Source organism: Nyctereutes procyonoides, unplaced genomic scaffold (genome assembly GCF_905146905.1).
Source record: "Nyctereutes procyonoides isolate TBG_1078 unplaced genomic scaffold, NYPRO_anot_genome, whole genome shotgun sequence".
In the NCBI taxonomy this organism is placed as follows: domain Eukaryota; kingdom Metazoa; phylum Chordata; class Mammalia; order Carnivora; family Canidae; genus Nyctereutes; species Nyctereutes procyonoides.
In genome coordinates this window covers 18,434,005-18,506,093 of record NW_026575122.1, presented here as the reverse complement: position 1 = coordinate 18,506,093, position 72,089 = coordinate 18,434,005, and the positions used below count along the sequence as shown (strand labels likewise).

Genomic DNA, 72,089 nt, shown 5'->3' with positions numbered 1-72,089 from the left:
TTTTAATCATTTAATGTGAATAGTTATACATCAAGGAATTATGAAGGGCTTGTACATATTGGTATGTCTGAAGTGGTAAATGGAATCGTTAGAATTTAATGTTCTTTTTGTTAATTGAGCAAAAAGAAATGCAGCATCAGACCTCTCCAGTGTAAATAATACAGTGTGCTAAGAAGATATAAACAAAAGTTTAGATAAGGAAGAATTATGAGGCTATAATGTTTAAATATCTTTCAAAAACACTTTAGAATAAACCTAATGATTCTTAAAAATAGCCAAATGAATGGTTGCTGTTTTGAGCATTAGAACTTAGAGTCTACACCATCAGCAAGAGAAATATCATAACCCTAAGCAAATTTCATTCCCAAATCGGACAGACACTAACATGCTGCCAAGAAAAACATTTCTTGTTCACTGCCCTGAATAAGGGTCCTTCGTATGTTCATGGGAGGAAGTCATTTGCCAGATGTTGCTGTTTATTTTACAAGTCTCCCTTTGACTTATGCTTATTTCCTCTTGACCTCCCCAACTTCTCCCATACACATCACGTGGAGAAAAATCAAGACCTTGTAAACCTTGCTAAAAAGTACCTAGCTGTTCTAGTCAATACCACAAGTCTCAACATGTGTTCTTGTTTATGAACCCAGCCTAATTGCTGACAGAGATTGAATGATTAGGCCTCCCCCACTCAATGCTATCTGGACATTCATCTGTAAAACACACTATTTTACCATTTAGCATCACGAATGCCATCTATGATGGAAACCTTCTCTTTTATGATAACAACAAACCTATCAGTGATAAATCAAGATAAATAAAATAAAAGGAAGTCAAATGAAAGAGAAAGATTGTGTTATTTTCTAAAGGCATGTTATGTCTTTAGAACTCCCAAAAGATCACTCAGCAGAATGTCAGAGGTTACACTTTACCAAATGGGATTCTAGGAGGAATTGCACTGTAATCTTGCTTTGTACGCCTGAAGGAGAATCAGACTGGCTGGTTCAGCAATAAGGTCTGTTTGATTTGTATGTCATACATATGTTGCTAACTTTATGTTAAAATGGCACTGGTATCATGTAGGCCACTGTGTCCTTGGGGGTCTCACACCTCCCACATCAAAGCCAACGACTTTTGCAGTGGAGGTTGCTTCTGCAACTGTGGCCCAGCTTTAGCTTTTGCCTCCTTCTGTGACTCCCATTGTCCTGTCCCACTTGCTATCTTCTGGACCCGTACCTAAAGTACAAGCCAAAAACACTGGGTGACAGGTAATGGGGCCAGGAAAATAGGAAAAGTATGGTTGGAGTCCAATAAGCCAAGAACATTCTGTAAATGTGCTTAGTGGACCTGAGTTCTTCAAGGGTCACTCAGGGAACTCAAAGAACATGCCCTTAAATCTTAAATCATCTCTAGAAATGTTTGTATGTATACAGACACCTCCTCATATTATTCTATTAGAACATTCTAATATGCAAAGAGTGGTCCCCAATGGTCACTGAATGAATGAATGAATGAACAAATGAATAAATAAATGGATATTTATACAATGATTCTTTGGGTGAGAGACTAAGCAAAGATATCCTCATGATATCATTGTGAAGATATTCAAGTGGTAGGCTAGTTAGTAAGGTTTGGCCTTTCCCAAGTTTTTGTCAACATTTCTTGTGGGAATTAAGCAAAGATTACCTCCATGTAATTGCAAATCCCCAGAATTCTTTGGATCTTATTCACCAAGTTAACTGAGGCCTCAGAAATATCTAATGCTGCAATTTACATATTTTAATCTGGTACTTTATACTCAATGTGTTTTTAAAATACATTATTTTCAGTTCAATAACAAACCTGACTTGATTGTGGCTCAGTATAGTGTTCTCAAATATCTGTAGTAGAAAACCAGTTTGCTTTTCTTAATTTTCAATCCCAAATAAGTGATACTTGTAAAATAAAATAGAGATAAATTACCAAAAAAAGTAAATAAAAACATCTATGTTCACTGTAGCACTTTCCACAATAGCCAAGATAAGGAAACAGTCAAGTATTCTTGGCAGATGAATGGATAAAGAAAATGTAATATATATATGAATTATATGCATATGAATGTGATATTTATACACATACATAAGAACACATATAAGAATATTAGCCATGAGAAAGAAGGAAATCCTGCCATTTGCAACAACATGGTTGAACTCATGCTAAGTAAAATAAGCCAGAGAAAAGACAAATATTGTATGACCTCACTTATACATGAAATCTTAAGAAGAAAAAAAAAACCTCACAGAAACAGAGAGAATAGTGCTATACCAGGGGCTGAGTGGTAAGGGAGGTGGGGAGATGCCGGTCAAGGGTACTAGCCTTCAGTTATAAAATGAGTAAATTCAGGTAATCTAATGCACAGTGTAGCAACTACAGTTAATAACACTATATCATGGGGTGCCTGGGTGGCTCAGGCAATTAAGCACCAGACTCTTGATTTCAGTTCAGGTCATGATCTCACAGTTGTGAGATTAAGCCTAGCATTGAGCTCCACACTAGGCATGGAACCTACATGGGATTCTCTCTTTCCCTCTCCCAATGCCCCTTCTCCCACCACGCTCTCTCTCTCTCTCTCTCTCTCTCTCTCTCTCTCTAAAAAATCATCATCATCATCATCATCATAATATACTAAAAATAAATAAATAATACTATATCATATACTTTACTAAGAGAGTAAATCTTTAGTCTCTCACTAAAAAAACAATGGGAACTGTGTGAGGTGATGGACATATTAATTAACTTGATAATGGTAATCATTTCACAATGTCTATGTTTGTCAAATCATCACGTTGTATACTTTAAATATATACAGTTTCATTTGTCAATTATACCTGAATGAAACTAGAGAAAACAAGAAAATAAAAAGAAAAGGTATAGAAAATACAAATGCCATGGTTTCTATCATTAGATTCAATAGCCATAAAATTACATTTTCAAATTTCTTCCAATTACCCAAATGTTTCTAAGAACTCTCAATGTTTGTATCTGTCTGGTCACAAGCTGTTTACAATCAGTCTGGCCAGCAACACCAATCTGTGGATCACATTAAGGGGTGCAATAAGTTAGGTCTAGCCTTCCTCTTTTTGCCCTGATTTAGGGCAATAAGTCAGAGTATGTTCCCACTTGTATTTATCTTCTCTCAATAACACTTAGCACTAAGATCTTTGCAGAGGTGAAAGATCACTCAGTGTTCCCAATGTTTTCAAGCATAAAATTATGACATCCTTGCAATAGCTATATGCTTCAAGTTTTTGAAATACTAAGGATTAAAATACTTGTCAAAAGTTAGAAAATAAAGGTCACTAAGAAAATGTTTCTTTTTCACTAAGAGTGATTAATCTCACTTACATGCATCCTTGTTCTCCCACTGAAATGCTACCAAACCCTATTTTCTTGACATTACATATGTCTAGGCAGCACTGAGCTCACACAGAAGACTACATGATTCCCAACTTACTGCCCTTTGAAAGGACTGGGAGAGGTAAGACTGTGTCTTATATGTTCTTTTCACCTCTCTTTCTTTTCTCCCTCCCTCCCTCATACACACACACACACACACACACACACAGCACATGTCATAATGTCACATGTCATTCTTAGCAGTTAAGACTGTGGCTTTTAACCAAACAGGCTTTATTCAAGTCCTGACCATGCCACTTATTAACCATGAGATAGTTCCTCACTCTTCTGTGTCCAGGCTTCACAGTTGATTCTCCATAAAGATTTTCTGAATAAGCAAAGGGATACAAAAAGAAAAATGGTATTGAAGAGTAGTATGGTTAGAAGGTTGGAGAGAAAAAAATATATATATAATAAATTTTTATATACACCCATATCTAGCAATTACTGACTCAGATCATAGTCTGAAGTACATTATCAACAACAAAAACCATGGACTATCCTATGAAAATGAATGATAGTGCCTTTCTTCTTGACAGCCAAAAAATTACTTAAGCAAATAGAAAACCTAATTTAAAAATACCATTCCTCTGTCTTATTAAGTCTGTGTTCACCATGCATTTTTTTAAAAAGTGAATGGAATCAGAATAAACATATTTCTAACAAAAGCCATCATTTTAATTCGACCACCATTTTGTAAATATTTGCAGGGTTTATTTTTTATTTTTTTAAGATTGTATTTATTTATTCATGAGAATACACACAGAGAGAGAGAGAGAGAGAGAGAGAGAGAGAGAGAGAGAGAGAGGCAGAGAACAGGCGGAGGGAGAAGCAGGCTCCATGCAGGGAGCCCGACATGGGACTCGATCCCGGGTCTCCAGGATCACTCCCCAGGCTGAAGTCAGCGCTAAACCACGAGCCACCCGGGCTGCCCGTGCAGGGCTTAAACACAGCAAATGAATTGAATCTTACCAAAAAACACTATCACAGGAGAAACTTCTAAAGTTATTAGTGCTCCATTATTCCTTCCTCCACAGTGAAAGATGCAGATTATACAGACTCACACGAGCAATAAAGTACAATGTCAGAAGAGCTTTGTTACACAAAGTGTAAAAGTTTTAGTGAATTTTTATCCTGTAGATGGAATGGGGACCCTACAGCAGAGGGGCCATAAATCATAGGAAATAGAGAAAAGGGCAAAAATTTGAGATCAGAGGCCATGGGGAGACCACACTGTACTGCCAAATTTTAGCTACAGTTTAGTTTTCCTTCATTTTTATAATATGAATGATGATACATTCTCCCAAAGGAGTGTTATAAAAAATACATGATACAACATATCTGAAAAGCATTTTTGTAAATTTTCAAATGTTTTTAAAGGTGATAGGGAAAAAAATTCCACTTTGTTTTAATTTATGAAGCTTCCATTAAGGCGGAAATGCAGAGAGCCTTGCTAAAGATGGTAACATAGAAATATACATACACCTTTGACACTACTGATATAATCTTGGCATCGAGTGCACAAATCCCAAGGCTGAACAGTTTACCAAGAACAAACAAACAGAAAGCGATGTGAGACGTGTCACGTTTCCCTCAATAAATGCTCTTCTTATTCCCCATCTTCTAAAGAGACAGAAAATTCAAACTTCCTCCCAACTAGTCAAAATAATTGTTTTTCCATTAGGAATTTTTTTTGAAGCAGTAATAAAAGGGCAGAACCCAAAGTAGTGTTATAACACAAACAAAAATGGAAGCCAGAATACATGCCCATCCCCTTCCTTAGCTCTAAATTGGAAAAGAAGCACAAAGGCTACAGAGGGAATTATTTCCCACAATGTCTCTTTATTAACTGTATGTAGATATTTGCATTTTTGGAAACATACTTTCCCAAGTTCACTTCCCCTTCTCTAGTGAAAATAGCATATGGGCATTGTCTGCAATGCAGGTGATACATGTTGGATAGAGGGTCTTGCCCCAGTACTGAACAGTGAAGTCTTCTAAATTGCTTTGGTGCTTCAATTGCCAGTGCATATTAGTTTTGGCAGAGCAGACATATGGAAAACTGTTCTTCTCATATTCATTGGCTCTGATACTTTGCATGTGAGATGAAACAGCAATGCAAAACTAAAACTGTTCCAGACCAAAGAAGACTCTGAATTTTGTTTGGCTTCTGGGAGACATAGAGTCATGATGGGAAAGGCACTCCAATGGCAGTCTGGAGATATGCATTCTAGACTCAGCGCTGCCACTCACTGTGGCAAATCACTCTGCTCTCTGAGTTTCAATTTCTAAATCTCTGAACTGGAAAATTTTTCCTCGATTAACATTTGATGATCACGAGTAAAATAGAGCATATCAAAGTCTTCAACAACTTTTCCATATTTACATTAATAAAGTTTAAAGAAGAGCTACCCTTCAACCCAGCAATTGCACTACTAGGTATTTATTCAAAGGATACAAACATAGTGATTTGAAGGGGTACCTGCACCCCAATGTTCACAACAGCAATGTCCACAATAGCCAAACTATGGAAAGAGCCCAGATGTCCACAACTGAATGGATACAGAAGATGTGTTCTATATATATAATGAAATATTATACATATATCAAAAAGAATGAAATCTTGCCATTTACAACAACATAGATGGAACTAGAGCGTATAAGGCTAAGTGAAATAAGTCAGTCAGAGAAAGACAAATACCCTATGATTTCACTCGTATGTGGAATTTAAGAAATAAAATAGATGAACATAGGGGAATAGAAGGAAAAGTAAAATAAGATGAAAATTGAGAGAGAGGCAAACCATAAGAGACTCTAAACTCTAGGAAACAAACTGAGGGTTGGGTTGCTGGAGGGAAGGTGGGTAGGGGGATGGGATAGTTGGGTGATTTTACTTTATTTTATTTAAAACTAGACCTTCTCTTGTCAGGACCAAGATTGGAAAGTGAAATTACTTAAAGTAAGAAATGATAAGTAGCTTTCTACTGAATTATTTCAATCATTGAGATCTTCATTAAATATGTATGAGTCTGTACACTTCTTATGAAATTAGGTGAACTAAATATTACTTTTACTTACATCACATTTTCCTCTCTATTTCTCACATCTCTCAACATCACTTATACAATGAGGAATTTTTCCTTCAAATTATGGAAAAGCAGAAGATAATCTGATAATAAGTAGAAGACTTTGTTTAAAAGAGAAATCACCAAATTTTTATTTACACATTAAAGGTGATGCATCTATTACAAAGATTTTGAAAACAATTCATGAAAAGAAGTGAATTGCTTCTACTAAGTTTTCTTTCAGACTTTTTCTAAGGCATAAACTATTTAGATGGCAGCAGAGTTCTTTTATAACATGGCTGTGGTCATAACATAGATACAATTTTGCATCTTGCTTTCCTCACTTAGGTGAACAGGAACATTTTTCTGAGTTATTACAAACTCTGGATTTTTACTGGCTGCATACCGTTCAGCAAAAGTAAGTACCAACCAAAATTTATAGAGTCATTCCGCCATGGATGAGCTTTTTAAGTAGGAAGCTGGAAATCACAAATAATAATATTAAGATAACACTAATATTTGTGTGCAAGTATGTAAAGCTTTCATCAAGGGGATAAACTGCAATATTTGGAGAGGGGATAGAAACAAAGAGGAGCAGCAGCCGGTACTGACCACCAGGTAACTAACTCTTCAGAATAGATGTAAATAAGGAATCCAGGGAAAGGTTTGCACCCTGCCTCCATGATGACAGGGCAGTCCAGGAAACTGGGCCTTGTGGTAACTGAGTAGAATAAATGCTCATTCCTGGGAGAAGTCTCACCCATTCCAGAGCCAGGCAAATGTGCTTATCAAGGAAATCTGACAGCAGCAGAAAATGGCCTCCAAAGTAGCTGGACATAAAGATCCAAGGGCAGGTGACAAATTCTGTTGTCTAGAGTGCTTGGAAGACAGTAAAGTGAGAGCCATCCCCTGTAGTGTGTAAGTTGTTAAAGAGAAAGAAATGCAGTTGGTATCCAATCTCAGTGTATCAGTAAGGACATTTTTGTAATTGCATACCAGGGTCTGCTATATATTTGTGTATATTATTTACAGGAATTACATAAACAAATTTCTTTTTTAAAACTGTTTTCCTTCTTTTATGTAGCACTGGAGTTGGGGAGATATACAGAGGATTCATCCTTCCTTAACAGGCCCATCTTAAGTGAATACTATGTTTAAACTTTCATGACTACCCTGAAAGATATATGAGAGACCTAACATAATTTTACCAGAAAATTTTTCCCAATAGTAGTTTAAAATGTACCAGTGACAGCAGAGATACCTCTGTTGATAGCTTAGAAAAACATGGCTAAATTAACACACAACTTGAAATTTTAAGGTAAAGGGTAGTGACTTTGCAGTGTTTTAGGATTTAAAATGACTTAGATCAGAATTTTTTTAAAACAGGCAGAAAACTAAACTATATAAATCCAAGATGTAAAATGTCTACGAATCCTATGAAATACAAAATTGCAATCTGAGAAGTTAAAAAACATTTTAAAGAAAACAACTTTGATGAAGTTTATTAGACACCAGACTGTTCAGAGTTTTTAATTCTCTTTCCTTCAAAGTGTTATAAGAATATGGCAGAGAATTTTCTCTAAAAAAAATCAGAAAGAGTTTTGTAAAAGAAAAAGATGGCCTAAAGTCTAGACTGTCTCTTAAGAGCCCTTCCTGTGTAGTAATCCTGAATTTCATTCATTACTCATCCCCTTAGAGGTAATCCAAACAGATTAAGAAATAAAATGCTTTTCTCTTCTGTCTTCTTTTTTGCTTTGCAAACTGTTTTTAAATTAATACTTCCTGCTCCCTCCCAAGAATACTGGAACCTTTGTAAACAGTTGTTAAATAGCTATAATTCCTTCTCATATTCATTCAACATTTACCACAACTCTCAAGATAAGCAACACCCACTTGAAGGTATCATAGTGTCAACTACTATAATGAAGGAAAAGTGATTTACAGCAGCTGGTAAACTAGGTTTCTAATGCAAAAAAGCACTGAAGAAAACAGAGAACTTTGTTTTAGACAGGGATTGTGAGAGTTTCTGAATTGTTAGTACTTCAAAGCCTCATTCTATTACCCTATATACAACTCAACTCGTAACCTATTTTTCATTTTTCCTTGGGACTAAACAATACTTAAAGCAATCACTAGACCTGCCAAACTTTATTTTTTAATTTGTATATTCATTTTCTTGTGCAATTTCGGTTTGTTGGAGTCAATTACAGCAATGATTTATGATTTACTCTGGTAAATTTCCAAGGCTTTTTGTAAAGAAAAACTCAAAGAATTTCAGTAAAAGAATGATGTGCTGCAATACATACAATGTATACATCAAGTTCAGAATGCTGGGAGTCAGAATCAAAGGAAAAATTGTTCCCACCATCCTTCCAGAAGAAATCCTTGCAGGCATGGCTAACTAAGAATTTATATTATCTAGTATTTTTAAAGGTGTTTGTTTCTTAGTTTAAAAATACATTAAATTGAGTAACAAAGAAGAAAAAATAATACCTATAAGACTCTCTTTGGGTGTAAGTCATTCAAACCCCTGGCTTTACCAAATAGCAATAACAACCACATTAACACAGTTCCCATCTTCCCAGGGTTAAGTTATTTTCTTGATTCCATATACTGTTGGTACACATTTTAAATACAAATTCCTTGTATTTGGAGCAATGGTCCAAACTCACACCCTAACTGTAGTGTCTGGATAACTGCAAATGCAAATATTTATAGTTTCCCAATTAATAAAATGAACACTTGATCTAATATTGAACCACAGCGCCCATAGTCATATGCAATTCTCTTAGTTAAAAAACTCTTACTAATAAGCAAGAATGTACATCGTAATTTTCATAACTTTTAACATTTTTGTTATGCAGGGCTTTGTTTTTTGTTTTTTTGTTTTTTTGTTTTTTTTTAGAAATAAAAAGAGTCCATCTCAGGTAGCACAGAGCTTTAGTATCTTGCCCAAAGACTCTGGAAACCTTTGGGGAGCATAGTGGAGAGTTCACCTCCAAATGGATTTTAACATCTGGGTGAGTGGTTCTCAAATTTCAGGACGTATCAGAACTGCTGTGGTTAAATTGAAGCATCTCTAATTGTACCTGAGGTGAGGGGCCCACCCAAGCTTTTGAACCACTAATCTAGATTAGACATTCAGGTTCTCTTTCATCTTGTCCCAGGAATTACCTTTTAATGTATTTTACCTTATCAAATCTAGATTAAAATGTGGTTGTCCTTAATTTCTTTTTTTTTTTAAGATTATATTTGAGAGAGAGACACAGGGAGAGCACAAGCAGGGAGAGGGCCTGAGAGAGAGGAAAAGGCAGGCTCCCAGCTTAAGCAGGAGCCCTTACAGCTCTATCCTAGAACCCCGAGATCATGACCTGAGCTGAAGTCAGATACTTAGAGGACTGAACCATCCAGGAGCCCCTGTCCTTAATTTTTATGACTCCTTATAGCCTTTGTCTTTACTGTACATGATCCATTGCTCTGTTTTTCTGGAACAACTCACTGTCTGGCGAAGTATCCCCTGATCCAAAGGAGAGGAAAGAGGGGTCAACTCCACCAGGTTAAACCTTGTGGATGAGTGAGACCTAAATTAAGTTAACTTAGTTCAATGATATCTCAATTTCCTTAGAGAAAAAGAACATTTCTAGTCTTCAAATAAACTCCTGTAACAGCTGGATCTAGATGCACTGCTTTCCTTTTGGAAGATCCTCATTCTTCAGAAAATACCGTGGGAAATCTGCTGACAATTTCCTGTAGCCTGACCAACCCTAATTCCCAATGATGTCAACCATTTCCTCTCCATGTGGTTTTGCAAAGCCCTTTGTCATGGTAAAAATCTGTTCTTGAAGAGAAGTTGCAGAGATATATTTTACTCTGGCTGTATCTCATATGCCCAGAGAAGTGCCTGGAACATAGTAAGTGATGTGGGAAAAAAAGGCAGAAGAAAATTATTAAATTTCCTTACTACCTACAGCCCATTGACAAGTCCTTGAGACAAGCAGAGTGACATTCCTCTAGGGACTCAACTGCCTCGATGTTGACACTTTGCTAAGGGCAAAAGGCAATCTTAGCCCAACCCCTAGGAACTTGTAAGTCTACTTTAACATATAAAAATTCCTTTAGAAACTTCCTTTATTTCTATCCCCCAAGATCCATATTGGTAACCATCCCCCAAGTATATGACCCACTGTTATACATCTGAAGGGTCTCATGACTGAGTTTTTACTAAGCAGTAATAAAGGACCTTTCCTAATAATAGCTAGCCCCCTTGGGATCCTGGAAACCTTGCTTCCAGAATACTTGGGAGGCTTACATTATCCCTAACCCCTTCCCAACCTGAAAGTATATAATAGGCCACTCTTCATGATCCCAGTGCAACTCTTTCTGCCCACAGGTCCTGTGCCCATCCGTGCCTTAATAAAGCTACCTTTTTGCATGGAAGGTGTCTCAAGAATTCTTTCCTGGCGGTTGGCTGTGAACCCTAACATCTTTCTTAGATCAGTAGGCACACTATGAATATCTGTTAAATGAATGAATGTTTTCCTGCCACATGAAGTGTGTGATTTTTATCACTGTCAAGGACATAATAAATTTAGTATACAGCCCTTTGCAAAATATCAAAGGAGATATCTTTGTGCATTATTGATCTACCACAGAGCTGACTTCCATTTTATAAACATATTCATCGATGAAACTTGCCTTAAATACAGCATTATTCAGTTTTCTTACCTACCATAATTCAGTACTGATATGATACCAGATTTTTAGTATTCGTACACAAATTTAGACCATCTGACACCAGCTAATACAAGATGGCCCTAGACTTTACAATAATATATTTTCAAGAATGTCACATTCATAAAAGACTCTCTATCCTTAAATATAGAACCAGAATCCTGATGTAACCCTCTGCCATCTGAACAGTGTTGCTGTTTCTGAAAAGGCTAGATTTCCCAGGATGGGCACACCTCCTGTTTCATATTGACTCATCAACTGAGTTCTCTTTCTGCATATATTGAAAGCAAAAAGTCTGCTCTAGGGGATCCCTGGGTGGCGCAGCAGTTTGGTGCCTGCCTTTGGCCCAGGGCGCGATCCTGGAGACCGGGGATCGAATCCTACATCAGGCTCCCGGTGCATGGAGCCTGCTTCTCCCTCTGCCTGTGTCTCTGCGCCTCTCTCTCAATCTCTCTCTGTGTGACTATCATAAATAAATAAAAAAATAAATAAAAAAAAGTCTGCTCTATTTAAGCAGAGCTTAGATTACATGAGTTAAAACTACAAATTTTACTTACACAGGGGTAAACTCTATCCAATAAAGATGATCTTTAAAAGTCATTTGTCAATCAAATTTTGTTAATTGAATTATAATCTAGTGTGCTGGAGAAGGGGTGCCTGGGTGGCTCAGTCTGTTACATGTCCTACTCTTGATTTCTGCTCAGATCATGATCTCAGGGTGACGAATTCAAGCCCCGAATTGGGCTCTGCATTGGGTGTGGAGTCTGTTTAAGATTCTCTCTTTCTCATTCTCTGTCTCTACCCCTTTCCCTCTCTAAAAAAGTTTTTTAAAAAAGTACTGGGGGAGCTTGTCAGTCAGTTGATGCAAGCCTATAATATTGCCTTTTGTAGTGGCGAAAAAGGAAATGTAATTATAAAAGTAAATCCTTCTACTACCAACAAATTTGTCTTTTTTTGCTATTAAAGTAACATTTTGTTTCAGCAGCTTGAGGAGACCCATTTGGATAGGATTTGTGTTTTAAAAGGAGAGACTAAGGCATTTAAAAAAAAACAATCACACAGATATTTATCAGTCAAGTGAATTTTGCCTAAATTCTTTCTTCTATTGAATAGACATTTATTGAATGTCCTCTAAGCCAAACATTAAGCAATAGAGAACTGGACAGTCACAGCTCCTGGCCTCATAAAATTGACATTCAAGGAGGAAATGCGAACATTAAGAAAATACAACAGGTGTTAAGAAAAGATAAATCCAGATTGATATGCAGATATTTAAAATGATATCTTCAGGTGCTTGCTTCAGCAGCATATATACTAAAATTGGAACAATACAGAGAAAATATTAACATGGGCCCTGAAGAAGGATGATACTCCAATTTCTGAAGTGTTGCATATTTTTAAAATAAGTAATATAAAATAAAATAAAATGATAGGACATATTCAAGGCCTTCCTGGGGACACTGCATTTAGGCTGAGGCCTGAACAATGACAGTTGGCCAAGCAAGGTAAAAAGAAACAGCACGCTCTTGATTCAGAAGCAATGGAAAAATTCTCACATAAAAGGAATTCAGCAAAGCCCAGTAAGGCCAATGTAGAGAACAGATGGGAGAGGAGGGAGAAGCTGGGAGTGGAAGCTGAAGGAATGGTCAGGACTCAGCTTGTGGAGGTCCCTGCCACTGTATGAGGTGTTTGAGACTTATTCCTGAGAACAGTAGAAAACCACTGAAGAGGGTAAAGCAGGTATCATGGTAATGGTTTCATGAACATACATAAAGCAAATAACATTTGGCCAATTCTTACTAGAGCCATCTGTTGCAGCTAAAGGTAAACTCCAAGGGGCAGAACCAGAGAAATACAAGGCTGGCATGCAGAGTTGAATTTAAGCAGTAAGCAGCAGTGAGGAGCTGGAAGGAGTGAAATGAAGGAGAGAAAGCCAATCCAAAGAGGCGGTACTGAGCAGACCTCCACTATGGGCAATAGACCTCCAGTCCACAAGGGACAGCTTCAAGGAGCCATTGAGAAGGTGCCTGAGAATCATGTAGATGAAGGGTAGAAAGAGGTAGTCTTTACCCACGACCTCCCATTTTCAATAGCTCCAGATTCTCACATGCATTTAAATAGTTAAAAGTATACATGCTAATGTACACTAAGACAGCCCCAAGAACAAGAGGCACTTTTGCAGCTGAGGAAGGTGCCATCATGCTAAGTAAGAGTGCTCTGTAGCTGACTACAAGGCTGTAGTTAAAAAGTGGGATGAGAACATGTGAATCAGGACACAAGGAGCATCAGATATGCTACCCAATTTGCCAATCACTCAGGAGCTGGCTATAAATTTGGAATTATTTACCATCTAAATGAAGAGCCCACATAAAGCATTTGGAGTAAAGGTGCTGGAGAGGAGAACTGGTCCTCTAGTGTCAAGTTCCATCCATAACTATCACTTTTATCTCTCTGAATAACACTATGTGCCAGACTCTGTGCAAAGCCTTTATAATGTCACATTTAATCCTCCCAACAATCCGACAAGGAGGTCCTGTCATTATAACTGTATCATCCATCTATTGCTGTGGAGCAAATTATCCCAAATTCAGTAGCTCAATAAAATAAACATTTATTATCTCTCTCAGGTCCTATATATCAGAAATTGGGGGAGTGACTTGACTGGGTATTTCTAGCTCAGACTGTCTCATGAGGTTCCAGTCAAGACATTGCCAAGTCTGCAGACATCTGAAGGCTTTGCTAGGACTGGAGTTTGTGCTTCCAAGACAGCTTACTTACATGGTGCTCACTGTTGGCAGGAAGCCTCAGTTCCTGCCATGTGGGCTGTTCCTATGACTGCCTATCCTTACTACATGGCCCTAGCTGTCCCCAGACTGAGTCACCCAAGAGAAAGTATAAGGCAGAAGCCACAATGATTTTGATTCCTTAGCCTCAGAAGTCACACACCATCATTTCCACAATATCTTATCTGTTGAACAAGTCAACCCTATTCAACATGGGAAGAGACTGCCTGCAGCATGAATACTAGGAGGCAGGGATCACTGGGGCTGTCTTGGAGGCTGGCTGCCCCAACCACCATTTTACACATGAGGCTACTAGGGCCCAGAGAGGTAAACTGACTTTCCTAAGGTCACACAAGTAAGTTGAACTTGGTTCTCACTGACTATAAGTCCTACGTCTTTAATCATGATACTATACTGTCTCTTTAAGTAAACTGATACTTAAAGCCAAAGATATTTAACCACACAGGGAAACATTTAATCTAAAATAATATCAATAAGAAAAAAACCCTGGAGCCTATCAATAGACTTAATTTGGCGCGAATTTCTGACTTCAGCTTCCTTCATCTACAGACTAAATTGTCAGATTTATAAACACAGGTGTACTTGTGCCAGAATTAACCAAATGCTGCATGGCATAGTGTAAAGAAAAAGGGAACAATCTGAAAAAGTTTAATTTAGTAAAATAAACTGACTTCAAAGCAGTCCAGATGGTTTCAATACTACCCACAAAAAAAAAAAAAAAAAGAAGAAGAAGAAGGAGGAGGAGGAAGAGGAGGAGGAGGAGGAGGAGGAGGAGAAGGAAAAGATTAAGGATGTGATAATAAGACACAAATAACCATTCTGTCCTCTCTATGGGATGGGGGCAGAGACTGCTTTCTTCTTTGTATTACAAGACACAGAAAGCAAAGGCCTGATGACTAAATGTTGCTATAAATCATCCAGGATGCCAAACTCATGTACTTTGTGGGAGGCTGGGGTTACGGTTCTCAGTAGCACAATGCTTTGCAATTAAAGCAGAATATGAAAACTGAGGAGCAAACAATAGGTGTCCTGAAGGATGTTCTCCACCCATATGTATGTGTTATCAATGCAGGACCCCATCATATCCATCTTAATAAACCACCAGTATCGAAGTAGAAAGATAAAAAGATCAACGTTTACCATTCTTTAGTCCAGGCAATATCAAATACGTTGATAACTGAAATCACATACAGAAAATGAAGGGACAGTATTCTTGGTGTAGAGAATGAAAGTGTATCCTCATGATCTCCTTATTCATCACACAAATCCTGGCTTAGGTTGCCTCATGCATCTCCAGGCCCTCCTGCCAATGAGGAAAGCCAGGGTGTAAATCCATCCCCATTCCCACTGAGGAGCCTACGAACCTCACTCTCTATACTTCCCCCAGACCTGTCCCCATTACCAAAACTATATCCCATTGTTTAATGTAAGTAACAATCTTAGAGCTTCACCCACTGCTTCCCTTCAACTACAGCCCTTCTGAAAGCTTTTGCTCTCTGTAGTTCTTTCTTTTATGAAAGTCAACAAAAAGCAGCATATCATGGGCTGAGATCCATGCAGTAAATTAAAGCCATTCCACACTCAAGGGGTTCCAGCAGTTTTTCATATCTGCAGACCAGGCCTACAAACTCAATCATTTTCATTCATTTGAACTTTTGTTACAAAGTATTGGGAATGGAATAAATTAGCCAGCTCATCTTTCCCTCTATTTCAAAAAAGCACAGAGTACTATTTCTTTAGAGAGAGCATTTCATGGAACAGACAGCATTTCTTACAGTAAAACAGCTTGACAAACAGGGTAAAGGATTGTAAAGGTGTTCGGTAAGGTTTCAAAAGAGATAGGAATGTTGAACAAAAAGAGGCAGGGGCTCTGACTCAATAAAGCGTCTCGAACTTCCCAAGGTCTTTGATCTTTAAAAAGTGAAACTCTGGAACATCAACTATAACAGAGTCCTGGAATATTTCCAGTAATTTTTTTCCTGAGAAAATGGAATCTCCAAAACATTGACTAACAGACATATAACCCCTATCAACTGTTTCCCGTCCCATTTCCCTGTCCCATACCATTTCAGATACACTCATGCCAACCCTCAGAGATATACTCTTACAAAGGACCGATACTAGAAGGATGAAATGGTTGAGTTGTTTGAATCAGGGGCATTAGATGGAGGGACCCAAGAAGAGAGGAAAAAAAAGATGAAAGAAGGACAGGGCTTCTAAAGAATAATGGAGAGATGTTCCAAGCATTGAAATTTGAAAATCAACTTTGGTTCCCACCTAAATCCAGGAATATCTATAAAATTCTTTCCACAATAGCAGCAGTGAGTGGATATAATGAGACAAGATGAAGCTTAAGCTCTGGGGTCCCTCATCTGCAAGAGGCGTCTAAGAACATCTTTGTTTCCAATTTTCTATTTGTAATTTTGAGTTCTTTTTCCTAAAGAGGACTTCTAAAATTGTTTAAGATTTAGGGCCTTAAAATTTGGATTCCTTTCTGTGCCACACATTTTCAGAAGTATCCCTTCATCACTTCTACAAATATAAGCAAAAGCAAAAAGAAACAAAAATAACTAAAGCATTTAAAGACACTTAGAGCTAGTTACCCAGTAGCTATGCTTGAAATCCTTCAAAGGCTTCCCATAATATGCTGAATAAAATCCAAACTCCAGTGGTTTTCTAAGGCCTCCATGATCTGGCTCCCTCTTCTTCAATTCCACGTCCAACTCCCCCTATAACCTCCAGTCACACGGTCCTCTTGCGGCTCCTCTACATTGTCAACCTCCTTCCTATCTCAAATCCTTCCTCTGCTGTTTCTTCTCTTGAACCTCTCTTGTTCCCTTGTCTCACTGCTGGTTCCATGCTGTTCTAGAGGATCTCTGGACCTCCGTGATGACTAAGATATCATGTTCTGTACCTCCTACTCATCCCTTGGGTTCTCTATCACATTCCACATTTTTTTCTCTTGTAGACTTTTATACAAGTTGAATCACATTATTTCCTTTTTTTTGCCTGTTTGATAACTGTCAATCTCTTGTACAATCCTCAACCTCCATCAGGACAGCAATGGTACTTATTTTGCCCACCGCTATGGATCCAGCTCCTGGTTCAGTACACAGCTTAGAGCAGATGTCCCATAAAAATGTGATCAAAGGATGGTGAATAAGCCATGAAACACAGTTAATCTTCCCATTAATGGAACTTAAGCCTTTAAAGCACAGAAACCAATAATAATATTAGTAATAATTTTAGTGAGTACCTTTCCATGTCTTTGTATATGGACTACTTGAATGTAATATAACATTTTTCTGGCAAATCAAAACTGTAATAATCAACAGTATATATTATGTCTCACAGCCATGGAATGCTGTTCTTGGAGATTACTGACACATATCAGTTATTTCTGATTATGCTTATGTACCTGAGATTACTATAATTACTGAAATTTCATGTCTGCCTTTCTTGGTTTTTCTGCTTCTGTCACTGTCAGGCTGTCAAACCATTTTTTTGAACTTCTCAAAGAACTTTCCTTAAGCAGCTCAATTATCATCCTACTTTGCTATTTTAATCTCTTTATGGTCTAGAAAGTAGATAACAGTCATGGAAGGGTGAATGCAAAGTAATCGTAGACAAGATCCTCAAATGTCTGTTAGCTAATCCAGTGAATAGAACAAGCACCTATTTTAGTCACTCAAGACAATCTTCCTTTACTTACACATTGGTAACTGTGATCTGGATAGAAGGTAAGCCAGGTAAGCCATCCCTGAAGAAGTGAAGTGTGCTTGATTATTAAATGGCTAAAATGGTATAGCCCCCTGAAAAAAAAAACTGTACACTCAATACTTCTGGCCACCAAATGTTTAAAGGGTTTCTCCTCACCAAGCAATTCTCTAATTCTCTGCGGACACCAACTGGGTGTCCTGTGATTCAGTTCAATTCTGACACCATCCCATAGGTTAAGGGTTCTGTCGCACAAAACTGTCCCCCATTTCCCATGCCAATCACAAGTCCAGGTTGTCACTTGTGCTTCTGACCTGCCAGCTATAAATTGGAGGTTCCCATGATCACTTCCTCGGGTTCAATATTTTGCTAGAATGGCAAAAGAACCCAGGAAAACCATAAGCCTATTAAATTACCAGTTCATTATGAAAGGCTACAACTCAGAACAGCCATAAGGAAGAGATGCATAGGACAGGTTTGTGGAAAGGACACAGAGCTTCCAGGTCCACTCTAAGCACTCCAGTTTCCCTGCATCTCCACCTTTCACCATCCCAGAAGCTCCCAGAATCCTGTATTTTTAGGGATATTTGAGGAGACTTCCTTACTTAGGCATGATTAATTAAATCATTGGCCACTGATGACTAACTCAACCACCAGTCCCACCATCCCCGGGGTTAAGTTCCAACTCTCTAATCACCCTCTAATGATTCCCCTGACAACCAGCCCCCATTCTGCAGTTATTAAAGGGCTTTCTAAAAATCACCTCATTAACATAAACTCAGGCTGAAAGGAGCTTGTGGTGAAAAACAAGACACTCATTTCACCTTTATCTCTCTGGCGCTATTTCAGGATTGGAGGACAGAGTAAAAAGAGCGCTCATGCTCTTATCACTGAGGAAATTACAATGGTTTTAGGAGCCATATGCCAGTAAAACCAAATATATATATCTTATTATAAATCAGAGTACCACACCCCGATACCCATTTGAATTGTTTGCACTTTCATTCTAAAAGAGGCAAGACAAATGCAAGCTTAAATACTAATGTAAATGATACATAGACAAATACATTTGGATTCTTCAGGAAAGCAAAGGAAATCAAAGAAAAATATTGTGCACCAGGAGTATGAATTGGGAGATAATAATTCAAAAAAACATACCTGAAAGCGTGAAAAGATCTCAATCTAAAATGCAACAGGGGACTGTGCAACGGAGAATCTCATGCATGTGCATCAAGAACAAGGGAATTTAAGAACTGAGGGATGAAGACTCATCTCCTGACCAATGAACATCCACCAAGAATCTCTCTCCTGCACAGGCCAATGAATTTAAGTCTTAGACACTGACTGGACCTCCCCTTCTTTGCACTCCTTGCCTAGAAATACGACCTACCCAAAGCCCTCAAAGTCTTCGCCTATGCTTGCCATAGCATGCAATTTCCAAACTGCAGTTTCTCTGCTACTCTCGAACAAACTCAATTTCACCTAATTTGAATTTGCCTCAGTTTACTCTTTCTAAATAAGGAGTATCTTGTCAAAAGGATACTTTGACAAAAGTCATGTCAAGGATCAAATGTGAAGTCAATTATACCTCAATAAAACTAAAAAAAAAAAAAGAGGGAAAGGGAAAATAAAATTCTTGTGTGCTCTACCATTTAAAAAGAAAAATGTCATAATCTGTTAAACATAACAGAGGTAATAGGGGTATGTAAATAACAACATAAACCTCCAAAATGCCACCCTGACTTGATATGTTTATCAAATACTGTCTACCTCCAAATTTGGAATCTTTGCTGGGCTTCTCTTCTCTTTTCTTCTCTCCATTTGATTAGCACCTATTTATCCTCCAAGTGTTACTTTAAAATTCACTTTAAGAAATTCATTTTTGAGTACCTTGGTGGCTCAGTGGTTGAGTATGTCTTTGGCTCAGGTTGTGATCCCAGGGTCCTGGGACAGAGTCCTGCATCGGGCTTCCCAGAGACAGCCTGTTTCTCCCTCTGCCTATGTCTCCACCTCTCTCTGTCTCTCACAGACATGGCATAATAAATAACTATTAGTCATTGAATGTCCTGTCCCCCACTGGATTGTAATCTTCATGACAGCAGCACAGGTTATTTTATTCTGTGCTCTCCTCCCAGGGCCTTGTCTAATGCCTGGTCTTATTTTGCCTATGTATAATAAATATATGTTGAATGAATGAGTAGAGTCCCCAGTATACTTAGAGAAAGGTCTCTTCATAAGGTAACTGTCAATCAAGGGAGTAAATAACCACCCCCTACTACATTTGTACAGCTCCACTCCCCATTACATGAAGGCCAGTATTTGACACCATAAAACGACAGTAAAAAAATGTGTGATTATTAGATTGCTTGTTTTCAACTCTATGAGGTAGGGAGTAAAAACAGAGTTGAAGAGATTTAGATGTGTACCTGACAATTTTATTTCTTTAATTTTTCTCTTGGTCTAAACAGATATGTTGATTAATAGCTCTATCATTCCCAAAAGAAAAAAACAAACTGCTGGCATTAGAAACTTAGTGAAAGTCCTGGGAAGAGAGTAATGTCATGGCAGGGGTACTGGTTACTGTGAAAGTTAAGGAATGTCATTAGTAAATTCTGTAACTATTACTCTAGAGAAGACAGAGTAGGAGTTTGCAGTTGGCCTTATAAGCAAAAGCCTAATGTACTCAGCTGCAAATAAAGATTTGAGGAAATCAAGCAGTCAGAAATGTCAGAGATCAAAATTAAATTTGGGAGTTTATGAAAAACGACTAGAATTTCTAGAATAAGAAATGTGGGGTACACAATTCTCCTTTGCTTATGAAAGAAAATATGAATTAGTTGGGGGATACTAGACTTTTAAAAGTAATTAACCATTGAAAATGGGTCTGTTTTAAATAATACGGTATTGGAACTTACTTTGGAACATTACCAGCATTTTATATAACCAGTATAATTTGTCACAAATGCTTGTGATAAATTTTACATAGTGGAGATCTCATTTTTTTAAAAAAAATAAAATAAATACCTCTTTTTACTTGTGAGATAATAATCTGATATTGGCCAATAACCAAATAAATAACATGTTCTATGAAGACTCTTCCCAGAGTTAGAAAGGAGAAAGGGATAAATTAGAATTGCAATGAAGATATGGGGGCACCTGGGTGACTCAGTCAGTTAAATATCTGACTCTTGAATTAGGCTCAGGTTGTGATCTCAGGGTCATGAGATGGAGCCCTGTGTCAAGCTCTGCACTCTGAGCAGAGCCTACTAAAGACTCTCTTTCCCCCTCTCTCTGCTCCTCCCCCTGTCTCTCAAATAAATAAATAAATCTTTTTTAAAAAATGAAGATATGAAAAAAATGAAGATATGAAGGTTATGATAATGATGCATCATCAGCTTTTCAAGATGACTGTGAAGAATGAGAAAAACAATGCATTAAACCATAGGGGTTTGAGCCCAGCATCATTCCTGGGAACTCCCACTCTTCAAACTATTTCATTGTATAAGATAATACCACAAATATTACCAGTGTGAGATGATCCCAACATTTGGTTCTCCAGTCTTTTCTATTGTTCATTAACATCATTCTCCCCAGATGAAAATTTATCTGATACTACAAAAGACACATTCATGTATTTTTAAATGTTTTAATTATACCTCAAAAATAACTGAAATGACATATAATAAATACAAGTACACAATAAAAAAGTCAAAAATGAAAGAGAAAACAAGCTCTAAGAACTGAAAAACAATTATATTAATATCAAAAATAAGCAATGACATTAGGTTCAATTCTGAGCTTTCTAGAAGCCAAACTAAACAAAGGCCAATGATGAATTACCCATTTCTTATCTGAACAAAAATATATATTATTTAATTAGGAGTTGCACATCTTTTAAGAAAGACTGTTTGCATAGACTCTTCTACAAATGATTTTAGACAACATGATAGACAATCCACAAATAACTCCTACCCAGATGTTGTTCATTTATTCATTAATATAAGTGTTCCTACTTATCTACAGGGGATATATTCCAAGACCCCCAGTGGATGCCTGAAACTGCAGATAATTAACCCAAATGTACTATGTTTTTTCTTATACATACATACATACCTATAATAAAATTTAATTTTTAAATTAGGGAGAAAAAGAGATTAACAATAATAACTAATAATAAAAATTTAAAAATCATAACCAAACTCCGTGATAAGAGTTATGTGAATGTGGCAACTCTCTTTCTCAAAGTATCTTGCTTTCTTGTTCACACCCTTGTTATGATGATGTGAGATGATAAAATGCCTACATTATGAGATGAAGTGAAGTGGATGACATAGGCACTGTAATGTAGCCTAAGGCTACTAAGGACCATGCAAGGACATGTCAGAAGCAGGATCATGGACTTCTGGACTATGATTGACCAAGGGTGTTGGAAACTGCAGACAGCAAAACCTCATCTAAGGGAGGACTACTGTATGTGCCAACATATTAGTAATTTATTTCTGTATGCATTATAAATATGCTATATATACACACGTACATTTCTGAGTTGTAGCATATATGATATATATATACATATTCACATACATTGCAATAAACTAAATTTTTGTGTCCCCTCAAAATTCATGTGTTGAAATCCTACCCCTCAAAATGATGGTATTGGGAAGGAGCCTTTGGAAGGTGATCAGGTCATGGGGTGGGGTCCTCAGAAATCAGATCACTGCAATGTGACTTTGCCATTTTCTCATTAAGAGGTAGAGTATATTTCTACTTCCTTTGAATCTGGGCTGGCCCTATGAGCAGCTTGGACTGACAGAAGTGATAGTGTGTGATTTGTCAGCCTGGGCTTTAAGGGGCCTTGCAGCTTCCAGCTCTCATGCTTTAGTAATAAGATGTTTTACCATCTCTGCCCAGAAGAGACATACACCACTTGTGCTCATACTCCATTGGCCAAGACTAGTCAAATGATTCCATCTGGAAGTAAGAGGGCTGGGAAATATGATTCTGAGCTGAACAGCTGCTTCCAGAAGCAACATTGCACTATGGAAGAGAAGTATGAATTTTTGGTGGTTCTCTAGCTGTCTCCACTACATCTATGAACAAGGAGATACGAAATTTTAGTGGATTTTAAATAAATCAGTATGAAAAAACTAAAGAGTGATGGGACTGTTTTTTAAATAGGATAGCCAGTGAGGGTGTTGGTGGAGGTGAAATTTCAATAAAGGCACAAAGTGACAATAAAGAGCCATTTGAGTTACCTGGGGAAGTTGTGTTTGAAACAGAAAAAAAAAATGGCAAACCGCAGAGCCCTGAAGTAGATGTGTTTGATGTGTTTAAGGCAGGGGTTGGTAAATTTTTTGTGTAAAGGGTCATATAAATAGCCAAAATTTAGGCTTTAAGGATCATTAGATCTCTGTTACAACCACTCAACTTTACCATTATAGTGTAATATCTGTCATAAACAACATATAAATGAATGTGAGAGGTTATGATCCAATAAAACTTTATTTACAAAAACAGGCAATAAGGACAGATTTGGCCATGGGCCATAATTTGTCATCTTCCAGTGTAAGGAAAAGCAAGGAAGGCAAATTTCTTCTTAGAAACTTGAATAGTTGCCAAGGGGGCTAGCAGAGGATAGTGAATTTAATGAAACCAACTGTTAGAGCAGAGAGAGCTTGATAGGCTGTACTTCTTGAAAGGTTTGAATTAATTCCAATGGCTTGAGAAAACTGTGGGAAGATTTTTAAATAGGGATGTAAAATGACTTGATTTACATTGCAAAGGATGACACTGCATGTTATAAGCAATAATCCCTAGAGAAGTAAGAGTAGATGTTGGGGAACCAGTTAGTATAAACTTAGAACTACAGGTGGATTCAACGCATGTGTTAGCACTGAAGACAGCGTGCAGTTGTCAAGTTGGGGACTTGACTTGAAGAACCAACAGGATTTCCTGATCAGACAGATGTCCTGTAGAGGGGGCTGTTGAGCAAATGAGCTAGGGATATTTTTTTTAAAGCTATGTAAATTTGAGACTTCAGAGATGATAAAATTTCTAGAGCTGACAAGACCCAAGAAATGACTATATAAGAGGATAGCAGCACTAAAAAAAAAAAAAAAAAAAAAAAGATAGTGAAAATGAGGAGGAATGCTGAGGAACCATGCTCAATGAGAAGTGAAAAATAACATATTAAAAATCCTGTGACCTTTGAGTCAGCAGTGACCAAGATGACACAAAGATCCAGCTGTGTCCTGCACTGTCCATCTAATGTGATAATCTAATCAAAGAGCAATCTCTGCACAGATCTGTCCAGTAACCACAACCAAGAAAGACAAAACAAACAACAGGTAAATCAAAAAGACTACAATTAAATAATATGAAACAGGCAAATGTTCATGCCTAGTTCCTCACAGGTCCCACAGAGAAGCAGTTGGAAGCCACTTCTGACCTGCTTCCATATTCATATGAATATCCATCCAACATCATCCAAACGTAAAATTGGAAAGCAACTGAAATCTCTATGGTGGACATTCACAAAAAGCCACTGGGATACCTCATCCTTAATTGACTTCAAAACCCATTCTTGCTCTCAGTAATCCACAACACCAGGGACAGTAGTTGTCCCACAGGCTTCCTTCTATCTAACTTTAGAAGTTTGTCTGAAACCCTGCCTGTAATAAGATTTTCCTATCTTGTCCTTCATTCTCTTAATTTTTTCCATTTTGTTTTTTTTTTGTTTTTTTTTTTTATCTTTTCCATTTTGAATTATTCTTCTTTCAGGGTTTACCCCACCAAGCTGGTCCCAGTCCTTTTTATTTACCCAGTTCTTTGTAACAAAATTGCAGAAACTAAGCTAGCAAAATCACCATTCTCCTGAGCAGACAGGAAAGAGAAAGATGCTGTGATATTTGGAGCAGTGCTTCTCAAAGAATTGTATGTTATTTCAGCATGCATCAAAATCACATAAGAGATTATTAAAATGCAGATTCCTGGGCTCCATCGGGGGGGCACAGGGATGATTCAATAGGTCTGGGTGAGGCCCAAGAATATGCATTTCTAACAAGCTCCCAGGTGGATAATGATACTGTTGGTCCACCATGCACACTTAGAGTAGCATCATGGATGGAGCCCTTGGGAAAAAGGTCTTAAAGGTTATTTGGGCAAACCCACTGCAGTTCACTGCAGGGTTTAATATTTAGTAATACCTACTTATGTACACATTTTTTCTTTCTGAATAGGAAGAAAAAAAGGAAAAGAAAGGAAATAAAAGGAAGAATAGAAGGTTAATCTTATCTGGCCAAGCATGCCCAAAGAGCATTATTTGGGGGCCGGCGCTGTGTGAGGGTGTTACCATTTGAAATGGTAGACCGAGGAAAGAAGATCACCCTCACCAATGTGATGTTCTCTTGCTTCTTGGGCCTCCAGACTCAGACTGGGATTTACATCATCAGGGCCCCACTCTTTCCATTTTCCCAATTTTGGACTTTTAGACTCCAAATGAATTATACTACCAGCTTTCTTGGTTCTCCAGCTTGCTGACAGCCGACCATGGAACTTCTCAGCCTCCATAACTGAGTGAGCCAATTCCTATAATAAATCCCCTCATAAATATACATACATGTATTCTATTTGTCTGGTAGGGACTGATATTAGATTAGATGCATAGGTAGGGAGAACACTCACTGGAGAGAAAAGGGGAGGGAAAGAAGAGAAGTAAGAGCAGGGAGAAAGGAAAGAAAGGAAGGGAGGGACAAAAGGAGGGAGGTGGGAAGTAGGAAAAGAAAGAATTCAGGATCCTCCCTGCCCTTGTGTGGTTGTGAGTAGCAAGTTCTCTTTACCACACTGCCACCTGCCAAGGTATCGTCTTCAGGGTCCAATCTCTAGAAGGGCATTTTGCAGTGCTCCCTTCCTGCCCCTCTCCTAATCCCATGACCTCTCTCAGATTCCCGCAAGTGACCACAAACACAACCTATTATTTGACAGAAGAGTGTGCAACACTGTAAACATCAGAAAACATCAGCGGACTAAGGCGGCTCCGGAGCCCCCCTGGCCCTCTCAGACAAGCTCCCTCATGAGTCTCCGCCCTTCAACCGGCCTTATACTTCCTGCAGGACTGCAATGCTCACCATGGCAAGTCATCGGCCTCCTGCCCCATCTCTTCCACTGCTGGGAAGCAGCCACATTTTACTACATTAGCTATTTCTCAGGGTTATTTGCCTTTATATTTCTAAATAACATGATAATATTACACTTCCTTTTTTTCCTATTTTGATATTTTTTCCTAGTTTAGGTAATGTGAATTTAACTCCTTAAACCACACCTCATACAGATATTTTCCTTCCTATTTCCAGAATACAGTTTTATTACTTTTGGATAAATCAGTGTTTCATGTTTTTATTATGACTCTACAACAATTATTCATCACTGAGTCACGTAGTGTATTATGACTGTTATCTTTCACTTTTGAATAACTGTATGTTATTCCTGGAATAAATTTCTTCTTTTTCACTTATATTTCTCTTTTTGAGGCTCTGGCTAAATCTTTCCATATTCTTCAATGATTCTGCATTCAATTTTCTATGTGATCAAACTCTGCTATATGTTTATCGGTTGCCTTTTTTTCTGGAAATATTTCTCCCCAAGCCCTCTAGCATCCTACACAAGATGCTCTAGACCTGGCTTTGCCTTTTCCTCTTCTTTCTGGGTCCCTTATGTGCTGGATGTCAGGTCTTCCTTTTTCTTGATTTAATCCATTGTTTTATAGAAAATATCTTTCTATAGCTGGCTGAGAAAGTAGGTAGCAGATCTAAAAATAATAAAAAGATCTCATCTATTTGAAAATGCCTTTAGGTTAACTTTACACTAGATTGGCCATTTCACGAGGTATAGATTTGCAGGCTGGAAGTCATTCTTCTCAGGAATTTGAAGCATTGCGCTAGTACCTTCTAGTTTCCTGTATTGCCATTAAAAGACTGACATGCTACTTTTAGTTCAGATCCTCTTATGTGACTTGTTTTTTTTCTCTCTAGAAGCCATTAGAATGTGCTCTATCTATATATATCCATATTTCTGAAATCTTATGATTACATATCCTTGAATAGTTCTTTTTTCCAATCATCATATTAGGTATTTAGTCATCTTTTGTATATAGAAATTCATGTTCTTCAATTATGAAATTTTTTTGTATAAATCTTTAATAATATTTCTCCTCCATTTTCTTGTTCTCTCTTTCTGGAATGCCTATTATTTAGATGTTAGATTTCCATTACCTCCTAATTATCTTTCTCTCCCACTTTTCACTCTCAACCTCTGTTCCTCCTTCCAGAAGTCCTGTAACTCATCCTCTAAATCTTCTCTTGAATTGTTTTTATCTGCTATTTCCCAAGAGCCTTGATTCCTTGAAAATTGTTTTTAGTCCCATAATAAATGTTTTTTTAAGTCTCTTATTTTTGTTCTATGTGTATAAATTGCCCTCCCTTTCTGAGAATATTAATTCTCTTCTACATTGTTTGTGATCCCTGCATTGAATTCCTTGCTCTTATTTTTTTTTTTTCCTGTTTATTTTGGTTCCTGTTTTCAAATTACAATCTCTCCTTTTGGTTAACATTTTATATTTAAAGGCCAGTTGCCAATCCTTATTGGAAGCTCCAGTACCTGGTTTGTCAAGTGATGGGCTCCACTGTAGGCTGCCTGGCAGATGCCTGGGCCATTCACTGCCAACAGCTCTTTCTCCTGCTTTCCTGCCGGAATCCGGGGAGCAGACCAGGGAATGAAGTCAAGGTAATTTCACAGTCAAAAGGTAGATTTTCATTTAATTCTGCTTCTGTATGGCTCCACTCCCATCTCTGGCTGCCACAAGCACATTTTCATCTGTCACAGTTTAAGTACTAATTTGTTCTTGGTCACCATCAGTGTGGATCCTGAGTGATAGGGCATGCTCAAAGGCATCCTGTCCATTACAATCCTATCTGGGGGAAACAGAAGAGACACCAGAATATAGAGACAGCAGGAGATGAGGGTGGCATGCAGGTGAGAAGGTATCACCTTGAAGCTTTTAGGCTGTCCTTATCACTCACTTCCAAAAGCCAAGACAACTGACTTTTAATTCTCTCTACCCACTGTTATATTACTCTGTGTCTTGGGGCAGTGAGGTAGCAGGGAAGTTAAACCTGACTTGGGGAGTTTATACCACTGGACTATGCCTTTCCAGTGGCCTATTGTGAGCAGAATTCTTTGCTGAATGCACCATCACATACACACCCAAAAATTCTGCTTGTAACATTCATATTTCATTCACCCAGATAAGGACATCAAAGAAATCATAATAGGTATCACTATTATGTAAGTGGACTGCAATTTTGGGGTTTTTTTAAATATTTTATTTATTTATTCATGAGCGACACCAAGAGAGAGGCAGAGACAGAGACAGAGGGAGAAGCAGGCTCCCTGCAGTCCTTCCCAGGACTCCGGGATCATGACCTGAGCCAAAGGCAGACGCTCAACCACTGAGCCCCCCAGGTGCCCCTCGGCTGCAATTTTAAAAGGCACAATAAACTTTGTGTATTCCAACCATACAAAGGAATTTTCCCACCCCTCCTCTTATTTCTCTTGGAACATCAGCAAATCGAACTGCAAGGGAAATATAATGAAAAGATTTTAAGTTATCCTGCAGACATGTAGACATGGGAAGTTGGCTATAAAATTACATTTGGGTATTTTTGCTTATTCCCTGTCCAAACTCTGTCCAAAATTTCTGTATGAAATAGGAAACTTTTTCCCCTTTCTTGCCTCTGCACTCTGCAAGTCTAGAGATAGCTGGCCTTTTATTAAACGCCCTTCCCTCCCAACCCCACCCCTAAAATGCAGTATTAGAGACTCATTTTTCATTGCCTGAACTGTTAAAAAAAAAATGAAGTCCGTAACAAAGAGCTCCCAACCATTGCCAAGGTACACTGTGACCAGTCACAAAAATCAGTACATATTCTAAGAGAGTAACTATCAGCAGCTGTAGAGAAAACCCTAGATGCATGATCAAGTAAACACAGTGTATCCCTAGATATATAGAATCAGATGTGCAGCACCCGGGTGGCTCAGTAGTTGATCCCAGAGTCCTGGGATTGAGCTCTGCACAAGGTTCCCTGCAGGGAGCCTGCTTCTCCCTCTGCCTATGTCTCTGCCTCTCTCTGTATCTCTTACAAATAAATAGGTAAAATATTTCTTTAAAAAAAGGCAAAATTACATATTAAAAAATACATATATAGAATCAGATGTACAATACTAAAGGCAAAGGGTGTCTTAAGAGTTATTGGTTAAACCCCAAATTAGAGTTTATATAGTATTTCAGTAGCAAACACCTCAAACTATTTCCCCTTGCTTTTCCTTTTCTTTCATTTTTTTCACTTTTCCTATTCTCTGGGTTGAAGGGTGAGGAGTGGTCAGAATAGTAATGATGATGCGGATTATAATCAAAATCACATTCACTGTATAAGTTGGGATATAGTCATCACTTAAAACATCCTGATTCTTTTTCCCATTAGACTCTGAATGTAGAAAGGGTGGTATTTATGTCAATGTCTTTGTTCTACAACTTGAGAATAATGCATAGCCCTATAACCTGAAGAATATGTTACATGCTTGATATTAAAGCACTCAGAGAAAATCTTATTTAAAAGATATGTGATGGGGTCAAGCTCAAATTATCCAAAAGGACTCAAGTGTATAAACTAAGTTCATAAATGTTTAAGAGAGCATTGCCTTGGCTTTCTCAGAGGATAAGAGGAAGAGAAATAAATTCCAGCTAGATAAGCAGTCAAGGTGAAGGACAAGAACGGTGGGAGAGGGAGGAGGTAGAAGAAAGGGTATCATAGACCCAGGAAAGAGAAGGTTCATGAGACTCGAGTTTGAAATTGTACAGTTAATAAAGAGATATCAAAACATGGGGGTTACATTCCCAGGACCCTGGGCAAGTCAGCATCTGGAAGCTGACTCGTATATATGGCAATGTGAACAAAGTAGATCAAGAAAACAGTGGATTGATGGAGAATTGGAAAGGGTTCAGGGCAGGCACTTTCTATTTCAGCATCACAACCTATGAGAGATGTTCAACAGCTAAATCTTCAATTAAGAAATGAAAGATTCCATCCTGAACAATAGCAGATGGGTTATAAGGATTGTTCATAAAAAAACTAAAAACTCTTTTAGGAAATTTAGCTAATGAGATTAAGAGACACTATATTCCAGATTGGGTTGTCATTCTTGACCCATCTTGAACTTGTTCTTATTTTTCTTTCATGTTCATCAGCTCACCCCCCAGGCATTTATCAGTAAAATATGATCAAATTCAAGTGTTCATGGTGAAAATCTGCAGAAAAACCCAGAGTGCCACAGTAAGTAATTCTCGTGGGAATTATTTGCAAAATGCAGGAACAGGCAGCATTTTACAAATGTATATAGAAAAGAAGATTCACCATAAAAACCACTCTTCTCCCTGCAGGAAATGATAGTCCAATATCAACAATGCTTTCTGCAGGCTGACCCCTTAGTCATAGGAGTCAAGCTGCTCTTGTTAACAACAAAGGCATGATTTATCTCTCAAGGATGTAAAGGAATGAAAGGCTTACCAAGAAAGTTATGGCTCATATGAATGAGATTGATCCCATGGGACAATGACTTTCTTGCTATTTACATCTTTTCTTTTATACATTCTGGTACCAAACCATATCTCAGGATCATCTGGGTGTCAATGCCCATTGCTATCCTGACATTTTACTTTTTTTATGCTAATGCTTCCTATAGCTAGAAATTTATTAGTTAAATTGCTTTAATTTACAAAGTAACTATTTTTTGCCAGAACAAGATTCATTTTGTTTGACTGTATATTTGTTTTCTTGAACATATATTAATTAGCATGAATTAAGCCATGTTTCTCAATGTGCTGAATAATTTTTCTGATGCATAATTCCTAGTCTGTCCCTTTCCTGCACATTTCTAAAAGAAAAAAAAGATTCAACTTGAGATATGATTTCTGCTTGAGGAGACAGATGGATGCAAGAAACAGGAAATAGTAGAAATAGTATTCATCCAACTCAAAAATCCACACCCAAAGTTCCAGCTGATAGAAAGGCCAATATTTTTATCTTTGCATTTACAAATCAATTTCAGATTCCTTTTCCCTAAATTAATAATGCTTCTTTCCAGAATTCAAACAACCAAAAATTCAGAAAACTGGAATTTTTTTCTACATTTTACCTTAGTATAAAAGAGACAAAATGATTAAACAAATGCATATCAGAGACTTGGGGTTTTATTATTGTTGTGTCTTATTTATTGTTGTTGTTTTTCTATCTTTTAGGGTAGGTTGTGGAGTAAGCATATCTTAGACTAATCACCTTATTCTTATATACCTATGACTCTCAATAATGGCATGTATGTTCAATCATAATGATATTGAGGGTCTTCATGGCATGAAACATTAAAGGAAGAACAAATTCACTTTAGCGGTATGTGTTTTCTTTGAACCCTTTTTAAATTGGAGATCAATCTCACTCTCAGCCCTAACATTTTCATAACCAGGACATGTTAATATGTATACATAGTGCATAAGTGGGAAGAGTAGTCTTTATTTAGTAATAAAACACACATATACATGCACAATAGTTTTAACGGCAAAGTAAATTCTGCAGAGAAAATAGAATTTCAGTGACCCTATCAGTGAAAGAAGCCAGTCACAAAAGACCACATATTTCCATTTATATGAAATGTTCAGGATGGGCAGATCTATAGAGGCAAAAGTAGATTAGTGGTTGCCTAGAGCCAGGAGGATGGGGGATGGGAAAGGTAGTGGCAAGTCATTGCTGATGCCTACAGAGTTTCTTTTCCAGGTGATGAAAATATCCTAAACTTAGACTGTGGTGATGGTTGCACAATTCTGTGAATATAACAAAAATCATTGAATCATACATTTCAAATATGTGAAATATATGGCATGTGAATTATAGCTACACAAAGATTTTTTTCAAAAATACCCTCCCAGAAGCAGTTTCCCAGAGTTGCCAGATGTGTGGGAAGGTCAATCCATCTGAGAGAGCACAAACCTTTGAATGAATCTCCTTTGCCTTCCTCCTCTTTTTTCTGTCAGTGATCTTTGACTAATTTCTGTGTCCTTCTCTGCTTTCATCCTATAGCCTTGGAGTTGTACTTTCCCATCTGTACATTAACTTGGCTTTTTTTCTTTCTTTCTCTCTTTCTTTCTTTTTTATTCGTGATAGAGAGAGAGAAAAGAGAGAGAGAGAGAGAGAGAGGCAGAGACAGGCTCCATGCAGGGAGCCTGACGCGGGACTCGATCCCGGGACTCCAGGATCAGGCCCTGGGCCAAAGGCAGGTGCTAAACCACTGAGCCACCCAGGGATCCCCTAACTTGGCTTTCAATTTCTGGCCCTTCTTAAAATAACACCAAGTGCTCCCTTTGGAATGTCCACTGATCAAAAACCCTGCCTCTTGGATCTCATACAAATCTAACACCTGAGCACATTCTGCCATTCTTGACCAGCACACTCCTGGGCTCTGCCAAGTTTCCATTGTTTCTAAGCCAAACTTGCTTCTTCTCCCAAAGATTTTAAATTAGAACCAAGGTAGGGGCTCTGATCAAAACCAAGGAGGCTCTTCAAGAAGCTCTTGCTTGATCTTGTGGCGATCACCTGTATCTAAATGAGATGTGAGATATATGGAGACTCACAGTAGAGAGCACCTAACCCTTTTTTCAGCCATTAAACTGACCTAGATACTAGTGGGTTTTCCCTGCAGACTGGACCACCTTGTCTCTCATCAGGATGCAGGTTATAGAACAGAATGCTGGGAAGTTCACAGCAACACTATCTGGTCCCCAGCATCAAGGGTGCCCCCATCTGCTTACCATATTCAAGGGAGTCCTGGAAGCATCTCTCCAAATAACAATCATTTACTTAATGTCCATGTTTGGGATGGCTCAGAAAAAGGAAAAGTCCTAAGAGCTTATCTGATCTCATGGAAAGATAGAAATCAGATATGGGTTTTTTTTTTCCTCTTCCTTTTGCTTTTTTTCCTTTTCTACCCCAAATTCAGAGCTCCTTTTGCCTTCATCTGTAGATTCTTTTCAGGAAGTGTTGCCTGAAGGCCCAGCTCAGTCACTGAGTCGTCCTGTGGTCTGACTCCTTGACACTTTAGATTTTGACTTAAAGAAACTGCTTGACATTTTTTTCTCACCATTGGAAAATGGCAAAGTTTTCACATCCTAAAAGCAATGCTTAAGTGAGAAATATAAGAATCAATTTGTCCATCATTCCATTATTTTGCCTAAACATTTAATAATTAAAGGACAGGCCAAAACATCTCAGTTAAGTACCTAAAAGCTTTTTTTAAAGTTGATTTTGAAGTCAATGAGCTGCTAATAGTCTAAGAAAAATTCTTTGGGGCATTTGCCTAAAAGTTGTTACAGTTTGAAAGAATAGCTTATTCATAATGGAATTTAAATTTCTCTACAGCAATTTTAGTTTCATGGAACTTTAAATCTTAGAAATAGTTTAGGGATGCCTGGGTGGCTCAGTGGTTGAGTGCCTGCCTTTGGCTCAGGGCGGGGTCCCAGAATTCTGGGATCAAGTCTCACATCAGGCTCCCTGCGAGGAGCCTGCTTCTCTTCCCTCTGCCTATGTCTCTGCCTCTTTCTTTGTGTGTCTCTCGTGAATAAATATAAAAATCTTTCAAAAAATAGTTTAGTATAACTCCCTCACCTTATAGATAATAAAAGTAAGACCTAGTAAAGAGAGGTGACTTGCCCAAGTTCCTATAACAAAACATATGACAAAAATAGGACCAAAAACCTCTAGTCCTCAGACTACTGAAACAGGGCCTTCTCCTAATCCACGAGGTGGCTATAATTTATGATGATATGAACATTGTGAAATTTAAACTTGACTCAAAGGCAAGAAAAAGATTTAGAATGGATGGAGAAGAATAAGAGTTTCATATAGCATCTTTTTCAGGCCCCTTGCAATAATTGAAACAGAGAATATTGTGAAGACTATTACTTATCTACCTGAATCAAAAAGACCTCCTGGCAGCTAAGGAAGCTGGGAAACAGAGGGCCCCAACCCACTGCCCCACACTCAACTCCTGGACACTCATAGCCCACTGCTTACAGCATCAGGACACAGACAAGACCAAAATAAATCATAACTCATGCCAGACTTAAACAGTTTTAATAATCTCTTATACTTACTTGAATATTATTCTCTTATACCAAAATAGTAACAGCAATTATTATATGCACTTATATTTTATAAATGAATACAAATTAATCCTCAAAGGATCACCTAATATGAAGGAAATAAAGACAGAATTATTAGGAAAAAGTAATATACCACATGTCATTAGACCTATCTCCTGATTTTTCTTAGATTTAACTTAATTTTTCTTGTGGGCTGATTAGAAAATCTGTTGGTAGAAATTATCTATAACTTTTTTTTTTGTAATGAGCTATGCCGGGCATTGCTGATCTCTAATTTTCCAGAGCACTTGCATAGGGGAGAAGGACAACTGAGTGAGTCATAGAGACTCTTGGGAGGTAGGCAGTGCTCTTTTTCTGAACAAGAAGTTACTTGTTCAATAGTTTCAGGGCATATCAGTTATTGGTCTCTTTGGAGATATTCCTCTGAGTTGAATGAGAACTTTTAAAGGAGGTTCATCCCAAGGCAATGGGTTTTAGGAGAGAAAGGTAGTACCTTGTAAGTACAGAGCCTGGTTTACATTCTGCTTCCCTGGTTACTAGCTTGGTGACACTAGGTAGGTTATTGAACTTCTCTGTGAAATGAGATCAGTTGTCCTACTGCCATTAGATTATTGCAAACACTCAGTGAAGTAAATACATAACCGTACCTAGCTCAGTGCCTGCACAGATTATGTCCCCCATACATATAGTTTTCTTCCCTTCCCTTCATTAAGGGAATTGAAGGTCTGGTTGTACTGTTGGAGAGGAAGTTGTACTACAACAGACTGCACTGGGGCCACAGGACTTTGGGAAGATTGAGCCCAAACAGTAGCTTAGACAACTGGTGAAGGAGAATAAGTCTATGCAACATTGGAACCAAGATTCTTAACAGTCTAGACAAGTGCAACCCCAAGGGTGGACTTTGGCCCAATAGCATCAATATCATCCCAGATCTTCTAAATCTGGATCCGTGGGGGTGAGGCCAGGAAGCTACAATTCTACCAGAACTTCAGGTGATTCTTTTACATGGTCAAGTCTCAGCAGCATTGCCCTAGAGAAAGTGTTACCAACAAACCTAAAAGACAAGAAGATAGAAACCAGGGAAGCAAGCCATTTTTCATGGGGCCCAAGTCAAAGAGATTTTAAGGAAAGATGAAAGAGATAATGGGAGGAAGCCTCTGGGGAAAATCTGTAGATATCACAACAATTATGAATTTTATAAATGCTTTCATTTGCTTAGCAAACATGAATCCACATAGTGCTTATTAATCTTGTAACGATAAATGAGCCACTGAGTTTATTACCAGCTGGCTTGGTAGGTTGATCCCCAACACAAAAAGGAATCATCAGGAAAACCCTTAAATAGAAAGAGCCTCAGTACTTATTTGTGGTGACAACAAGTAAAGAGGGAGATGGGAAGATATCATCTTACTCAGCAGCCAGTCCTAGGAGGAAAAGAACCAATTCAAATATCTAGAGCTTTAAAGAAAACACAGAAGAAGAAAAAAAAAAAAAAAACAGAAAACAACCCCCCCCCAAAAAAAAAAAATGAGCCATGGGACTGAAATCTGGGCTGAAACATAACCTGTCAGCCATAACTGGCAGGAGGCCCAGCAGCAAGGCTCCTTCTTAGGAATTAAACATCTGCCTGCTCTCACATCTCTATAGCATGCTAAACTCTTAGCAAAAAGTTGTAGCATTCTGCAAAGATCAAGGGCATATGACACTTAGAAGATTCAGTTGCACATGTAAATATTTACTAGCTGCTTTCTTGGGGTCTACAGACATGTTACATTTTATTGGCAGCTGAACTCCATCCTTTTGGTGAGCTGCTATATTTTACAAGAAATACAGAAGGAGTGGGAGAAAAACTTGAAGCAACTGGAAAAAATATATTACAGACGTTGCCTCTAAAACTTGGGGGAAGGGTGCAGCGAGGAACATTCTGAAGTGGTTATGTCCACTTCAGAGAAATTTAACATTCTAATAATCCTCCAGGCTCCCAGCACCTACAACATTTTCTATTCAAAGTTAAGGCCACTTAGCCCTATTTCCAGGTTGAACCCTCCCCTAGAATATGGATCCAATATAATAAATAATCAGAAGAAATGGAAGAAGGTCCAATTGAGTATCTCAAGTAGATATGCCTCCTAGGTAAGCTTATTCGTAGACCTGCTCTGGTTTATAGTTCCAATTACATTTACTTTGCCTTGGCCTAGCTCTTGTGGGCAACTCTCTCCCTGTGTTTTATTGTATACCTACTACATGTCCACTTAGAGCTAAAATCCAAGCACTTCCTTCAGGAAGCCAACTGTCTACTATTTCTAGAAAAATATTCTAAATTTCCTTTCCAGATAAGTAGAAGAATACATGTTCTGGCCAGAGTGGGAATTAAAAAGTCAATCAAAAGATTAGACAATACATTTAAAAATAGAAGTAAATAAATAAATAAATGAATAATGAGAAAGATTAGTTGGTTAAGTTGAGAAAGTCTTTTAGAAAGCAGAACAAAATGAAAGAAAAAAGAAAGGAAGGAAAATATAAGGAAAAAGACAATTGGATTACTAAGGTTCTGAAAACCTAAATACCAAGTTTTCTGAAGAAAAAGGATAAAGAAAATAGGAGGAAATCAGTTTAAAAATTCAAGAGAATGTCCTAGAACTGAAGAACATGGGTCTGAGTGTTCAGCCGGAGGGATGAAAATAGAGCCACACCCAGGCATGTCACTGAGAAATTTCAGAGCTCTGGGTATAAAGGGAAGAGCAAGCACAATTCCAGAGAGAAGAGGGGAAAGTCATAGAAAGTAAAATAGCCTTGGATGACACAAAAAAACTGAAAACTAAAAATTAATGGAGTGATGCCTTCAAAACTCTGAAGGAAAATTATCTCCACCCTAAATTTCTATAAGCAGCCAACATTCAAGTGTCAGGACAGAATACAGGCATTGTCAGATATTCAAGGACTCAAAAAATTTTAGAAATATGGTGAAGGCCTTACGTGTCAAGAGTGATAAGTATGATAATAACTAAGCAAATTTAAAACAAGACAAATCCAAGGGCACCTGAGTGGCTCAGTGGTTGAGCATCTGCTTTTGGCTCAGGGTGTGACCCCAGGGTCCTGGGATCGAGTCCCGCATTGGGCTCCCTGCATGGAGCTTGCTTCTCCCTCTGCCTCTGTCTCTGCCTCTCCCTGTGCGTCTCTTGAGTAAGTAAATAAAATCTTTAGGTGAGAGATAGATAGATGATAGATAGATAGATAGATAGATAGATAGATAGATAGATAGAAGACAAAAGACAATTCCAGGGTAAATAGAAAGTTACGCAGTGAAGGGAAAAAATAACATATGCACATCATTCACCTACTAATAAAGTACAAATAATACAAACCTTTCTATTGATCTAACCAAAAGTGTAATATAACTATTGAGAGGTCAGGGGGTAGGAAAGAAGGATGCCAACAGGGAGTGCGCACACGCCCGCTCATGCATGTGTGTGTGTTTGTGTGTGTGTGTGTGTGTGTGTGGTTCTGGGTATCTGTTGTAGAAAGGGGAGGGAAGAGGGCTAAAATCATCACCTTTGAATGTGAAAAGTCAACAGAGAACACACAAAACTGGAGAATAGAAATTAAGGAATGGAAATAGTAGCATTTTGTTCAGAAATATGGGAGACGGGCACCTGGCAGGCTCAGTCCGTTAAGTGTCCATCAGGGTCCTGCCCTGCAACAGTCTCCCTGCTCAGTGGGGAGTCTGCTTGAGATTCCCTCCTTCTTCCTCTGTCCTCCCCTCCATGTGAGTGTGTGTGCTCGCACTCTCTTTCTCTCCCTCTCTCTCTCTCTCAGATAAATAAATCTTAAAAAAGAAAAAAAGAAATATAGGGAAAATATCAAAACCAAGATTCAGCTGAAGTGTTTTCTTCTAGGGAAGCGGAAGGGGAGGGTGAGGGAATAGGAAACAGTATTTTTCACCACTGATGTTGTAGGGCTTTTTGAGTCTTAAAAGCAGGGATGATAATAATGTTGATTAAAATAAATGTGGAAGAGGCTGAGGCCCAGCCCAGCTATGAAATGTGCTAGGACAGAATCGAAGTTACCGCATCTTGATTCATATCCTAGTTATGCTCCGTGACTAATTATGTGACCTTGGGCATTTTAACCCTACGACCCTCAGTCCTCTCAAATTAAAATGGGGGTTATGGTGATTAGCAATGTCTGGAGCATTACAAGCACTCTTCTCTTCACTGAATGCAGCAGAGGGCCTACTGTGTATCAAGCACAGCTACAGACATTTGAGATATATTAGTGAATATAAAAGATCCCTGCTCTCATGGAGCTTACTAGAATTAGTGGGGGACATACAGACAAGAAACAATAAAATACTACTAAATAAATTATATAGTGTATGAAAAAGTGACAGGTGACATATGCTATGGAATAAAATAATACGGGGAAAGGGGAATCCAGACTGCTGAGAAGGAGAAGACGGGCAGTACCTGCAATCTTTTTTAATAAAAGATTTTATTTATCTATTTATTCATGAGAGACACAGAGAGAGAGAGAGGCAGAGACACAGGCAGAGGGAGAAGCAGAGGGAGAAGCAGGTTCCATGCCGGGAGCCTGACAGGGGACTTGATCCCGGGTCTCCAGGGTCACGCCCTGGGCTGAAGGTGGGCTAAACCATTGAGCCACCCAGGCTTCCCAGTACCTGAAATTTTAAATGAGTTAGTCAAGAAAGGCCTCATGAGAAGGTGACTTTTGAAAAAAGACTTGAAGGAGTAGGGAGGCAAATCATTCACATATTTGGGGTAAAGAATCTGAAAATAGAGGAATAACCAGCTCCAAATATCTAAGTAGGCATGTGCATCGTGTGTTAGGGAAAGAGCCAGGACGTGGATGGGGAGAGTAGCAAGAAATTAGGTCAAAGAGGAAATGGGACCGGTGAAATCATGAAGAGCCTTGAAAGCATGAGCAGAACTTTGGCTTTACCTAGAGTGAAACAAAGAGCTACCGCAGGGACCCGAGCAGAGTGACATGATCTGATTCACTGAGGCAAAAATCGCTCTAGCTGCTATGCTAAGAATAAAGCATAAATGGACAATGATGGAATCTGGGAGGTGAGTGCAGTGTCCCCTTAAGACAGTGGTGGCTCAGACAGGCAGAGCTGAGGAGAAGTGACTGGATTTTCTATACTGAATATATTTAGCTCTAATTATCCATTATCCAAGATGATGCAACAAACTAAGACAGAAATTATGAAGCATGCTATACAACATCCCAGTCTCTTTCTGAATAAAGAAAAACTAAAATGGGAAAATCTAAATTGAAATATAGTATTAGTTTGTCCTTATGTATCTTAACAAAATCTATAAGGGATGCATTTCCTCTTCATCATAAAGTCTGTGTTATTATGTAGCTCTTGACATTTGTATACCATAAAGGTGTCTGGGATTTAAAGGAGCCTGAGCATTTATACACATGATACGATGTTCATTTCTCTTACTTTACACCCTAATACAGTAAGTATAATTTAGGTGCTATTTAGGTGAAGACTTATTCATGGAATATTATTAAATTAGGTATGAATCTTAATCTCAGATAGATTAATAGTGAGGGAGAGTACACAAGCATAAAGATTTCAAGACACATAAGAAAGAGGTCAATGCCCATAGAACTAGTTGGGTTTAATCACTCAAGGGAGTTCTGAGGAGAGCAGCTATTCCTTTCAGCTGGGGGAGGATCAGGAGGTGGTATGTGAAAGGCTCCAGGCAGGAAGTGACATCTGTGGGACTGTTTATATCTGGATGTCGCAACATGAGGCAGAAGGCTGGGTATTCCTGGCAATGAAAAAAAAAACAATTTTAAGCACATAGGTAGAATATTTCAGTACATATAAGAGGAAAAATAATTTCTGAAGAGTCGCTGGAGCATAGGGCATGGGAAGAAGAATGCTGGAAATTCTGAGAAAAAAAGGTGAGGAAAATCATATTAAGGAGAGTCTCAACACTGCCAGATAAAGGACTTTGGATAAAGAGCACCACAAGAAGAAATAAATGCTAGTGACAATCCAGTTATCACACAATTGCTTTACTGCATTCAACCGAGGCATCGACCACTGAGCTGGCTGTGACTTTCTCAACTGTCAAATTCACTGTCCAAGAATAGTATGTGGGCAGAAATTTCAAGGTAAAATTTAAACTGCCAGCCAAAAAAATGTATTTTCTATTTTAATTTTCATTTAGGATTTATCTTCGGATGCTTATTTCTGTATGTTGTTTTGCTTTCTATCCAAAGTCAAGGAAGAAGTGATAGCAATTCTCTTTACCTCATCTCCTGCATCCCTCCTTTCCAGTTTTAGGACAACAGCACCATCAGCAGATCTAATGACCATCCTTGTGCTTTGGGTTAATTTTTATTTCAAGTCACAGGGGTCCAAACCAAAACCAAACAAGCACCCTCATAAACCATATCAAAGAAAAGTTTAGATGCTATATAAGCCTGTAGCCAGCTTTTGCATCTCAGTGAACATGACTTCAGCAATTTGGCTAAGCACTTTTGTTGTGTTCCACAAATCTCGCACATGCCCTAATAAGTAGAAATGTAGCACCCACTCAGCAGGCTGTAAGATTTTCTGTAACCCAGATTATCTGGAGAGCTCTCAGCTTTATGATGGAATTTTCTAGTCTTTAGCAAAGTCCCACGATCCCCATTTCTGCCAATAATAACAACAGCTAACATTTGTTAGAACAGACTCTGTTCTAACTGCCATGTGCAATCCCATTTAGTCCTCACAATTCTGTGATACAGGTGCAATCATTTTATCCATTTACAAATGAGGAAACCAAGGCACAGAGAAGTTAATTAGCCATCATAGAGCTAGAAAGTAAGTGAATGAATGAACATTTCTCTACTCTCCATGAAGAGTTTGCAGTCTCTGCCAGCAGCTCTGACCTGATTCTTTCCTCTCCAGCAGGGTACTGTCCTGGATCGGCAAATGAAGTCTTCAGACTATACCTTACCCCCTACCACCATTATTCTGTTATCTTCTTACCAGAACTTTCATCATTTTATCTTCAGAGTTTTTCCCCCCACTGTGTTTCATCATTTTCAAATGTCAGATTAATTTCTCACCATGTAGACCCTTCTGGAGACCTTAACATCATGGTTCATCAAAACCATGCTAGAATCCATAACTCAATCCGGACAAAAACTGAGAATTAAAATGTCATTACCAGAATGAGTAGGGGAAAAAAAGACTGTTCTCCAGCTGCATATACATCTGTGTATTTCTTTGGATGTTGACTTTGAAATGCTAAAACACTGCCACATGGAAAAGATTCATCGTCTTGTAGTTTATATATCTGAGTACACAAACATATGCTTGGAAATGTCCGGAGAACCTAGTTTACAATGCCACCTAATTCAGTCAACGCAGTCAGAGGTTTTAAGTAATTTTATACAAATTTGTGAAAACAGGTATAGTGTCCTTGTTCATAAATAAATTGATAGTTTTGGGGTACCTAGGTGACTCAGTCAGTTAAGTGTCTGCCTTCAGGTCAGGTCATGATCCCAAAGTCCTGAGATGGAGCCTCACTCAGTGGAGAGCCTGCCTCTCCCTCTCCCTCTGCCTCTCCCTCCCTGCTCGTGCTCTCTCTCTTTCACATTCGCTCTCACTATTTCAAATAAATAAATAAAATCTTTTTAAAAATAGATAAATAAACTGAGTTTTAATTGGATCACTGATCTAAGAAAGTGGTCCAAAGAATCCATATTCTCCTGTATATGTAAAGAATATTTTTACAGAATATGTAAATAAATTGCCCTTAATCATTTTTATAGGGATCCCTAGGTGGCGCAGCAGTTTGGCGCCTGCCTTTGGCCTAGGGCATGATCCCAGAGACCTGGGATCGAGTCCCACGTCGGGCTCCCGGTGCATGGAGCCTGCTTCTCCCTCTGCCTGTGTCTCTGCCTCTCTCTCTCTCTCTCTCTCTCTCTCTCACTGTGTGCCTATCATGAATAAATAAAATTTAAAAAAATTTTAAAAAAAAATCATTTTTATAGAAAAAGGGGATAAAAAACATTAAGTTATGTTTGTATTTCTCTAAATTATCTTCCAATTTTTGTCAGTGTACAGACATAAGTACATTTTTATGTCATTGTATCATGTGTTCATTCTCTTTTTTGTATTCTACTTTTTCTTCACTTTATCTAATATTCTTTTGTACCTAAGTAAACCTCATACTTGCATTTTTGTGTCATAGACTAGTTTTATGGTGCTCCTTTGCAATACTATTGCTGTTTACCACCACCCCCTTTTCTGGCTTTTGGAGTTGCCTTATTTTCTCCTATTTTTAAACTGAACTATTTTTAAGATCTTCATATAATTTACATTTTTCTCTTTAGGAAAACATCCATACAGCACTAGCTTCAACTAAATTTTAGCTTTTTGTGAACTTTTTACCTAAATTTAATTGAGAGTCTAATTTAACACACACACACACACACACACACACAGCAATGCAAAGGAAAACTCTAAACCCTAACTTTACCCACCAAATTAACCTTACCCACACTCTTTTCCTCTAGGACTCCTTAGAGCCTATTCTGAGCATCAGTGTAATGGAGAGTCCCAGAAGTGGAATCACCACATCAAGAAGGAGAAACAATGTTAAAGCCTTTTCTTTTTTTCCCCTTCAACTTTTCCAGGCTACTCTCAAAAGGATGAAAGCAATTGACAATGCTAGTAGCTCTTCATAATTGTGCCTTTCTCAAGCCCACCAACTGCCATTGTGTTTTGCTATAATTATTGATTAATGGTATTTAAATAAGTATAAAATGGAACCCAAACACTGTTTTAGAATCCATACCCTCAATTTTTGTCACAGGCTGATTTATTTTTCCCCTTATTTTTTATTTTCTTGTGAGTCTACATACTATCTTCTCATCTCCATTTTGAATTGGCTTTTAGTATTAGTATGACACACATATAAATTTGTGCAGCATGTTTATAACTGCTATATTATTTTAAATTACTTGGTTTTTTCCTCATACATAGCATACAGATTTTGCTGCAAATTTTATCTATCATTTTGTCGTCCTGTTGTTGAGGGTTCAGAGGTCGATCAAATTGGAAGCAGTTTGGGCTAGCCTGAAATGAATTGTGCTGTCACTAGTTCTTACCTCTGTATAGGCTATTGTATGGTTTGTCCAAATAAACAGCTTGGAATAAGTCAGAAAAAAAATGGGAGGGCCACATCAGAACTTTCCATTTTATCCATAATAAAATCCTTGGGTTTCTTCAGTGGTTAGGAATTTATTTTCTAATTATAAATTTCTTGTCTTGTACCAAAAGGTGGTAGAAAAAATTTACAAAGGAATGTGCATTGTATAATAAGGTCAAAATAGAATTAGAATTATGAAATTAGAAAAAGGGAAAATCTAAATGGATGTAAAATATCAAGGTCAGGTAAAAAACACAAAGTTAGAATAAGTGTGTAGTGTCTTTTTTTAAGTCTTTCAGTGCTTTCCTTTTTGATGAATCTGGAATTTTTTATTGCAATATGAGGTACATTTATCAGTCATCCAGTTCTTTTTTTTCAAGATTTTATTTATTTATTCATGAGAGATACAGAGAGAGAGGCAGAGATGCAGGTAGAGGGAGAAGCAGGCTCCCTGTGAGGAACCCGATGTGGGACTCGATCCCAGGACCCTGGGATCATGACCTGAGCCGAAGGCAGATGCTCAACCACTGAGCCACCCAGGTGCCCCCATTCAGTTCTTTTCTATACCATTTCCCAGTTGTCCCTGCTATATTTAGTGATTAGTGTGATGCCAATCTCTGTGTTCCAGTGTTTCTGATCTTTCACCTTTCATTCTCTTAAAATAGTTTATGAGTTCTTCTGAAATTTCAATGTAATTATGTTTTCTCTTTTTAGTCAAAATACATAGCTTCTTTATAATATGCCTTATTTATTAGAACAGATTTAGATGCACAGAAAATTACAGATAGTATGAAATTGCCATATGCCCCTATCTAGTATTTCCTATTACTAAAGTATTACATTAGTAGGTTGCATTTGTCATAATTAAGGAACCAGTATCGATCTATTATTATTAACTAAAATCCATACTTATTTTAGATTTCTCAAAATTTTCCCTAATGTCCTTTCTTCTATTCCAGGATGCCATCCAGAGTACCAGATTACATTCTGTCATCATGTCTCCTTAGGCTCCTCTTTGACTGTAATAGTTTCCCAGACTTATTTTTTTTTCTTTGATAACTTCAATACTTTTGAGGAGTAGTGATCACATACATTATAGAGTATCCCTTTCCAAGAACTGAATTATGCCTACCCACAATTCATATGTTGAAATCCTAACCCTCAATATGACTGTATTTGGAGCAAGGGTGTGTGAGGAACTGAGGATATAAGGATGGAGTTCTAATGTTTGGGCTGGCACTCCGATAGGAATAGGAAGACACCAAAGCTCTCTCTCTCTCTCTGCTATGTGAAGACACAAAAAGGAGGCATCATCTGCAAACCAGGAAGAGAGCCTGCCCAGGACTTGACCATGCTGGCACCCTGATCCCAGACTTCTAGCCTCTAGCACTGTGAGAAACTAAATTTCTGTTGTTTTAGCCTCCCAGTCTATGGTATCTTGTTACGGCAGTGCAAGCTGACTAATATATCCCTCAATTGGGATTTGTCTGGTGTTTTTTCTCATGATTAGACTGGTGTTTTAGGTTTTCAGGATGAAAATCACAGAGGTAAAGTGCCATTTTTCGTTCCATCATATCAGGAGTACCTACTATCATCATGGCTCATCACTATTGATGTTGACCTTAACTAATCACCTGGATGGAGCAGTATTTGTCAGATTTCTTCCATAGTAAAGTTATCTTTTCTCCCCTTTTCCACACTGTCCTTTTGGAGAGGAAATCACTATACACAACCCACACTTAAGGAGTTAGGAATTATACTCCACCTCTCTGAGGGCACAGTGTCTAGGTAGGTTATTTGATATTCTTCAGCATGGGAGATTTGTCTCTTCTCTTCCATTTATGTATTAATTCAATTATTTATTTATATCAGCATAAAGGAGGGGAGAAAGGAGGCTACACAGGAGTAGAGTAGGAGAAATGCCCTTGCCCCATGTGAGATACAGCACTATGTGAATCTTTTCTTCTGGGGTACAGGCATTTCACGCTTACTGTTACCCTTCCCTACCAGGGGCACAGGGAGATTTTCTTGGTTGCTCAGTATAAACATCTGGTAGCATTCCAAAGGTAAATTCCTTGTGGCTTCACTCTCAGACTACTGCACACTCAGCCTCCAGCAATTCATCAGAATTACTATTTAAGTTCATGCCTCTAGTGGCCTCTGTCTAGGTGGGCAGATCTTAGCTGGGACTTTGAATTCCTCTGTCTCTCAGATTTGGACATGGTGGTTTGCCCTGTGACCTCAATTCCATCATGAGTCAAGCAGTCACTGATTTTCAATTTGTTCAACTTTTTCTTATAGTATAATGACAACCTCCAAGCTCTTTACATGCAGGAGCTGAAACTGACATGAGGTTCTAATACCTGTCACTTGTAAATTGGGTTTTAAAATCATATGTAGCAAGAAAAAATCATATGTTGTAAATCAGGAATAGTTATCTCCTTTTAAAACATTTTTATAACTTTGCCTATAAATTATTCCACATAAACTTTAACCAATATGAACAGCTTCTATATACTAACCATAGAAATTTTGGTATCTTTGCCATTTTTTTTTTGTTTTTCTTTATGAAAGAAGTTACTACCTTTAAGTAGACTAAGCTACAAAAAAGGCAGCAGAGCTGATTTAAAGCCAGATCCTTACTATTTTTCTTCAGAGAAAGGAATAAAGAAAGATAAGAATGTTGCTTGTAATTACCAAGAATTTCTAGTTAGATAAGATCTACAAATTTTTTTTTAAGATCTACAAATTTTAATTTGTAATAGGAAGCCCAGAATTAAAAACTGAAATTGCTGGAAACTCAAAAGGAGAGAATGTCTGTATAAATACAGAGAACAAACTGATGGTTGTTAGAAGGGGAAGGGGGTAGGAGGCTGGACACAACGCGTGAAGGGGACTTGGGAGACACAGGCTTCCAGTTATGGAATGAATAAGCCATGGGAATAAAAGGAATAGCATAAGGAATACGATCAACAACATTGTAATAGCAATTTATTGTAATAGCAATTTAATGGGATAGATGGTAGCTACACTTATGGTGAACATAGCATAGTTATAAACTTGTCAAATCACTAAGTTATACACCTGAAATTAATGTAACATTGTGTGCCAACCAAACTCAAATGAAAAAATATACAGCAATAAGTAAGCATATAGATACGTGAACATAGAACTGTATAAAACTATATACTAGAATAAGTATATGAAATAAAAAATGGTCAATACCTCAATACTTGTGCTATTATATGATTGTATGACTAGAAAGAAATATATGGGAATATAAAAAAAAGAAGAGAAGCTCTGAAACCATATATGAGTGGGTTTCAGGAGCCAGGAGTATAGGCCACCTATGCAAACTAGCCTTTAAACCTTCAGTTCAGACTCTGTTTTTCTCGTTGGGGCTTATAATCTTATAAATCTCGAGGTGCCAAGATTAATACCCACATACTTAATATTTTTATCTTTATATATAAAATTAAGTAATAGCTAAATAGTAATTAATGTGCAATGCTTCCAGAGCTCCCTTCCAATCTGAAAATTTGCTAAATTTATTTGTTACTTTGAATAGTGTTGGTTAATTCCATAATTTCTATGACTTTCTAATTTATATGTGTATTTTTATAAGAAAGTTATTTCTAAAATATTTTTCTCCTTATTTTTATGTATGATTCCGTTTTCAAAAAGTTAAATTGGAAATGGATGAAATGAATGTTATGCTAAATAGCAATGGTGGCAGGACAGATCCTCATCTTGCTCCTGGTTCAAGGAAACAGCTTCAGTATTTCTGAAGTGAATGTAATATTTCTCCATTTGAAAAACATACTATTAAAAACTATTTTGTGTGCATAGTAACTTAATCAAGAAAAGATGGCAAATTTTATCGAAAACCTTCCTCAGTTCAACTAAACTCCAATTGTGGACTTTTGTTTTCTCTCTTGTTAATCGATAGCCATTATCTTTGTCACACAGGAGCCTCAGTTTATTGCAGTACCTCCATTCAAATAGAGGATATTATTCATCTTCTATATGACTATATTTTGCTTGCTAACTTTTCTGCAGTTTCATTTTATCCTTAATATTTACCTGTAAGTTTCCTTTTTCTTTTATAATTTGATACTGTTCATAGGTTTAAATTTAAAACTATATTTTATTTTCAAAACTATACGTTTTATTTAAAAAAAATCAGGTAACATTTTAGAAAAGTGTATTTTCCAAAGAACATATATTTGGAAATTTTGAAAACTTGGAATTGACAGTTTTACAATATTCAGGAACAGTTGTCAATTTTCTTTTTCTCTAGTTTGTGTTCCTTATTTCTTGTGCTTATTTGTTTTGTTATCAAATTTATAATTAATCACTTAACTTGATACCAAATTAATTAATAAACTGGGGAATGGTAATGAAGAAATGATTTAAAGTACATCTTAAAATGATCTTTTATATTCCTAATCTCAACTAATATTTTCTCTTTTCTTATCATTTAGAACCAGTTTTTAAATAAATCCTATCAGTAGTATACTCAATTTACTATTTTGATGTTAAATGTTTATTCATTTTCTATTTTATTCCATCCTTTAGCTTTATTTCAGCATTTCCTTTTGCAATTATGTGGAGTTTTATAGAAGAACATATTTTAAGAATAGTTTATGGCATTTCTATGGGAAGAAAAGCCAAATAACATCTACTTTGCTTAGTACACATTGGTCTTTACTCCTGTAAGAGTTAGCAAGTCCATCATATTATATGAAAATGAATTTACTGACATAGAGCTAAGATACCTACGGACCAATTGTCAGACTAGATATTCTATCATTGAGTTATTTATCATTCAAATTCCGAAACAGAAAAAAAAATCTTTCAAATATACAGAAAAATACAGAGGTCATGTAAAAGATTTAAAAGGGATGGTTGCATTGGGTCTCTGCCTTTTATATACTCATGCTTTCAAAGGTTTATAATAAGAACCCATAACTAGATTGACATACAGTACTGACTCCTGTCAGTCTACACACCACCACCAGGGCAAGAACTTCTCTCAGATCCTTGCTTCCAGAAGTGACTCACCTCACTAAAGCTCAGCCAACCTTTTACATTAAAGAACTTCTTTTCTTCACAGTGCTTTCAAATTCTAATGAGATCTCCAGAAGTCTATTGCGAAATACCTGTGGCCCTTTACGCACTTTCATCACTGGCTCATAAACAACCCTTCTTTTATCTTCAAACAGTCTACGTGAGTTTCAAAGTTTACTTTTTTAAAAAAGTTTTGTTCAACGATACAATTCTAGAGGATTTTATATTTTTGTCTAAAAGCCAATGAGCTTTGGCTTTGAGGAATTTCTTTTTGTACTTAAAGACATCTTCAGTTTACATTTTTGCTGATCATAGAGCTGAAAGGTTCTGTCAAAAATAACAAGTTGTGAACTTGACTAATCTTTGTCCTTAAAATATAAGGCTAATCCAAATAGGGTCGGTGAAGCTTCTCTTTACCCTCATGCTGCTAATGATAGGAGGTAGAATAAACAATTAAAAACTTACAGTGCAGCATTTACACATTACAGCATACTCTGAGACTGAGTGACTTACATTTTTCATCCTCTTTTATACTGCTGTCTATTTTAAAGTAAAATCCCAGGCATTAAGCCACTGCCACAAAACAATGGGGGTGGAGGGCGACCAGTAACCAGAGTATTGCTTTTAAATAAATATTAGAACTAAAAATAAATAAATAATAAATAAATAAATATTAGAACTGCAAAACATCCAGCTCCAGACTAGTTCAGAAGCTCCTGAGAGGCAGAAGCCAAGTCTCGTTCATCTTTGTAATCTCTCTCCCTTAGGACTGTCATGGGTGCAGTTCTTCACCCCTATCAACAAGGTCTATCACCTTCAGTCCACACAGAGCCTCCATACAAACTAGAAAAAGACATCTCTTCTTCATGTAAAAGATTTAAGTCAGTATAGTATATATTTCTTATAGTAACTACAACAAAGGCGAAGTCATTCTTCATTAAATTCACAAATCAAATTACTGAATGTAAAACAATAAAAAATTCAAAATTGTAAATGTAAAAATTAAGAATGCCAACTAATTTCAATTTAGTACTTTGTTTAAAATAATTACACAACATGCTTTATTGGCAAATAAATTTATTACAGCAATTTTAATCTTTATTTGTAACTATGTTTCATTCCATAAAAATGGCCACTTGGTTAGACTAATTTTTCGCAATACCATAAGGCCTAAAACCATGTTTAATAAGTTTTTGATTGGAGAATAAATTCTGCACTGCCCCTGGTGGATTTAAATATAAACTGAGAACCAGGTAAGTCTTTGGGGTAAATTAAGGCTACACGATGATGTCCCATCTGTTCATCTTTACCATGTTCATAAGTCAATTTCAATTGTAAATTTGTATGTACTTGTAGTAATTCATTTCTACAATTTTTCAAAGTATATATGTCATCTAGAACAGAAGTTAGCAAACAATGGCTCACAAGCTGAATCTGATCCACCATCTGTTTTTGGGCAGCCCATGAGCTAAGAATGGCTCTTGCATTTTTAAATGATTAGAACCATGTTAAAAGAATAGTATTGCATCACACATGAAAATTTTATGAAACCAAAATTTCAGCATCCATAAATAAAATTATATTGGAACACAGCCAAACTCATTTGCTTATGTGGGATCTATGGCTGCTTTTATACTACAATGGTAGAGTTGATTAATTGAACAGACCATATGGCCCACAAAGTCTAAAATATTTATGATCTAATCCTTTTGCAAACCCCTGACCTAGAACTCTAAAAGGGCTGTAATAATCTTTTTTCTTTTTTTTTAAACTTCTTAATTTTTTAAACATTTTAATTCTAGCATCATTATCCTACAGTGTTATGTTAGGTTCAGGTGTGTTACTGATTCAGCAATTCTATACATTATTATTCAGTGCTGCTCTGTGATAGTTTGCTAATACTGAAAAAATTTTTAAAATCATAGTCCTATTGTATCATTATTTCATATTAGTAGTAATGGTCATATTATGACGCTATTGCTATATATTACTATTTTGTATTATTCTGATCTATATTTGCTGCATGTTATTATTCTTTGTAAGTCTATACCATTAATATATCTATCGATATATTTAGGTATTTAGGTATTTCTTATTACATCATCAGCAATTTCCGAAAGAGCACCGCACTCTGCTTTCTAACACAGTTTTTAGCGACATAATGTTACCAGTTGACATCTCCATCACATATTTGATGAAGGCTTTTAAGATTTTTCTGTATTCAGTAAATGTGTTATAAATACAATTCAATGTTTGGCTGAAGTTGAAAAGTAGTTCATTAGTTCTTAAACGATAATTAAAATTTAATAGTGTCAAAAATATTTTTTAACTGTATTGTTAAAGTTTAAAGAATGCACAGATAAAAGAATTATAGATTCTTTTGTACAATCTGTTGTCTTCTATATATACTTATGTTATTTGTCCTTAAGACATGAGGGTAATCCCAGAGGGGTCTATGAAGATTCTCAAATTATTTTTGTCTTTAAAATTGTTTTTTTAAGGTGTGTATTCTACAAGAAATGTACATAAGTCTTTAGTTATTTAACTTACATGGAAAATTTCCAACCCAAGAACTCACATATGGAAATACATGCATCTCTATAATCCACAAATCTAATAATAATTGCTCTTTACTCTATTTGGCATATATCAGGAATTGTATCTAAAATAATTAAGTTGGGTTTTACATTTATTATCCAAACAATTCTGCTATAATTTTATAATTTGGCTTTGTATCCCATCCCCTAAGAAGAATGATATGTTGCATATGTATTCTGTGCATATGTCTTCCAAGGTATTATAAAATTCTGCTGTAGTTTCTTAAAAATACAGCAAGTCACCATTGTTTCATTAAGGTTTTTGAATAATTCTCTGATGCTAGATCTAGCCTTGCCAAAAACTGAACCATGCATATTAACAGGACAATCATAGAATGCTAATATTTTTCTCTTTCTGAGTAATCTCAGCACCAAGAGTTATAAAATTTTTCTACAAGATTTCAATTTTGAATACTTACATTACTGTTAATGTGCATTTTACTTTTTTCATGTTTACTAAGAATATGTAATAAAAGCTGACAGTCATTGCACATTTTCTTTCATTAGTGGATTTTTTTCCTACCCCCCAAGTATTTGTAATAGAGAAAAAAAATCTATGAGAATAATATAATCTAACCATTTCCAATATTTGGAAGAACCTGAGTATAATCATTTCTAAAATATTCTTACCTATAGTTTTTTGGGGGGGCTGTTAAACTTTCTTGCAAGAATTGGATACTTTTCAACAAGAGAGGCATGTCCTTTTATTTCATATTCAAGTTAGATGACCATGAACCTGAATCTGCAAATAGAATATTCAGTTTAATAAATTCTTTTGTTTTTTTTTCCTCTCCAAGTTGTTCTTGAAATTCGTCATTTAGAATTGACACTGAAGTGGAATTAACATCCTCCTCCATTACTGACAAATCTATGCTCCATTCTGCTAAAAATTATGTTTCTGAAGTCCTTTAATTTTTCATCCTATCATTCCACCTATTTCTCTGGAACATTTATTTAACCAACCAAAATTTCTTTTTGATCTTTTCCAAAAATTTCCCAATGATTTGTTTTCTGATATTAATAATTTATTTAAATTTTCTTTTCAGCTCCCAAGAGGAAATAGCACCTTTTCCCAAAATTTGTAATATTTTAAAATATTATATAACTTGTCCCCAGATTTTAAGAGGTTAACTTTTGTTACAAAACTTCCATAGTAACAAAAAAAGCCAATTATAATTAACAAATTGCTAATCTCTAATTGGTATCTATGCAAAACATACTTTGTAGATTATTAATGGAAATTGTATCATTACATAGTAATTTGTGTCATAATGTAAGAACTTGTAGATTAATTTGTAATTTAGCAGTATAATTCTGGTCCAGGAAACAAATAGCAGATGGTAGCTAAACTATAGCTAAACTATAGCATATGATACCCAATTAAGCCAGTCTACTAAAACTAATAGAGGATTTTTTTTTAAGGATTTTCACCAAGATATTCAATAAGAAGCTCCTTGTTTAAAGTTCAGGTTACTGGATCAAAAGGGTTTTCTTAAAGGATTTTATTTATTTATTTGAGAGAGAGAGAATGAGAGGTGGGAGGGGCAGAGGGGGAGAGAGAGAGAGAAGCAGGCTCCTTGCTGAGCAGGGAGCCCAACTCAGGCCCAGAACTGTGACCTGAGCCAAAGATAGATACTTAACCAACTGAGCCACCCAGGCGCCTCAAATTTTTTTGATTATTAAGCTCATTACTCTTTTACAAGTATAATTAAATTAAAATTTATAATTAAAGTATAATTATACATATTTTATCTGTGTAATAAGACGCTGTACATCCATCTGTTGGAAATTGGTCATACTCTGCTGGCTTTACTAGAGCAAAATTCCTTGCTGTTACAATCCAGAAAATTGTCATAAAATATGCGAATCATCCTTTTTTGGAGTGAGCAATTAGGATAAAACAATTTTAAAAGTTCAATAGAAGGATGTCTATATGTGGACTACAACCCCATCCTTGTGTAGTGTACAACCTGAACAATGTGAACAGCAGTTATCTCTAAGAGGAAAACCTGGAAATACTCTCCAGTTCCTATCACAGAAGTAGGTAAATATTTGTTGAATGAGTAGCACCTAGTGCCTAATTTGAGTATTCCTTTCTATTTTCTTTCCCATCCCCATCCTCTTTCTCATTTTTGTTTCTTCTTTATTGTGAAGTCAATTTTAAATGTGATGACACACACTTTGGAGCCTCATACTTCCTCATTAAACTTAAATCACTGCTGAAAGTGGAGATTGTTTCAGGCAACATCAAGCATCTTATGCCTCTCAACAAGATGATCAGCCAAGCCCAGAGAAATAACTAACTTAAAAATATGGAAGACTGACTAGTCAATAGTCTTGTAGTAGCTTTGTGTGGTGACATATGGTAGCTACACTTGTGGTGAGCACAGCATAACATATAAATTTGTTGAATTACTATGTTGTATATCTGAAACTAATGCAACATCATGTGTCAACTAGACATCCATTTTTAAAAAGACATTAAAAATATGGAAGGTTGGGTAAATGTTAATAACTCTCTCTTTAGATGGGCTTTCACATAAACAGAATACAACTAGTATATAAGAAGTGGTTGATATTTTTTTAAGATTTTATTTATTTATTTGTAAGAGACAGAGAGCATGAGTGGAAAGAGGGAGAAGCAGACTCCCTGCTGAACAGGAAGCCTGATGTGGGACTTGATCCCAGGACACTGGAATCATGACCTGAGCCAAAGGCAGATGCTCAACCAACTGAGCCATGCAGGTGCCCCAAGAAGTGATTGATTTTTAATGTGAGACAACAGTAGGCCAGCAGAAAAAAAAAAGTAAAGAGATAATATTATGTTTCCAAGAGCATAGATTCAATTCATAAAAGAATGTATTAAGCACATGCAATATTCAGAACTGGGCCCCCATCCTAGAAGGAGAGATAAGCAATACACAGATTGAGTCTATACTGCCAGAATATGATATACACAACAAAATAGAGAAGGTGCCATGGGAAAATAAAAGAGAAAGAAACCACTTTGATGAGGAAGGATGGTGAAAGCTTCATTCATTGATTAACCAAATCGATGGAGGACCTACAATGCACAGGAACTATTTTTAATGCTAAAGCAAACAAAACAGCAAGAATGGTCACCCTCATAAAGCTAACTTACACTCTACTGAAGGAAGCAGACCACAAGCAAATAAAAACTAAAATATCTGTCAAAGAGTGCAAACTACTATGGAGAACAACAGCAGCAGAAGAGAGGAGTGTGCTGGAAAAGTGCAATTTTAGATAAGATGTTCAGGAAGGCCTCTTAGGGAGAGACATTTTAGCGAAGCCCTGATAGAAGCAAAGGAATAAATCATGTGAATCTTGGGACTATCATGCAGGTTGAGAGAAGTGCTTGTGCTAGAGTATGAATGGTGTGTTGGAGGAATGACACAGTCAAGGCACAATATGAAGGCCAGTGTGGCTGAGGTGGAGGGGAAGTCAACCTGTACGGAAAGAGAGAAAACGAGGGACAGATCATGTAGGGCCTTGGGAATCACTGTGAGGACTTTCCTCCTAGTGAGAAGGGAAATAATTAGAAGTTTTGAGCAGGGGAGTGCAAGAGCAGACTCAGGAGAAGCAAAGATGAAAATTGGAAGACAATCAGGCAACTATCTCAAAACTCTGACTGCATGTGATAAATGGCTCAGACTGGGGTGATAGCAGTGGAGGAGTTCTACAGTGGTCATAGAAGAATACTCAAATCTCTTAACAGACATCTTTTGAGTGCCTACCAGTTGGCAGGTACTATATCTGGAGCAAGGGCTAGGCCTTACTTTGGAATCCTTTGCATGAACCCTCTGGACTTCATCAAAATCCCAAACTCTATTGAAATTGAAACCATCCCCCCTAAAATATCCCTCATTGCTGTCTCAGGCCATATTGACCTCCTGGGTTCGGATTCCACCCTAGCCCAGACTACTTCTTGCTACAAACTAAGAATCTGGTGACTTGAACTCCCTCCTTTCCATTGTCCATAAAAGAAGGAGGTGGAAACTTTCATAGCACACTTGGAGGATAGCACCCAACCATCCTAGACACCTCAGATAAGAACATATACAAAAAGCAGGGCTGGAAATATGAGACTGGAAGGGTAGGCTTGATCTGTTGGACATTTGTACTTTATCCTTAGGGCAAGGCCCATGGACATATGTCTTCTATCATATGCTTTTTAATCATTGTTGTAAATTGGATTATGTTTGGCAGATATTCACTCATTTTTCCTAGGATCATAGATTCACCTGGTTATTTATCAGACAAGTTTAGCATATAGAGCTGCTGTAATCTTGCAAAATGAAAAGGGAAAGATTCTCACGTGTCTGACTGAGAAAATTAGCCCCAGGCCTTGAGAGAAAAGTATTTCCAGATCCTTCTGAATCACTTTTATCTGTGAGATAAAATTTTTAAAAATAAATTGTTTATGTGATTCTTCTGAAAACCATGTGTATTAATTATCATATCTGCCTTTGAGATTCCAAATTTAGAAGTAATAAAACAGTACTAGTCAATTATATGATCAATCTTTAAGCAATGTCTTGACTGATTTGCACTGCATTGGAAAGCCCACACAGTGAGAAGTTAGATGTGCCTGAAGCTCCCCGTTTAAAATGTGAAATTATTTTTTAATGAATACAGAAGCAGAGAGATTTCACCTTAGAAAGAGAAAAGGAGGGATGCCTGGATGGCTCAGTGGTTGAGGGTCTGCCTTTGGCTCAGGTCATGATTCTGGGGTCCTGGGATCGAGTCTCACTTCAGGCTCCCCATAGGGGAGCCTGCTTCTCCTTCTGCCTATGTCTCTGCCTATCTCTCTGAGTCTCTCATGAATAAATAAATAAAATCTTTTTTTAAAAAAAGAGGAATAAAGAAAAGGAGGTCAGAAAGAAAAAAGCTATTTTTCTCTACCAAAGAACTCAAGATTTTTCGTCAGTAATATCGGCAACTACTTATGTTCATATGGAATAGCAGTAACAGCTGCCCTTTTTCAAGTAGTTTCTATTTACAGGCATCATGCACACATAACCCAGTTTAAATTTACAGAACCTTTTGGATAGATACTATTACCATTTTGCCAATGTCAAAATAGAGGCTCCTCAGCAAGTCTGGGGAATTTGTCTGAGCTCACACAGATAGCTAGGCCTGTATATTAGCCACCATTCCTCACCATCTTCCCATAGGGAATCCACCAAAATGTCTCATGTGGAACATGGTCATCAGTGTGCCATGTTGGACTGTAATTCAGAACGCTCTCTGCCCCACACATTACAGAGCAATGCTTCATAATAGTATTGAAGGTGGATTTAGCTACGGAGCTTGTCACTTAAAATTTGTTGATCAAGTGTTTGGAAAGTTAAATGGAACAAGTAAAAGGTTATTAGGAAAAGATTACTTTTGCCTCTCTCAAAGTGTGAGATACATCCTTTTACTAAACCCTACAAACTCCCTAGATTTTTCATAAATTGTCAACAAGAAAGAAAAAAGAGGAATATAATCTACTTTGAGGAAAATGAAGATAAAATTTCACATCACCCTCAAATAAAGTCATCACACCTTGCTCTCTAAACCTTTGTAGTCAGAGAGATTTTATAATAAGATTTTATAAAAAATAAGGTACTTTTTTTTTAATCCCCAAAAACCTGTCCCCTGATCAGCTCTGGGCTTATGCTGTTAACTGATTAGCATATAGTAGGCTGACCTCAGCTCCTCCTCTGAACTTCTCTATGACTAGTGAGAACATGCTTTCTTAGGACATGTCCATACTCGAGCTTTCTTGGGCTCGTCCATATTTCACTTGCCTCAAAGTTTAATGGCAATTCCATCATGAGAATATGAATCACACATGTTGAAGTTATAGATTCTCCAATATTCTTGTGCAAGGTGTGCTAAGCCTCATGTTTTATTTGGCTCATGTGACTTGGCTAAAGGGCACGCCTAAAGTTCAATGGAGCTAAAGAAGAGCCACCTCCTAGCCTTATGGTTTCTTTGTGGTGTTGCATTAAGTTTTAAAATAGACATATACTTCCTTTTTTTCTTGTTCTTCAGCATCAGTCAAAACCAAAGGCTTTCCCTACCTGATCAATAATTTTTAAATCAATTCAGTAAGAGAAAAATTGATTAAATGGATTATTTTTTCACGGACTAGAAGAAACTACCAACACAGCAGATTTTTCATACTACAATTGTTTGTGTTGATGCTAAAATGACAAAACATAAAATAGACAGTGTATATGTATAACATAAAATAAAGCCTAGCCTCTGACATGATAGGTGATAAGGCCATGCCTTCCTTTGAACCCTGCCTCCCAGCACTCCATTTTATGATCCCTCTCTTCTCCAACCACACCAACCTTCTCTCTGTTCCTCAAAGAAAACGAGCTTGTTCTACTGGGGTCTTCACCTTGTGGCTCCCTCTGCCCAGAACACTCCGCTCCCAGGTTCGATACATGGTTTGCTTCTACTTGTCACTCATGACTCACTTTATGCATCACCCTCAGACCTGCTTTCCCAGGTCACCATTCTCCCTCCCCCCACCCCACACACACATATACAACAATGAGGCAATCTCTCTCTCTTTGCAGCTCTTTTTTCTTCACTATCTGAAGTAGCTTGTTCATTTGTTTGTTTAGCTGAATTCTGTCTGTCTCCCATCTAATATAAACAACCTAAGAGCAAGGTCCTTGTCTGTCTTGTTTACCAGTATATCTCCAGAGAATAGGATATTTGCCTCACAGACTGCTCAATTAATAATTGCTGTATGAATTAACAAATGAATAAATATATAAATGAATGAATGAATGATTTCTATGAAAGTTGTAGCAAATCCACTAACACTAAACATATCCAGGAGTTATGACAAGGCAGCAGTCTCCTACAGCAGAGGCGAATGACTTTGGGAAAAAGATTCTGTCTTTGATATTCCTCCTTATGCTTAGATGAACTCCAAACAATGCAAAAGAGGCAGTTCTTTTTATTGCCATGTCTAGGCTTCTCCCCTTGTGCCAAAAGATGATTTTCCTAAATAGAAGCCAACAAATAGAAACCTATCATATAGAAACTATGTACTTTCTTCATAATTAAAGGGATTCCTCCATAAGCAAACAATTCTGAGTTTTTTCAATTTAATAATGTATTCCAAACACTATTTTTGCCATTCTCCAGGTATAAAAATTGAAAGTAAGCAGTTCACATTCTTTGGTTCTACTTAATCCTGTTTAATTTCTGGACATTTCCATTTGCACATTCTCCCTCTCTCTCCTCTGCCTCAACCTTTTCTCTTCCTGAGAAGGTGTGTCTAAGTTGAAGATAAAAGGAAGGATTCATGGGCCACAGCATGGGTATATCTTGAGTCATCTCTGCAGTCAGAGAGACAAAGAAAACAACCATGTTCTATAACAAAATGTTTGAAAACTGAAAAGCCACGCATAGTGGCTGTCTGACTCTTTTTTTTTTTAATTATGGAGACAAAAATACTTCTTTTTATTTAATACTATATATAGAAATTTAATAACTCAAAACATATGCCATCCTACTAAACACTGATTATCATTTTTGTTGTTTATCACTCAAACTGTTATATTCATATATATAATACATTTTACTGTTTTTGAGGCAAAAAAATGGAATATTTACCATTTATCTCAAATGTCTATTCGCATGTTCAAAATACATGAAAATAACCACCAAAAAAATAAGATTTCTTTTTATCTAAAATTTCAAACATTTGAGATTTAATGACCGACATTTAATAAGTAGTAATAGCAGTGATAAAATAAATAAAAGAGAAATAATTTCTACTGATGTAAGTGTCTTCACATTTAGGCAGTTTTGACAAATTGCCACATGAAAAATGTTTAGTCAGTACATTGATTAAAAATTTTAAAAATACATATATACTATGGGCAAGGAGTCAACATTTTACTTACCTAGCATTTCCTCTACAGAATGAATTTCTCTGGCTTCACAACAGGCTTTATGCCCCATTTATAAGCTAATACCATAACCTGCCCCTAAGCTAATATTCAGATAAAATGAGGCAATTTGATGACTCAAATTGATCTTCCAGTAGCTTTCACCTTTGGCAGGGAAAAGCCTCTGTGTGCTGACTGACCTTTTCAACCTAATCTTAAATGCATATAGCTGGGTTTTTGCTGCTTTAAAAACTGTATTGAGAAAATGACATGAGGACCACCTCCCACCACAAGAATGTCTTCTGTGCCTATTTTCATTCAAAAGTGCAACCATCACAGATATTTTAAGACTAGGTCAGCCATTGCCATTTTAGTCTAACAACATATCAGATGGGGCCTACCTGTGGCAATAATGAGAGTCCCATCCCATGTAAGCCCATAAAGTGTCTTTTCTTGCATACAGCCATCACCCCTGATGTGTGGGGGATATGTTCCAAGATCCCCAGTGAATGCCTGAAACCATGGTTCATACCAAACCCTATATATACTATGTGTTTTCTTACAAATACAGAGCTATGATAATGTTTAATTTACATATTAGGCATAGTCAGAATTTAGCAGCAATACTAATAGAATAATTATAACAATATCCTGTAATCAAAGCTATGTGACTATGGCCCCTCTTCAAAATATCTTACTATACTGTACTCATCCTTCTCTTGATGATGTGTGATGATAAAAGGCCTACATGATGAGATGAAGTGAGGCGGGGTAACATAGGCATTGTGACACAGCCCTAGGCTACTATTCACTTGAGAAGGACCTGAGGATACTTCAGAAGGAGAAACATCTGCTTTGGGACCAGAGGACCGCAGGTGACTGAAACCAGGGAAACAGAATCGACAAGGGGTGGGGAGGGGACTGCTACATAGACTGCTGATCTATGTTTGTCTGGGAATTTACTTAAAGTAAAAAACTAAAAAGGAAAAACAGTCAAAACCCTAGAAACTGCTTTTGGCTGTAGTCTAGTGAGAATTTCTCAGATATTAACTTCTATTGTTGACTAGCCTCTAAAGAGAGAGAAGAAAACATTTTTCTGAAAGTAGAATAAACTTTCTTGAATAGTTTCAATTTCACTGAGGCTGGCAATAATGTGAAGCTTCCTGGCTATCACTTTAATAATAGAATGTATTAACAGAACATATTGGTAAAAAGAGCTGTCGGACTACTGTGCTATAAATAAATTCCCAATGAAAAGTTTTTATATTATTATTTTTTAAAAGGGAGAGCTCAGGTTCTAATGTTAAAACACATGTAGTTTACAGGGATAATATGCAAAATCTTTTCAATACTTCATGAAAGTTTGTTTTTTGGAAATTTAATCCAAGTTCACTTGATTTAGTGCTAAGAAAGAAAAGAGAAACTGACAGCTGTCCTTCTTCTCTAACAGGCCAACCTCATGAGCAGTCATCATTAAAACACCCATTAATTTAGATCCCCACTCATTGCATTATGGGGTTAGATGGCACACTGGCTTGGAAGGGGTGGATATGAACGTGTTTACGTGTGTGCGCTGTTGGGGATTTGCTGTCTTGAATTCAATCTGATTGAGCAATAGGACAGAAGCCTCTGTACCCCTGGCTGCACTTTCCTGCAGGAAGGACGTCCCCTCAACCTATAGGAATGTATTTGGCGCCTTGCCACCTCTTTACATGTATGTGTGTCTGGGTTTAATTACAAACTACCCTTCCCCTCAGGTAAGCCACTCTACTAAATCTTATGGATTTTACTAAAATATTAGGATAATGGGAAGGTACATATCAATGCTACAATCTATATTTCTACTGAAGTTAAGAATTTGGAATTCAGCTCTATTGAGTATTTGATATTTTGCGTTGCTCACACAATGATGAGCAAGTTATTCAGGGTCCTTACATTTATAAGGCTTATTTTTTTTAAATGCTAAAAGAAAAGCCTTATACCTTTTCCTAAATACATTTTCATCATAAGGATATTTTTCCTTTTATCTTCAAAATTGCTTTTGGTTGAAAATCTGAGGATAGACCACAGCTATTTGTCAAAAAGAATATGGAAATATCAAAAGCTGTCCAAAGAACTGAACTGCCTCAAAAGGTAGTGCTTGTAAGGTAGACAGCCATGTGACTTGGGTTGTCAGGGCTTTTTTTTGCCAATGAATGCTTTTTGAAATTTTGTAATTATTTTTCTAAACATAGAAAAATTGAAGAAGACAGCATGGAATTCCAATTATCCCGATTGAAATAAACAAAGGATTAGCAACTCATCAGACATTCTACTCTCTTCTTTCTCTTCCTTCTGTGTTTTACTTGGCCACTTTCCCATTCATTAATTCATTTATTGAGACAACAACATTTTTATCACTAGGCCAAACTCAAAGTTCTTCAGATGAACATTATGTCTTAGAAAGGTCCACTGCTGGTGTATGTTGAACACCTCTGTTCATGGTCAAGACAGGATCAGAGGCCATGGATACTGACAACTGATTTGTCTGTTTTCCTCTGTCTTTTTCCATGACTATATCTACTGCCTCGTCTTGATTTATAAACAAAACGTGGAAAACCTACAAAAATAAGTCTTTTGTGGTTATCTAGGAATAATACAGAAAATATTGCTGTTATTTTTGGTGAAGAAAATCAATTTTGTATAGTTTATTTCAACCTAAATAAAATGTGAATTTTGTTTAAAAAAAAAAAGAAAGGTCCACTGCTTGGGTTTTAAACTGTATCTCTTTAATATACACTGAGAAGAAGCCTATATTTATACTGGCTAATGAGTTTATGAAGTAAGGGATCTATTCAATAATGGATGGAAAAGTTTCACTGTTATCCTTCAGAGAACAGCCTAACCAAGTCTGTTTTTTACTTTGTTCTTAAAAATATAACACATAAAGAGAAGTGCATAAAACAAATCTTAACAAATCATTCATTATACAGCAAACCTGCCTACCTACCACATAGTTAAAATTTCATTCCAAATCAATTCCACCACTCACCTAAATGAAACATTTTCCTAATTTTTGTGGAAATTTTTTTCTCACTTTTCTTTAATGTCTTATCCAGTATACAACCCTAAATACCATAGCTTTTGAACTTCATAAGGATGGTATCATACAGTATGTATTCTTTTGTGAGTATAGATTCTGCAGCTTACCATTGATATAATTTGTCCATGATATCCCATTCAGCTATAGACTTTATACTTTCTTTAATGAATAATATTATATTGCATAAATATACACTATTTCTGTGTCCTTTCTTCTGTTAACAGGAACTTGGGATGCTTCCTCTTATTGGGGCTATAATGAATCCAGCTACTATGAGCATTCTTGGACGTGTATTCAAGGGTATGTGTGCCTGCATTTCAATAGAAGTGGAACTGGCAAGTCATAGAGATCATAACACTTTAATTTTTAGAAAATATTGCCTACTATTTTGCAAAATGTTTGTAATAGTTACATCCCTATCAGCTGTATATGAAAGGTTTTGTTTTGTTGTTTTTCATTTCATTTTTTAAAGATTTTATTTATTCATTTGAGACAGAGAGACAGAGAGAGGGAGAGCATGAATAGGGGGGAGAGGCAGAGGGGGAGGGAGAAGCAGACTCCCTGCCGAGTGAGGAGCCTTCCGTGGGTCCCCATCCCAAGACCTGGAGATCAGGACCTGAGCCGAAAGCAGACGCTTGACCCACCCAGGTGTCCCTGTTGTTTTTCATTTTAAACATTCTGTTGGGTGGGGCATTTTATTGCCCATCTTTCATAGTTCATAAAAGTAGGAAAAAAAACTCAGAATACAAAACTTTGACCAGTATGACCAAACTGGCAATTATATAGTGCCATACCCAGTAACAGAATCCACATCCTTTTAAAGTGCACATGGCACATTCACTAAGATATTTCAAGAAATTTCAAAGAATTGTCCTCTAACTGCAGCAGAACTGAATCAGAAATCAACAAAAATAAGATAATAGAAAATCCTCAAATATTTGAAAAGAGGACAGAAAATAAGATACTGTATATTGATGTAATAACCACTGTTGAAAATGGTTTGGAGTTTTTTCAAAAAATTAAAAATATAAATACCATATGATCCAGTAATTCCACTACTAGGTATTTTCCCAAATCAAACAAAACCACTAATTTGAAAAGATATATGCACTCCTATGTTATTACAGCATTATTTACAATAGTCAAGATACAGAACCTAAGTGTCCAACTACAAATGAATGGACAAAAGAACAAACAAGCAAACAAAATAGAAACCGACTCATAAACAGAGAAAACAAATTGGTGGTCACCAGAGGGGAGGAGAATGAAAGGATGGGTGAAATAGATGAAGGAGATTAAGAGATACAATCTTTCAATTATAAAATAAATTAGTCACAGAGATGAAAAATACAGTATTGGGAATACAGTCAATAATATTGTAATAATGTTAAGTGGTGACAGATGGTAATGATACTTACTGTGATATGTAATGCATAGAATTGTCAAATCACTATATTGTACAAGAAACTAATAGAACATTGTATGTCAAGTATACTTGAAGAAAAAAATTTTTAAGTCATATGAGTGGTCAATTAGTATCTGAAAAAATACTCAGTATCATTAGTCATAAGTCACAATGAAATATTACTTCATTCCAACTAAAATCGTTAAAACTAGAAAGACTAATAATACTAAGTGTTGACAAGTATCATGGGACAATCAGAAATACAGTATGTCAGGCAGTACAACATGGTACATTTGGGAAAATAGACAATTTCTTTAAAAGTCAATATACACTTACCTTTTAACCCAACACTTTCACTCCTAAATTTTTACCCAAGAAAAAAGAAAGCATATTTCTACAAAAAGAATTATAAAAGAATATTTATAATACGTTTTTAAAAATAGCCCCAAATTGGAAATAATCTAAATGTCCATCAACAAATAACTGGATAAGCAAATCATGGTATAATATTATAATGGAATATTTTTAGCAATGAAACATGATGAAATATTTACACACAGAACTCTATGAATGAATGTCAAAAAGAGTATAATTTTTTTAGTAATTTTAAAAGCCATATACCAAAGAGTACATAATATTCCATTTATGGATTCTATTTCTAGAGTAGATAACTCTATTCTTTGATAATCAAAATTAGATTAATTATTGGAATAGGGTATAAATAAACTCTCTAGGATGATGGGAATATAGTATTTCTTGGTTCAACTAATAGTTACATATAAATATACGTTTGTTAAAACTTACTGGACTAAGTAATTAAGTTATACTACCTAGCTTTATCTCTATAAGGCCTACAGGGCCACAACCATTTTATGGTATAGTCTGGCAATGACTATATTCTAAGTCGTTCTATTCTAAGTAAATTATAATACAATAAAGTGGAATTTCATTTGTTTAAAGGTTTCCTTTTATTTATTTGAGAGAGAGTTAGAGAGAGCATGATGGGGAGAAGAGAGCAGAGGGAGAGGGATAAGCAGACTCCCCACTGAGCAGGGAGGGAGCCCCACACAGGGCTCAATCCCAGGACCTCGAGATGATAACGTGAGTCCAAGGCAGACACTCAACCTATTGAGCCACCCAGGAACTTTAAAGATGTATCAGAGAAATAAATTTTAGTAATAACTTTAAAAATAGTGTAACCCAAATAATTATCTTCTATAATAAGGAACAGATTATCTCATTCTGCTTTTTTTATTGAGGCAAAATTTATATAACAAAAAATCATTTTAAAGTGTCATTTAGTACATTCACAATGTTGTACAACCTAGTTCCAAAAAATTACCATCATCCCAAAATAAAACCCTGTACCCATTAAACATTTACTCCCTACTCTCTCCTCCCCCAGCCCTTGGCAACCACCAATCTACTTTCTGCCTCAATGTATTTACATATTCTAGATATTTCATATAAATGGAATCATATATGGACAATTTTGTTTCTGGCTTATTTCATTTAGCATAATGTTTTCAAAGTTCATCCATAGCGTAGCACAAATCAGTACCTAATTCCTTTTTTTATTTTAAGATTTTATTTTTAAGTAAGCTCTACACCCACTGAGGGGCTTGAATTCACAACCCCGAAATTAAGAATCATAGGCTCTACCAATGCTCAACCAGGCGCCCCAGTACCTAATTCCTTTTCATGGTTGAAAAATATTCTGTTGTGTGTATATGCCATTATTTGTTCACCTATTCAACTGATGGACATTTGGATGGTTTCCTCTTTTGGCTATTGTAAGTAATGCTGCTGTGAAAATGGGACACAAGTATTTGTTTGAGTAACTGCTTTTGATTCTTTTGGATATGAAACTAGAAGTAGAATTGCTGGGTGTTATGTTTAACTTTTTGAGAAAACACCACCTACTTTCCACAGCCGCTGCACCATTTTATATTCCCACCACCAATGTAAGAGGTTTCCAATTTCTCCACATCCTTGCCAACACTTTTTCTTTTCCATTTGGTTTTTTGCTTTTATTTATAGCTATCCTGGTGGGTGTGAAGTGGTATTGTGGACTTTCCATTACCATTACACAAAGCTTGAAAACAGAGAAGTCCACCAACTAATTTCCTGAACAATTAACTTTTGTTGCTGCCTTGGTAAGGAGTCCCCTCTAAAGGTATATAATTTGTAACATTTAACAATAATAATAAAAATGATAATAGCTAACACATGATGCTTATTGCTTACTAATAGAATTATTATTATTATTATTATTATTATTATTATTAATTTAACCTTGACTACAACTCTATGAGGTGAGTATGGTTAGCTCCACTTTACAGACAAGGATACTGGGGCACTAAGATTTCAAGTGACTTGCCCAAGGTCTCCAACCAGTAAATACTGAAGCTTTGATTCATACCCAGCCAGTCTGACTCTAGAGCTCATTTTTTTTATCTTTGCCAGACTGTACCCTAAAATGGTTGGGGCCCAGTAGGCCTTATAGAGATAAAGCTAGGTAGTATAACTTAATTACAACACATAAGTTCAAAACTAGACACCCATATTATATTTAAAATATAAACGTGTCATTAGGCTTTTAGCTCTTTGTTTTAAAAGGACTGCTGTTATATGTGCCCTTGAATGCACTTCCACTCTCAGGAAGGATCAAGTACCCTCTATCCCAGGTGGGTGGGAAAGGGATGCCTAAGGTGGCCTCCTGCTACTTGTTATGCCACTCCCTCAGAGACCTGTACGGGGCGCCATTCCACCCCACCATCCAGCAAGGATTTGGCTGACCAATCCCAGAAGCAGAGGCAAAATCTGAGCCGAAAAGTAGGAAGCCATAACCTTTAGCCTTCCTCTTTGGGCCCTCTCCATTCTCCCTCAGGCCTCTGAACACTGGAAGTAGCAATGAAATTTCGTGTCTCTGTGTAAGGAGAAAAAAAAAGCCAATTTCTCCTCTACCTCTGGAACTCTAAACTTAGTTCCTGATCAGCAGCTCCCGATTAAGCTCCCAACTGATAGAAACTCCTCCATTAACCTCACCGTATTTTCTTAGGAGTTCAGATGCAATAGAATCGTCCTTTAAAACACCTCCTCATCCCTGCAGAACTTTTCTTTATCAGTTTTTAACTGCTAGAAAAAAAAAAACAGGTTTTTAAAAAAATGTTAAGACAGTATTAATAGCAAAAATCATGAACCACTGCTAAGGATGTAAGCAAGAATTACCACAAAATGACAAAGAATGACTCAGAAGGTTATATAATGTTCTTGAATCCCCCAGAGGGTCCAGAGATCCCTGAAACCTTTGCCCTCCTCATGCTTGTCATTCCAGCCCAGACTAACCAGTGTCCAGGCGGTGTTCTTGGTGTGTGGCCATCCTCTCTGACAAGATAACAGGCCCGCTGTCCCAGCCCACCACTACCCAGCAAAGAACGAAATGAGCATCCGGTGAGTGCCTACAATGTGCCAGGCACCATACTAGTACTGTACAGACATAAGAAGCAGCAATGAATGAGAGAAGGGTCCTGGGGTCAGGGAAACCAAGGTTTGATGTTCAACGTCCCTTCTCACCAGCCAAGTGACTTCACCTTGCCACTTAACTGCTCCGCACCTCACTTATCTCATCTGTAAAATCTAATAGCTCACAGCTCACATGTTATAAGCCTGTGAGGAGGATTGCATTAGATAGCACTTGTCAAGTGCTCTGCACAAAGCCTAGAACAGAGTAACTGCTGAGTGAATATTAGCTATTAATAGCAGGACTATCATTGGTACTGTTGTTCCTGCTCCATCATCTCACATTCTCTTCTTGGGCAAAGTGAGAAAAAAATTCAGAATGGGAAGAACTCAGATATAAGTCAGCTTGTCCCAGGTAGTCCCAAGAGCCACTTCAGCATGTAAGTTGCTCCTTTCACCTAAAAGTGTCCCTGCTACCAGAAAGCATCTCCATGGACACTAGGCTTCAGTGCATTGCTCTTAACATTGGCAATGTCTGCTGTATAATGGCTCAAACACAAGCCTCTGTAGTTCTTTCTAAATTGCCTTGTGAAAATGGCATTCAATTCCAAATGAAAACTCACGCCACTTGCTGAAACAAACAAACAAAAAAAATGCCATTACAATTGGTGCCACAGGTCAGGGGTAGACTCATTGCTAAAATAACTGCCTGCCTCCTGCTAAGAGTTTACATTGCTACTGCACAGATAAAAATTCATCTTTAAGATGTTTCATCAATGATGGGTCAGTTGAAAACCTCTGCCCATTTTTAGAACAAAATTGGAATTGGCCTTTTATGGTGATTCAAAAGCAGACAGATAATATCTGCAATTATTTGCTTCTTTGCATTTATGGAATTGCTGTCCCCCCAAAGCAGGTGGCCTGAAGCAAACTGTGCCAGCTGCTTCCAGAATTATCCGTGTTTGTACGTTCACTCCCCACACACACGCTCCAAAAAAAAAAAAAATCGACAGGAACTAAACAGAAACAGGCACATGTAAAAAACAGGTCTCTGACGCATGCACCTCAGCCCACAGTAATCCAGATTTCTGTCTTCCTTTTTTGCTCAATTAAATGGACAATTTTTAGCTCTTGTCTTACTTGACTTTTTGAATACTTTCTGAATCATTTATACTGTTGTGTAATGGAAAATTTACAGCCTTATGGAAAATGCTTCATCCCAGTTCTGGTGACATCCTGTTCCCCAGGTTCTTTTGGCATCTCCCTGTCTTTGCCCCTTCATAGGTCCATCTTCCCCCGTGCTCCCCACTTATACTATACGTGTTCCCAGGGAGGCCACCTCAATGCCCATCTCCTCTCACTATATGGTACATATAACCACATGGCACATACAGCCTACCACTAGGAGAAGGGGAATCTGAAAAATTTCAACATTTCAGTGAGAGAACATTATAAAAACTTCAATCTTACGTTTGAAATAAAATATAAGCTCATATAATTTCAAAGGTATTTATATGCCTAAAATAAAGCAACTTAAGATAAAGTCTCTAAATCATGCTCTGTTTACAAGAAGACAGGGAGACAGACTAAAGGGAAAATTAAATTGCTGTAGTCTGCCTGAAAGCAATTTAGCAAGAATTATCAAAAAGTCTTTATGAGGAAGTCTGGGTGGCTCAGTGTTGAGCATCTGCCTTTGGCTCAGGTCACGATCCCGGGTCCTGGGATCAAGTCCCACATAAGGCTCCCCACAGGGAGCCTACTTGTCCCGCTGCCCATGTGTCTGCCTATCTCTCTGTTGTCAACCATGAATAAATAAATAAAATATTTTTTAAAAAGTCTTTATAATGTCTATGCATTTTGATACAACAATTCTGTTTCCATATAATAATTAGGAATATGTGCTAATATTCATCTTAATGCTCGATTAAAATGCATTTGAAATAGCTAAAAGTCAAAAGCAATCTAAAGACCTCAATAAACAATAGCACATCCATATAACATTTTAAAATCTCTAGAATGTATTACTTCATGAAAAAGTGAAAAATAGCAAATAGAGTATGACCCCAGTTCTTAATATTTGTATATATATTTGAATAAACATATATATGTAGAAAACAAGAATGGAAAAAATGGAAAGAAGTTACACCCAGTGTTAATAATGATGCTTTCTTTGTGTAAGAAATATGGATAATTTGTATTTTTCTCTTTGGGTTTTTCTGTATTTTCAAAATTCACTAAAATAGCATGAATTACTTTTATAATGAGGGAAAATAATCTTTTTTAGGGGAAAAAAACCTCCAAAAAGAGAGGTCATATATATAAAGTTGATATAGTAACCATTCTCCTAGAATATTAACTTGTAACTCCTGTAGCATCCATACACTGAGACTATTCCAGATACAAAATATGTTTCAGAAGGAGTATATTATTTGATTAAATAGACTTTAAATCCTTTTTGTGGTTAGTATTGGGACAGACATTTAAGTGGAGATGTTTCATCTTATCACAACTTAATATAGGTAAGATAACAGCATCTGGCTGACTCCAGAATTTGCCAAGAGATAGCTTAGCTTTCTCAATTGCAGTGAGATACATAGTACAAGTATGGAAGCCTTGCCTTTGGAGTTAGAAGAGCATCATTTACCTTCTATCTACCCCACTAACTAGCTGGCTAGCCTTGGGGAAGTGACTCAGACCCTTAAAACCTTAGGGATTTTTAATTTGTGAAATAAGGACAACTCTTACTTCACACAGTGTGGACATAGAAATCAGTTGATTCTTATTACTCGTGGATTCCATATTTGTGAATTTGCCTACCTGGTAAAATCTATTTGTAACCTCAAAATCAATACAGAGTTTTCATGGTCACTTACAAATATACTCAGAGCAAGGAAAATTTTGAGACATAACCCACACATTTCCAGCTAAGGTTGAACAAGCAATACTCTGCTATGTTTCAATTCTCATAAAGTAAACAAGTGTTCTTTCCACAGTCTATTTAATGCTATGCTTTTCACCATTTTTGTACCTTTGTTAGCGATTTCACTGTTTGAAATGGCTACCTAATGTGATATTAGTCCTGCCTAGTGTTCCTGAGTGCAAGAAGGCTGTGATGTGCCTTACAGGAAAAATACATGTGTTAGACAAGCTTCATTCAGGCATAAGTTCTAGTGCTGTTGACTGTGAGTTCAAGGTTAATAACTCAACACCATATGTTAAATAAGGTGTCTTTAAACAGGAACACACATAAAACAAAATGACATATTGATTAGTTGACAAAAACTTTGCAACCAGAGGCTCACAGGAACCTAACACTATCATTTCTCCCAGGAGCAATGATTCAAAACTTGCTCACTCCATGGTGACTGTATAGGCCATCACTACTGGGAATAATGAAAATAGACTGCATAAACCATTCATGCTTTCCACAAATATTACATTAAATGCATTATGAGCTAGATTAACATCGTGCCTCGAATGTACAGAAATGGGTAATCAACGTCTATTGAATAGATGTAATGTTGCCTTAAATAGAAATAACAGATGTCATAATATGCCAATTTTTAACCAAAATTTAGTTACATTTTCTGAAAATCCTTAAGCATAATAGCTTTACAAACCTCCTTTGCCTGGGCTATAGTTACTTGCAATAGTAGTTAACCTTAATTTCTCATAGGCCAACTTGCCCTTCAATAACCAAACATTCTTACAGAGGGAACATCCAAAACACCTTCAAAATTACATTTTGGCCTAAAGTTAACTACTGATTCTCTTTAAGGAGAGATTTCCATTCATAAAAAATTTAAAAAGGAAATAAAAGAAATTTAGCTTCTTTCCAACCTAATCCATCATCCTCCTGCAAGGAGATATAATTACAACTCATCTTTAACTTATTTAACATGATCATGACAATTCTAGTTCATAATTATTGCCTGCTACAAGTTGTCCCCAAGTTCCTTTGAAAGCCTATTGCTATTTAAGATTTTGCTTTTCTACAATTACTAGAAATCATGATGGGCATGATCCAAACACAGGGCAGAAAGCTATCATTTTTTTTTCCTGAAAATACATCAAAGCTGGGGTCTCTTTTTCTGAAGTTTGGGAAAATTTATTCTATTTTCCATAAGTCCCTTGAGCTAGCCTTTCCTGACAGCCTGCTGGTGTATAGGAGGAATTCAGCCCTGACAGTGGAGAAATGACTGTCCACTGTGCATCTATATGATTTTAGAAAAGTTGTAATGAACATATTCTGCATCTGTCCAAGAAATATGAGAGCTCAGAGCTATATACCAAGGTCTATCTAACAGATGCAAAAAATTCAAAGCACGGGCCTCAGAGCATCACTGAGTCACACTTCCTAAAACCATAAAAACTCAAAGGTCCTAAATCATAAGTTTTGCTTAGGAGAAATGTTGTAATTCTGGGACAGAAGCCTAAATGACTCAAGTTTGCTTGCCACAATGATGGTGTAAAGCAGTAACATAGCAGCAGCAGTGCTAGTAATGATGGTAAGAAATGCAAACACTCATTGAGCATTTACTGTGTTCCAGGCACTGTACCATGCACTTGATGTGTGTTACACATTTAATCCTCTCCACAAACTTCTGAGGTTAATATGATGACTGTCCACCATTTGAACTAAGACTTTGTGAGATTAAATAATTTTCCAGGGGTCACAGGACTAGTAAATGTAGTATACGAACAATTGCCCTGTAGTATATGAACAATGAGCCTATGAGCTGAACCACTATTCTGCACTGAGCATTGTGTAACTTGATACATTCCAGGGTTCCTTGTTATCCTCACTGCTGAACCAACATGACTTCTATGAAGTGTTTTGGGCAAAGTGAAGTGCTCAGAAACCATGTTAGTCCTTGGTCACTCTCTCTTCCTGCCACCTGCATATGCAGTTTGCTTAGGTCTGTAGCTTTCACTCCTGAAGGAGTCCCCAAGGTTCCCAAGGCTTGGATTCACCAAGAAGTTTTGCATCCAATGTTTAAATGTGACTTCCCGCTCCTTAGTCCTCAGGGTTAGCTCTCCTCTGGGGATAAGAGCAAAGGGCAGGGAATAAGGCTTGCTTTCTGGTCCTCTGTGTGTCACTAACTACTTCCCTAGACTTTGATAATTCTCTTTATTTCTGTGGTTGTGGTTCTGCATGTGTGTGTGTGTTTGTGTATGTGCGCACACGGGCATGTGCATTTACTTCATGGAGATATTTCTTTTTTTTTAAAGATTTTATTTATTTATTCATGAGAGACACAAACACAGAGAGAGAGGCAGACATACAGGTAGAGGGAGAAGCAGACTCCATGCAGGGAGCCTGACGCAGGACTCAATCCCAGGATCC

General features: G+C 37.0%; 1 long non-coding RNA gene and 1 other non-coding gene across 2 annotated transcripts; one reads left to right on the top strand and one right to left on the bottom strand.

The window, feature by feature from the left end:
- The first annotated feature begins 12,518 nt into the window (after positions 1–12,518).
- Positions 12,519–12,627, top strand: LOC129517047 (U6 spliceosomal RNA). The gene has a single exon (XR_008665933.1). It is a non-coding gene; the product is annotated as a U6 spliceosomal RNA (small nuclear RNA).
- A 27,012-nt stretch (positions 12,628–39,639) lies between these two features.
- LOC129516826 (uncharacterized) lies at positions 39,640–57,326 on the bottom strand. Its single transcript, XR_008665876.1, has 3 exons — positions 57,234–57,326; positions 51,499–51,610; positions 39,640–39,817 (listed from the first exon to the last, which is right to left on the bottom strand). It is a non-coding gene; the product is annotated as an uncharacterized LOC129516826 (long non-coding RNA).
- Between the last annotated feature and the right edge of the window lie 14,763 nt (positions 57,327–72,089).